Raw genomic sequence first — 72,089 nt, 5'->3', positions numbered from 1 at the left:
TCACCGCCAAGCTATTGGAACCATGTGACCTAGGAGTCAGAAATCATGACCACGCAAGCACTGGAACTGATTTGCAGCTGTTGGGTACTCCCTATCTGGCAACGGCAGTGCTGGGATCAGTTGCCAGGCGGCAAGTGCTGGGATCATTTTAAACAAGTGAGCTTATCCTTCAAAAATGTTCCAAACACTAAACTATTGGCGAAAGAGACTTCGCCCAACTTGATATGTTGATGCGGCAAAAACCATCGGCAAGACTCGTTGCCTTGGAGGCAGTAATGGACTAACAATAAGCTGCCAGACTGGTTGGACAGTCTCAGTGATGCTGACAGGTCAAAGTATGCAAAGGCAGCTAGGCAATATTCTGGCCAAGTTCTCAAGCCCTAAGCAGAAAGGAAGAGAGAGAGAAAAAAAAATAATCAAAGCAAAGAAGTGGGAGGCACTTCAGATGTCGAATCCAAAGAGGGGGAAAGAAGATTGTTCGTTTCAACCGCATGGAAAACAGAGATCGAGTTCTTCGAGCGTTTATACGGCCGCGCCAAAACTGGATCAGCGAAGACTAGAAGCTGTACTTAGTACCGAACGTGGCGCCCCGAAACGACGCATCACCATCCGCACCGACTTGCCCCCACTGCTGAAGTGAAAAGGGGACCGTCTTGCGCCAATAGCGTTCAATCTGAGGAAAAATACATGGAACCAAAGTAAAACATTTGTACGTTCTTTTCTCAGGGGCTTACAGTTAACGCCTATTTTTTTCTTTTTCCTCGGAAAAAGCCTCTACTGCCAAGAGACAAGGATGATCGGGCAGCCACAAACTTCACAAAGTATAAGAAGAAAGCATGGAACAGTAGCGAGAAAGCTGAAGTGAAGAGAAATCTGGGAAAGTTTATGACTGTCTCCTAAAAATTGCCTGGGAAAAGTGACATCAACAACTGTCTTCATGCTGAGCCTTGTCTCAAACATAGATGGCGCAATTTAAAGGACTTTTAAAACTTCCAACGTTAGAGCCATTCAGTAGGTAGTCATACCATCTCAAAGCTCATTACATATCACCACTCATGATCTTTTTTTGTACAGCTTGAGAATTGACCCACAAACCGTGATATAATGGTTACTTTCTAAAGAGACAAGAGACAGAGGCCACGCAAATTCGAGTGGCTTTAGCCGCTGACCTTAGCGAGGCCAACCCACTGCTATAAAGACTGCTGTTATCACTGTTTCAAGAAGGAAAGTGGAGTAAAGTGGAGGAGGGTGGAGTAGAGTCGAGTCGAGTCAGTCGCGTGTTAAATTTTGATCGGGGAAACTCAAGTCGATGAAGCCTCTCCGAGTTTCTAACGAGAGCGCGGTAGTAACTCTGGTTGTGTAAATGCGTTTCAACGGTGAACAATAAACTTTTAAACTGAACTCTGTGTGATGTCACCATTACGTGCTGTAGTCCCAACAGAATTTATGGTTATTACAAACACGCCACGCTACCTTACAAACATTCAACAATAAAGATTCCGATGTAGGGCTGGTTTTGGAACCCAAGAATTATACCAGACCCAGAAGAACCAATGCCAGGCTGGAACATTATGCCCCCTCGTCCATCATTTCGGCAGTCAAGACGACCGAACAGGTTAATGCTGTGAATTAGAAAAAAGTAACATAATCGGACGGACATCAAAACTGCTATGTGGCATGAAGGGGGAAACAACCATAGAACTGTGTGTCGAGGACTCGTGGATAATTTATTTGTGTCGACGATAGCATTCGGAATGTGGCTTTCATTTTGGAAGCTGAGAAGGGCCATTTGTTTCTAAACTTTCAAGCCGTGCGCACGCAGCTCACTTCTCTCTACTCAGTTTGTTCTCCAATATTACAATTTAAAGCAATATTCAATACCAGACCAGACAACCTGGATGTGGCGATTATTCACCCTCAACCGGACCGAACACTCCCCTGGTCGATGAACTTACAGGTGACTGCTCCCCTGTGTCAACAGGTGACGATGTCGTCGAAAGTATGGCAGGGGAGAACTCGACTACTGCAACTCCACCTCGGCCATCCGGGTTTTTTCACCCAAACCCACTTCCGAGTGTTACCACCACCGGCTTGCGAAAAAAGAAACTTGGAGGTAAAGAGGAATCTAATGGGTCCCTGCAGAAACCGGTCAACATCATTCAGGCGATTACGGCGATGGGGGCTCGGCTCCAAGCAGAGCTCACCGCCATCAGAGGCGAAGTTGTAACTCTACAGGGACAAGTGGATGGCCTGTCATCAGCAGTACACGCCCTCACAGACAACTCGAGGGTATACGCCCAGCACATTCAAAGAGACTTGGCTCACGGTGTGAATCACGTGACGACGGTACTGAAGGGACGTCAGAATGACAATCCAGAGAGCGTCGTCGATTCTTCGTGGTCTTTTGACGACCGGGACGCTCCGAGGCTCTTTCATCGGAGACATCACATTCTTGTTTGTTTGTTTGTTTTTTACTGTTAATTCTGGAGCATCAGATAATTGTAACTTATTAGGACTTTCTTCGCAATTGTTGTTGTTGTTTTTTTTTTCTTTTTTTTTTTTTGGTATCAGACGAAGAACGTCTTGATAATTTGTGACGACGTTTTATGCTTTTATACATGAATGGTATGATGCAGTTTTGATTATGACATATTTCATGGCTTCTACGACATCGATGAATGGCTGAATGCCTTCGGATCAAAATGGATACCTTCGATTATTCCTTCAGTGACTAAACTGTGAGGACGTGGATACATGTCGTCTCCATGCAGTTAGTGCTAAAGGGGGAGTTACTATTACGTCATCCGAGGAGAGGACATTTTGTTTCAGGATGGAAATAAACGGACAAGAGAAAACCTCGATCCCCTTGGACAATGATTCTCCTTTTGGACAATGAACTTAACTTTGACCAAGACACTTATATTATATCTTATATTTATGTCGCTGCATGGCTTGACCCGTGAAATGCTGATTTTTTTTTTCTAAATTAATTCGAGGAGAGGTATTGATCATGTATACAACAGAATGGTAGTTCCGGATTTCTTTCCTTTCCATTTTGCATGCACATGCCTTCGTTCATTATAAACAATACTAAGTTGTGTAATAATTTGTTAGCATGTGTCATTTCGGATGTGTGTGTGTGTTTTGTAATGTAATGGAACTTCACTTGCAATTATATTTTTGTTCAGTATCTTGTCAATTCGATTAAGTTGTGCAAGTTTTATCAGTTATATTTTCTGAAAGATGTAAAGGCGCGTACAGTTTATCTTATTACGCATGTTGCAGACGTGACGACGATTAGAGGGGATGGTTAGTAACTGATCAGTGGGAATGCTGGGGGTGATTGTTCCAGTCCTTGTGGGATTAATTTAAGAGTACATTATATATCTATTGTTGTGTGAAAATTATTTGCTTCAGAATGGTCTCATATTCAAGTAATGTGCAGTTTAGTGTTTCCAGGTTAGCATGCCTGTACAGTGACGGGGCGATCGTTAACAGGCCCCGTCACTGTACAGGCATGCTAACCAGAGAAGAGTTTTTCAATATCTTCAGGCATTGCATAGATATGGTGGAAATAGTGAAATTTTACGTATTTGACCTTGACCTTTTGCCCTTTGACCTTGAGCATGTGCACCCAAAGGTTGATAGGCACAACTTCACCCCCTAATACACATACATGCCAAGTTTCATTAGGATACCTCAAAAGGTTTTTTTAGTTACGCTGTCCACAAAATTCATTACGGACGGAAGGACGGACGGAAGGACGGACGGACGGAATGACGGACGGACGGACGGACGGACGGACAACCCGAATACATAATGCCTCCGGCACCACTTCGTGGCGGAGTCATAAAAAGGAGTGTGTTTATAAGGTGCCAACAGCAAAGGTGTGACCTTCTTTATGCTATTGTTGTTTTCCATATCCTTTCTTGATATTTCTCATTTGCTTGTGAATACCATGTGGTGATGCTTTCACCTTAGACAATCTAATATGTTCAACTTTCATCCTTCCTTGGTTCCTTCCATTCTCATCCTTCAATTTTCAGCTATCCTTGTGTTTTTCTTCTCCATTTTCATACTGATGCTTGTCTTCCTCTCTTTATCTGTGTTCTTTTCTCTTTTTTCCGTTGTTTTCCTCCTCCATTTTGCTCTTTTATCAAATGTGCATAATTATACCAGGTGACCCAAGAAGAATCAAACAGCTAAGTTTTATAATTTCTTGAGCATCAATAAGAACAGGTTGTAATTTTTATCTCACCTGAGGGGAAAGGTCAAGGTGAGCTTATGCGGTCACTCTTCGTCCATCATCCGTGGTCCGTCATGTGTCGTGCATCGTCCATTTAGCATTGTCTGTTGTCTAAACTTTTTACACTTTTAACTTCTTTTAAAGACGCATTGCAGGATTTCAACCAAACTTGGTAGGAATCATCCCCCCCCCCCAAAAAAAAAAAAAAAAACTTTGGTGATTTTCAGGATTTTTTTCTTTACACGTAGATGTAGGTATGCTGGAGTTCACTAAATTTGTGAAGATGTGTTGAAGAGTGAAAGTTGTACTGATGTATATGGGACCCCAGGGTCAGTACTGTTGGACCCAGTGATGAGGGGTTAAAAAGGAGGGGGTGGGTCTCACAGTACAAAATGCATTTTTCTTATCTTTCCTTGAAAATTTGTTATCTGATTGTAACAAAACTTGGTAAGGATCATATCTAGGGAAAGGGAGTTCAAAACGGCACATGTCATTCTGGGGGGTGGGGGGTGGTCAGGGACATACATGTAGGCCTATCCCCCATTCCATAAAATACTTTGTGGTTTTCAGGAATCATTTCTGCATCCAGGCATGCTACAGCCTGCTGTATTTTACGAAGATATGTATATTAGTTGAGTATGGAATGAAAAGTTGTTCAGTTGAGCTCACAAGGTCATGCTGTTAGGCCCGAAGAGGTGTGCAAGTTTTTTTGTTTTGTTTTTGTTTTGTTTTGTTTTTTTTTTTTTGTCAAAATGGGGGGGGGGGGGCTCCTCATAGTTCAATATAGATTTTTTCAAATTTTCTTGAAATTCATATAGCCCAATTTTAATAAAACTTGGCATAAAGCATCCATAGGGGAAAGGAGCTCAAATGGGGAATGTCACCCTCGGGGAGGGGAAGGAGGGAAGAGGGGAGGAGGCATGCTAGAGCCCACTGTACATTTATCTTATTGGGGATACTTCCCCCCTTGGTACATCAGGGGCTTTGTCACGAAAACTGATGTGTGCTCAGATCAGGTGAGCGCCGAGCCCCCCTGGGGCTCTAGTTTATTGCGTTGGATAATGATTTTGAAAAGAGTGGCACCAAGATTGACTATTTTGGCCAAGGTACTAGTATTATAATTCTATAGAACAGTTTTTTTTTGAACCCTTGCATTCGAAGTATTGTCATTGTGCAAAAGCTACCTAACCAGCAAGTCCTCCCCTGACTGGTTCCAAATAGCATATAAAATTAGTAGCCTTCACAATGTATGTAAATATAGACAAAATTTTTATGCAGCGTTATAGTCTGTGAATGGACGAGGATGGGCAACATAGTATCCATTGTCGTCGTGAATCAAGACCTTGGGGGCATTTTTTTTTTTTTTAATGAAACTTGTTATACATGACAATATATGTTTTGAGAGTTCATATTAAAGAAGTACTGATCTGAAGTCATTGATTCAATATTCATAACAGGTTTCTTGTGTGTGTGTGTGTGTGTGTGTGTGTGTGTGCGTGCTAGGTTGTGTGTGTAGTGTGTGTGCTATGTAATAGGTACAAATGTAGTTTGAGTCTGTCACTTGATCAATTTAGTAAATTTTTTACAGGGTTCAACATAATTTTAATGACAGTTATCAGAGTAATCAGTGCTTAAAGGTTAAAATTTTCTTATTTTCATCTGTCAAATCATCGAAGACAGCTATAAAAAATGTTTTTATATTACTTGCCCAAATACTGGATAATTCACACAAAAGCCAATCACATACATTACTATTTGTTGTGCAAAGAATCTGCATAATGCCCAACAAAAGGTAATATACAATTGCCAGGGAGAAACAATATTAATTCAACAACTGGGTGAAATTATCCCATTAGGGAAGTAATTAATTTCAGCTCTTACACAAATGTTGGGTAGGTTTACTTTGTCCAAAATTTGGGCACATTTATGTCCCCAACAGTTGGTTGGGTTGACTATCGGCCCAACGTTGGGCCAAATGTTGGGTAAAATATTGCCCATTTTTTTCACAGTGAAAGGAGCTACGGAAAGGATGTGAAAAAGGTCATGAAAGAGGCAGTAAAAGAAGCCATGCAGCCAGCAGTGAAAGATTCTGTGACGGATGGCGAGGAAAAGGCCATGGTATCTTTATTAAGAGCTGCACGGAAGACACCAGTAGCTACAGTGCTACCATCAGCTTCCTTGGCATCAACCCGCAAACAGAATCAAAGGTACAATGTAGGAAAGAAGATGCATTCAGGTGTACTGAAATAAGCAAGATAATCATCTTGCATCTTTTAAAAATGAGTGGACACTTGGAGAATAAAAGCACAACACCTAACTGCATGGTTGTACAACTGAAGCATCTATCTTTTCCATCGTAATGTAAGATAACAATGTTGCATTGCTCCAATGTCCCTGTATTTCATTGGAGTACAGGATCCACGAACAATAATGAAGAATGACCCTTCAGCCATTCAATTATTGTGACTCGCGTGACATTTATACAAAATTTTTACTTATTATGGTTGACTACTTGAAAATATACTTTGCAGACCTATTTTACATATTTCAGTCAAGGTATTGACCCTTCACATTGATTCATAGAAATCTCTGATGTGAAGTCATTTTTGTTAAAGATACTTTTTTTTTTGTCGTGACTCGCGTGACGCCACACTATTGAAGATTTCTGAAGTTGCTGTACTTGACTGGATTTTCGTAAGAAATTACTTGTCCTATGTACACAAGATTTTCTGCATTCAATTTTGAGATATTAGGCAATAGGATGTCAAAATTTCATCAGGCCTTGACTTTTCCTTACAACTCAATCAAATGATAAAAAAAAAATGTGACTCGCGTAACACGCGAATGTTGAGCCAACTATAATGGTTTTATTGAGTAAAATGAGCTTAATGTTCACCCTAACACGTTATTTATGGTTAATTTCATCACACATATCTTTAAAACAAAGGAATCATCTAATTCCAATCTCTGATGGAATTATGGGAGCATATAGGTCATGTAATACATAAAACATCCATCAACAATTCACTTTAACCTCTTTTTCCCTTTTTTTAAATCAAGAGTTCCGGGAAATCATTTTTTTTTTTGACTAATTTTCTTTCTCTTTCTCATCGTCTATTCAAAATGAGGCCCCTGTAGGCTGGGGCGGTAGAATAAGCCTACTGTATCCATGCATGTCGTAAGAGACGACTAAAATGGACAGTCTGTTTGCCGAGGACTGCGACCCGTGTCGGTAGAGAAGGGCATCCTAGTGATTGAGTGGAAGGTATAGCTGTGGCATACCCAAAGCAAACACATCACTTTGGCCCCGGATTCACCTTGTCCGGAGGTTTTACAGGCCTAGATAAAACCAATCGGCTCGTGGTGGTTAGCCCTTAGAGATTTTGTAATATTGTTCATCAAGTGGGCTCTATCAATCTTTGGTTCATGAGCTATAGAGTTGTGGCATTGCTGTTTTAATATTTTGGACAAAACATCTAGGAAGGCAACTGCTTAATCAGGTCAATCGGGTTAAACCCTGGTTTGCCCCGAGTATATCACTGTTGTATCCCTAGTGCCAGTGTGAGTGTTATGCCTCACACATATGGCATCCCCCAATTGTTGGGCTCCGTCGTGGTAGGGGAGCAATAGTGATGAAATGTAATCATTTTGATATGGATACTTTCAACTCAAACCCTTCAAAGAAAAGGAAAGGTAGTGATTCTGACCCTGACCCTGGTTCACGGTCATTCCCTCGTTTTTTTGTTGATCCAAAGCAAAGATCCCGATCATCCATTAAGATTGTCCCCCTTTGCGATCAATACAGGGGTTGTGGCGGCTGTGGGTACAGTCAGATCGGTTAAACGGTTGAGATCGGGTGACATACTTGTAGAGGTAGAACAAAGAATTTGCTTTCACTTGAACGTTTCGAGAACATCTAAGTTAAAGTCTCGCCTCACAGGACACTGAACTCCTGTAGAGGAGTAATACAATGCCCTAAATTGAGAGATTGTAGTGAGGAGGAAATTGTGCAGGAGCTGGCAGACCAGCAGGTGACCGGTGCACACCGGTTCCCTGTAAATCAAAATGGAAAAAAGCGACCCACAAACACAGTCTTCCTAACCTTGCGATCTACTGTCCCACAGTACGTGAAAGCAGGTTATCTTCTCGTCAAAGTTGAGACTTTATATGCCGAATCCCATTCGATGCTTTAAGTGTCAACGATTCGGCCATTTCCGTGGGAACTGTACAAGAAAGGAATGTTGTGAAAAGTGTGGCAAGGAAGACCATGTTGCCACAGACTGCAGCTAACTCCCGGGCATGTCATCAATGGGTTGAGGAGAAAGAAATCAAAAAGATCAAAGCTCTTAAAGGGAGTGTCCAGTTTTGGTTGATGATGGCACGTCGGGATGAAATTTTTCTGCAAGATAATGAGAAACCACTTATGAAATATGAAATAGCATTGAATTTTATGGGGAATTCAAAGATTGTTTGACAAAAATCGGTTTAGAAATGGCTGAGAAATGCAAAAATAAGTCGTCCGATAAAAGTGTGGGACCCACACGTTCTTCCGTGATACGACCTTACCTCCCTCTACCGTCTGAATTTGACTACATTGGGCTTGAGGCTTTTTCAACCGTTATCTTCCGCACACGCAAGCGATGTGTGCCGCACGGCTTGGTCTGGGAGGTTGACCTTTTCATCTCCGTGAATTTTGGGAGAGAAAGTGTGGGAGTGTTGCGTAATCACGGGTGCGTCGTCGATCGTTCGTTTTGTTTACCCGTTGAGCTTAGAGGGGAGTCTCCGATCTCCCTGATGCTGTTTCCTTCAAAACGAAAATGGATGCCGAAGGGTCAAAAGCGAGGAAATGAAAAAGAGTTACTTTGTAACCTACGAAAGAAAGCGTGGGGACACCACAAAAAGGTTTAAAATAGGGATACAAACCCACGAGGAGTGGACGAGATGCCGTCTTGGACTGAACTTCAGCAGCGACGACCAACTAGCAGAGTTCCTGCTAAAAAAAAAGTGAGTACTGCGTACTACGATACCCTTCGTAACCTGAGGCACGCAAAGTGTACAAGTCCCAACATTCCCAATTGACAGCTTACGCCAAAATCGCCAAACAAAACACCGACAAGAATATCCAACAACCAGTAATGAGAGAGAGAATGGCAGTAGCCACTCGAACTGACTTAACATGGGTGAACAACAACAACAACAACAACAACAAAACCTGTTTTGATTGAGAAACCAATCAATACAGATAGGCACTTCAATGCACTCACGTTCGCTTCGCAAGCCTCCAAGCTCCGGCCGCTCTTTCGGGTAACTCCGGAACCGACCCGAATATGAGCGCTTGTGCTATTTCTATTGTACAAATCTTCTGATTTGTCAAATCCAGAAATTTTGACGTCATTTTCGTTCTTAAATCTTATAAATCTTATATCTTATTTTCAAACTTGGTAAGTAGAAAATCATTATTATTTCTCCGTAAATTATCAAGTCACTCTTCCTGATCGCTCCTCACGGACAATGGGACTTTCATTGATGGCTGGCGGGGACACTTCAGCTGTGTTTGACAGCTTCACTGAAAGAGTTGATGAGCTGGCCCAGAGCATTTCAACTACCCAGCAGCCAACAGAAGAGCTCAATAAACACATCATTTCCACCATAAAGGCGACAATGACAGACCATCACTAAAACGAAGAAAATAATAAGATTACGTAATACCCTTTTGTCCACAAAAAGGCAATACATGTGCACTAAATTGGTCATAACTCGGCTTTCCCTCAACAATTTTTTTTTTTTAATCCAAAGTTAGTATTGCTCCTGAACAACTACTCTATAATCTAGAACTCCTCAGAAACTATGAAGGCATAAAATTGATTTTCACCAAAAGTGCCTAATATGAGCGGGCGGTACTAACTGGATGTGACGTGTACATTTACATCAAAGACGAGTTCTGTAATGTGACATACTGGGGAACTAAAGCAGCATTACAGCTCTTTCAGCCTACAATGGACTCGCTGACCAAAGTAGCGGAATCTGAATCCGCGTTAACTTTAAAAGTTAACGACGTGAAGTTTGTGTCCCCGACAAAAATTCCACAGCAAATAAAGAGCAGCTTTCCTGCCGATAATATACCATAACATACCCAGACATAGAATACATGTTGGCTGGCATGATTGGTATGATCACTGCCTCACCACCAGTGTCAACACCAACCCCACGACGCGCACCTTCATCAGCAGAACGGCAGCCCAACACAACACCAGTGTCAACATCAACCCCACGAGGGGCACCTTCAACAGCAAGACGGCATCCTAATACAACACCACTAAGACCAGTGTCAACATCAACTCCACAACGCACAACTTCATCAGCAAAACGGCAGCCCAATACAACACCAGTGTCAACATCAACTCCACAACGCACACCTTCGTCAGCAAAACGGCAGCCCAAAACAACACCAGTGGCGACATCAACTCCACAACGCACACATTCGTCAGCAAAACAGCAGCCCAATACAACCCGCTACACCAGTGTCAACATCAACCCCACGACGCACACCTCCATCAGCAAAACGGCAACCCAATACAACACCACAGTCAACCTCAACTCCACGATGCTCACCATCGACAGCAAAACGGCAGCCTAATACTACACCAGTGTCAACATCAACTCCACGACGCACACCTTTATCAGCAAAACGGCAGCCCAATACAACACCAGTGTCAACATCAACTTCACGACGCACACCTTTATCAGCAAAACGGCAGCCCAATACAACACCAGTGTCAGCATCAACTCCCACACATACATCAAATACTTCCAATACAGACCTACTAGTCACCTTGGCCACAACACAAAGACAAAAAAAAAAAAAAAAAAAAAACCCACTAAACAAAAAGATGTGTACATTGTTCAGGCAATAGAGGATGAACGCATCGAAAACGGACAAGCACAGTATCTGGTTAAGAGGAAAAACTGGCCAAAAAGGTTTAATACCTGGGAGCCAGAACATCACTATACACATTGTGTATAGACAAGCGCTTGATTGAGACTAAGTAAAGAGTAAAGTAATGTAATGTTGCCATGAGATGTACACTGTAATCGAAGTACACACACGGAATTCACTTGCCATATGATGTACTCAGAACCTTTGTAAAGTTCTAGCTCAGTCTTTGTAACACTAAATGACAAACCCTTGTAATTTGTGGATGTGTTGTGAGATAATATTGGAGAAAATACTGTGCTGTCAATGAATATGAATAATTCATGAGTGCCCACAATCCCGGTAATCCGGGATAATTCGCGATCTCGGAAAAACGGGACTGCGCCTCACTGATAGAGCACACGTTTGTGATTTTTCACATAACTGAAGCTCTGCCACTTCAAGCTTGCTCCTATGCTTCAACTGGACCTTTCCCATGACTTGTAGTGCTGAAATTTCATCCTACATTGTAGATCAATGTTGTGTTTCTCCATCAGCATAGGTAGGGCACTGTCAACAAATCTATTCTTGAATGGGCTTGCAGGACCATCTGACCATATTTTGACCAATTTCACTTCACTGCTGACCAATGACAGAGGCTCATCCACACACACACACACAAAAAAAAAACTACATGTACACCATATTACTGTTTTGCCATGTTCTACGTAGGCCTACTCACTGATGATATGTGACAATTTTCTCCTGGGGCCACATTACTAATGTCTAGAGAGCTATCTGCACCTGATTCCAAATACCAGATTGGACTTCATCTTAACCGGAGCATGAATGATTCTAAGCAAAGTCAATTTGGAGGACAACACAATCTGAGGCAAGACTTGGAGCCATTTTCTTGTCATCTTCATAGCTTGCTGGTTGTTGCCATGTTATGAAGCAATGTTCCAAAAACTTCACCGAACTGGAGCTGACTTGTGATACATTACATGTAGTTGTAAATTTCATGAAGAGTTCCTGATGCAGTATATTTTCTTGTTGATGAGGCGGCCACCCACCTACCATTTCTTCTACTGACCCACCCAACGGAAGTTGACAATCCAGTTAGCTATGAATACATTACTTATTATAAACATTGTATCTATTTATTTACTATATACAAATATTAACCTTTATTAATTATAATTAATATAAAATATTAACCTTTATTAGTATTTGAACATTCTACATGATTTAGTTTCAAGGCAGAATCTATTTCAAAAAATCTCAATCATTATCTCTATTTTTTTTCTCCAAATTTGTACACTGTGACTCGAGTGACAACCCTAAGAAATCCTTGAGTGACTTGCGTTTGTTTGTTTGGTTTATTTCTGCATTTTCTTTCTCCGAATACAATTGCAAATGAAAACAGAATGATACAGATAACATACAAATCAATACAAAAAAAAATATATCATTTGCGTAACATCAGTCTGAAGTGACATATGAATCAAAATAACATATTAAGGCATACTGTATCTATTAACAAAGGAGAAATCAATACAGGGGACCGTCATCATAAGCAGAGCTTGACGTGGCGTGACACTATTCTGGTATTTTTCACAACGAAGGAGTTTACAACATCAAATGGAAACCATGTTTCCTGGTATGATTGAGGACTCGGAGATCTTTATTATTCATAAACTACGACAATTTGTTTATAAACAAATGACAAACACTGAACAAGCTACAAAAGAAAATAAAAAAAAATACAGATATCAAAAAAACAAAAAGAGAAAATCGATATACTTCTATGGACACAATTAAGGGATTTCTGCTAATTTCATGATCTCTTTCGAGAAACTTTTGATGTCACTAATTGTTCTTAAATGAACAGGAAGATTATTGAAAGTTTTACATGCAACATATGATGGGCTGTTTCGGACAAAATTAGAACGAGGTTTTGGCATCACAATTTGAGTATTTGAGTTTCGTAGAGTGTAATTTTCAAATGATCTGAGTTGAACACCAGAGGACAGAGTTGTTGGAGCAAGGTTATAAAACAGTTTGAATATAAAGATTAAGGCTTGCTTTCCTCTTCTTTCTTTGAGTCGGTCGACCTGAAGAGAAGAATAAAGAGTTTCCCTATTGTAACGGGTGTCAACACCTTGCACCATTCTTAGGCATCTGTTCTGAATAACTGATCAAGGGCAAGACTCAAATACTAGTGACAAATGCTTCTGACCGACCCCTCAAATTTGCCAAAAAAGCAAACTCTTTAGGGATGACGTCGACTACATTGGACGTAGGATAACAATTAACAATGACGGTGAGACATGCTATCAATCATTGGAAAATAACTATGTTGCGGGATTTTTTCCCCAACATACAGACAATACTCAAACCACTGCACCAACTGACCAGAAAGAAAACAAAATTGAAACTATATTACATAGTTAGGTAATGGAGAATTGTCTAAATCTATGTAACAGAAGAATGCATGTTCTTTCATCATGAATTAAGATTCACCTGTACCAACACATGCAGAATGACGCTTTCGATTTCCCTAAGTTAATTATATAATGTACAACAGTCATAGTAATAGTATGGACCAATCACAGTTTTCATCGCACACCTGATTTCGCCTGCATCCCATTTGAATCACCGTCCATGTTAAAGTTAATGTGTAACTTTATTGTTGAAAATCACACTACGTCTCCTTGTATATTACGGATGTAAATTTTTTCGTCCCTTCAGTGTTTTATCTAATCACGGGCCCATTTGCAGATGGGACCTTGTTACCAATGGTTGAACTGACGCCAACTCCCGAGTCATTTCATCCATTGCAACAATGCAAGAACACTGTTGGTCTTTTTTTCTTGAGGCAACAAAGACATAATCCACGCCAGCTCGTGTTAGGTCTGATCATGGCAATGCAAATTTTCTTGTAGCTCTTAATTTGACATCCGGGATCGACAGAGGAAGGCATATTACGGGGAAATCAGTGCACAATATCGAGATAGAGAGGCTGGTGGAGAAATATCTTCAACAATTCATTTTACGAACTTGAGGATGAAGCAGTTATAGACCCTAGTGATGATATCCACAAGTACAGTCTGCAAAAGGTCTATTTGGAGTCCATTAACCAGCGCCTATCAACATTTCAGCATGCATGGAACAACCATCGCATCCGAACTGAAGGCAGCCGCGCCCCAGAACAGAATTGGGGCAATGGCATGTTAGAATGGAGGCTAGAGAACGCTGCAGATGGCAGAGTGTTTGATGAAGAGTCATGGAAGGACAGAATCGAGATGATGAAGAGGCAGAACTTGGCTGGTATACTGGTGATGAAAGAGTGAACTGATGAGACAAAACAATATTGATTCACATTCTTTATTTTTTTAATTCAGACAACCAGCTCCTAATGCAGTCGTTCCACTCCCAAGCATTTGGATTACTTCATGTCACACGTGAATGGATGTGGTAAATTGGCTACAGGTGAGGAATACAACTCTTCTAACCATCTGGAAGTCAGTGGAGAGCAAAGATTATTCAAGAACTCTTCAAGGATGTTATCAAGCATACTTGGTAGTGGCACGTCTGTTAATGACACATTAAGCACTGTAGTTAAGAAATAGAAGAAAAGTGCATTATGCTCCCTCTTTTCTTTTTCTCTGTCCATTAATTCACATTTAGGTTCTTTTCACCCTTACGATACTCTGAAGCTGCAAGGACTCTCATCAAAAAGGCCCCCATCTTGAAAGACCCTGGCTGTAATACCACAGGTTTGTGTAAAGTGAAATATGAAAGGGAATGAGTCCATATTTAACTGGATATATTGTCCCAAAATAAGAAGAGCCTTTTTACATTCCAAATGTTTTGCGGAAAGTACATGTTTATAGAGTTAAAAGATAATTGTTTCCCCCCCCCCCCAAAAAAAAAAAGAGAAAAGTTTGATAGTTATTATTGAAGCAAATTTGATGTTTTGCAATTATGCTGCTTCTTTCTTTTTTTTTCACATCAACCTGAAATAATAGTAAGGTGTAGGTCACTTTGAGCATAGATAATACATGAAGTAACATTTTCAATGTAAACAAGGGTTCGAAACTATTTTTTTTTTTCTCTAGAAAATCACTGCATTTGAAAATGTGGTGGCCCAAAAGCCAAATAAAAGGAAACATAGCCATCCATCTTGAAATTTACTAGTTGGCCAATCAGGTTACAAAAAGTTACCTTTTTGAAATTTGGTGGCACGACAGGGATGCCTGCTAAAGTTGTGTCTTCAGTTTCACTATGTTCTTACTATTAAGTCTGTTGTTTTAATTTTTCACACTCTGTATGTGTCTAAAGGGTTGGTTCGCCACGTCTGATAATTTCATGTTTTTGAATTTTACACTTTGATTGCAGTTGATAAAATATGAAGAAAAGTTCTCGTGTGTGTTTTTTTTTTTTTTTTTTTTTTTTTGTAAATTCATTCCTCACTATTTGTCCAGGAACCTGACCAAATCCTACGATAGGGACTTTTCGATTACACCTCTTGAATGTTGACGTCGAGGCAATGACGTCGTTTTAAGGAACTGTACATACTCCATGTTCTAAAGTACATCCAACGCCTGAATCGCAAATGCGTCTGCCAAGGATTTCACGGCTACCTTATTTAGAACGTGAGTGATGTCATCGCTTAGCGCAACCACTCGCCAGCCTGTTGGAGGGAAGGGAGCCAAGACGTCATAGCAGTACGTAGTGAACAACGTGCACTGAAAATCAAAATGGGCGATATCATCCCAGATGTGACAAATGGACTGTAGCAATCTAGAACCGCTCTTGTACAAGAAAGGCGGCCACGTCCACACAATCGAAGATATGGCCCCTATCAACGCACCCGCACTGATCTACATGTATGACACAAAACATGTAGCGGAAGTAATTCAGGCAACTGAACTTGAAAATCTCAAGTTATCACATAGTGGACTTCGTGTAGAAAGTGAACATCACTGACTTGGGGCCAGCGCAGACAGTGTCGTGGAATGTGACTGCCATGGAAAAGGGGTCATAGAGGTGAAGTGCCCCTGTCATAGTATAGGGGAGAGAGGGGCTAATGAGGCCCCGCACACAAAGAACCAGAACTCGATGTTTCGAGTAAAACCCTTAAAGAACTCATATAGGCGGGTAAAATGCACTTATACAGTACAAGGTGTATTTTTACGCCTAAACATGAGTTGCATGCGGCAAGCACATTCGTTACCGCATTGATGAGTTTAATTTTACTCAATGTTAAATAAATAAAATCACTTAAACGAGTATCCTCAACCGATGAAGAAAAAAGTGAGTAAGGAAGCTCAGTTCTCGATGAAAATCATGTTGAATGAGTAAATCTACACGTCATTTACGCATCACTGAGTTTTCATTTAAAATTTGGCATTTACTCATTGATCTTTCCATCACCAGTTTACTTGTCCAGTGAGTGAAATTATCTACGAAACTTAGTTTGACGGCCAAGGTCACACGTCATTTAAGCATCACTGAGTTTGAATTTACTCATTGACTAGTTGCCTCGTTTCGATCGATAACTTTCAACACCATTTACTTGTCCAGTGAGTGAAATTATCCACGAAACTTAATAGTTTGACGGCCACACGCGCGCACGCACTTGTATTACAGACGTATGTATGCGAGAAGTGTTGGGCTGCGATGGAGTCTTCACCGGTAAGTTTGTTTTATCTTTTCGTTTTTATATGGAAATTTTACTTAAATCTGCTGTTGTTATTAATATTGACATCACCATGGTGAATATAAGTTGAAACTGAAGACAAATTGATGCGAATAGTCTGGCTTACTTTGTGTTTTCTTCCTAAACTTTTTCTTTTAATTAGTCCCACTCGACTAAATTTGTGTTATCATTTTCTACCAATCCATGGCTACGTCAGCATCATGCATGCATGAATGATGATGATGATGATAATGTCGGTAATAATAATGGTAATGACCATGATGATGGTGGAAATGATAATACATGTAATGTCAGTGATGATTATGATGATGATGATGATGTGGTCGCAGGCACCCCTGCCACCATTTTTGTCTGACATAATGGTATTTTATGATTCTTTTTAGAGCAATGAAAGCAGAGTACAAGAAAAGGGAGCCAGATGTGGAGAAAGTTGGTAAACTAATGGAGAGTACCTTCCCTTCAAGGCGTCAGCTGTTGAAGGATGGAATTCCAATCAAGGACCTTGTAGAGCAGTATCCCTGTCTTATGCTGAAGAATGAGGTTTGACTTTATTTTGTTTTGAGACATTCTTTGCTATAGACTTCTTTTAAAAATGAATGGTCAAAATGATCTGAAATGGATATGTATATTATTGAGACAGAATGAAAGTAACCACATCAGGAGAGCTCAACTGCTTTATTAGCTTTTATTTTTGTGTGGGGGAGCATTCTAAGATGCTCACTGGATCACTACAGCCACATAAAATGATGGTGGAGTTGGGGGTCAGACCATAGAAGTAACATATAAATTACCAGAAGCCAATGACGCGCACATCGCGTGTCATGTCCTATTGAAAGTACACATCATTGCAATATGTGTATATAAGGAATATGACGGGTGAGCTTACGGAGATATGCTTTTTCAAATTCTTGACGTACGATGACTCGGCATTTTTGGCCACGCCCCCTTAAAACTGTTTTTTGGCCCGCATTGTCTGGATACTCATCCTATTTTCATAAAATTGGTGTTATATCGATCAAGAGATCAAGCTGCCTCAAATGAGATATGTACCACTTGTTTTTGAAACATCACCCATTTATAGCCCACCTCTATTAAAACATAGTTGATAAACATTGATCAGTTCTATAGAAATAGAACTGTTCTTATTTAGTTTATTCATTATTATTCTCAATTCTTTCCAAAAGACCTTATTGAACGTTTCATAGTTGGTAGATATTACAAGTGCATTTTTTTTCTAGTATTTGGCATGCTTTTTTTCAGTTGTTGCAGGAGATGACAAGGGAGACAAGTGTGGATGCATCTGATTGCTGCACAACATTCACCAGCAAGCTGGAAGATTTGGCCCCAGTGCTGTTAAACCAGTCCAAGAAAACATCTGTGATAGGTAATTGTGCTACCAAATTTGGCGGCATTATCCACAGGGGAAGTAGTTTGCAGGTTACTGTAATAGTTGCTCTTTACACTGATGTGAATATTAATTTGATGCAAGGGTATTTAACTGGAGTTTTAATTGTTCAAAAATTTGTTCAAATTTCATTTTTATGATCATATTTTAACTTTCGTTTACACATGTTTTTGAAATGTAAATGACAAAATAAAATATGTCATTAGAAAGTGTGAAATCTCCTCTTTAAAAAAAAAAAAAATATACCACACTAAGCAAATAAACCGATTTCTTGAGTTTACATAGGTCTTGAAAAAACTCTGCTCCAGCTCATTACATATGCAAAGAGCATCCACTTGTGCATACGAGGGATTTCAGGTGCACTGCCGACTGACTGTACTGTTGCAACAAATGTACATGTACTAATGTATATGTACTAATGCTATACCCCGGTAGGGTCGTCATCATTGTTGTTGGCATCAAGAGTAATCTGCGTCCCTAGACACTTTTCAAAAGCTTGATATATCTTATGATCTTTCATTCTGGACCATGACCTTGAACTTTGACCTTCTTTTGAAAAACTTCATCCTGGGCAATATCTTTTGATTTCGGAGGGGTGTGGCTTTGATATTTCATAATAGATTTGCATTACAGAAAAAACTTTCAGCATTTACGTAGTTAAAATTAGTCAATAGATAAGAGATCACTATATTGTCCATGCTCCTTTCAGAATCAGTGTCCAGACCCTTAGATCACCCTCTATAGAAAAATGCTCTCTCTTTGAAATATACATGTACAGTGTAACCTCAATTCTAATGATCATCCTTCAGAATGATTGATTTTCAGAGTCTATGTAAAATGAATAAATATTTGTGTTTCTTATGCCAAAAGTTCTTTAGATGGCTCATGAGATGGATCAATCTCCTTGCTGATGAATATTTTTGCAGTAACAGATGGAAATGTATATCTTCTTAATTTCATTTCTAACAAATTTGTTTTCTAATGCCTACTCCTGTGCTAACCAAGAATATTGTACAAATTGCAGGTGGCATGTGGTTCCTGTGAAGCCTGAAATTTATTTTAATTTACAGGTAAAATGTACCAATTATATAACGATAAAAATGTTTCCTATATTTGCTTGCATTTCAGTCTGATCCAGAGCAAGTTCAGGCTGCCAAGGTCAAACCGATGATGCATCCACACATTCAAGTGAAATGTGCCAATGATGGATATTCAATCATGTGTGAACAAATTCAAGTCGCTGTGGCAACAGATGTTCCCGAGGCATGGTGCCTTCTCATTGTGGCATATTTTGTATACGATATGAAATATCCTAAGGAGTTGCAAAACACTCATCTCGACTTTGATGCAAAAACTTGAGAACCCCAGATCCATTTGAAATCTAAACATTAGGGTTTCAAAATACTTATTTGGCCTACTGTCATGTACATACTATTGTTTATGTCTTTTAAGAAAATCAAGGTGGTTTTTTCCATTTTCATGCCTTGGAGTTGTACGTTGGTTCTTTTGTCTCAGAAAGGAATGGGCATAATTACCTTTTACTTGTTTTTATTTTTCAAAAAAATTATAAGATTTACAAAAATTGTTGTTTAAAAAACATGTGTTACTTTTGAGTGTATTTTCATTTCGAGCATAAGTAGTTCACCATACTTCAATAGATGCTGACCATGACTGGCATATTTACCAAGATTCATGATGAAGGATATTTCATTGTGTGTAAACAAATCAAGTTGCTACGACATGATGCCTTCGCATTGTGTAATAATTTGTATATGATATGAAATATCGTATAGAGTTACAACTCTATGATATGAAAATTGTTGATAGCTTCTAAGAAGTACAAATGCCCATTGGTGTATCCATACATTGAACTAAGGGATGAAGGACATTCCGTGTTGTATGAACAAATTCAAGTCGCTGTGCCACCAGATGTTCCTGAGGCATGGTGCCTACTCATTGTGGCATATTTTGTTGCAGAACACGCTGTCTTTATTGGAGGTTATGATGTTTGACTTAAAAAGAAAGTTGAAACTTTCAAGACCAACTATGAGGCTTATCAATCCACTCAAGGAGGCATTTCTTTATGTGTAAAAAAAAAAAAAAAAAAAAAAAAAAAAAACTTGTTTGAAAGGCATACATGATGCCTTCTCATTTTGTTATTATTTTGTGTATTGTTATATATCTTAAAGGGTTGCGGTTTCTATTTTTAGTTCATGATGTTGATATCAGGGGCGGATCAAGGATTTTATAAAGGAGGGGCATGATTTTGAAAACAGGAGGGGGGCATCGTTTTGAAAACCGAGGTGGGGTATGAAATACTGCGAGCACTGCAAGTGCCGCTACAGACGGGAGGGGGCATCTTCTATAAGACAATTTTGAATTGCTAAGATTTAGTTTCCTGCAATTTGGTGTATATTTTTAAAATCAATTTCTGTTAATTGTTTTTTATATCTCTTTGGACTGAAAGGGGGGTTGGGGTGTACGACCCCCCATGACCCCCTCTGGATCCCCCTGGATTCAAAAAGAATATTAATCTTTCTAGACCAACTATATGAGAACTATGTGGCCATCAATGATCCCATTTCATCTTTTTCATCATTGTATGCTGTTTTCAGAATATTTTCCATCTCTTTTGATTCTTCAAATTATATGCTGATTTGAGTAGATTTTGAGTCTGATTAATGATTTATTAACAAACTTCAAATTGATGATTCCCATGTTAGGCACGATGCCAGTGTTTATATCTTGAAAAATCATGTGGGTTTGAAAGAAAGGAGTTGGTATGCATTTTTCAGAATAGAGTAGCATGACTGGTAAAAAAGAGAAGACATTGGAGTACTCAAAAGTTTGTTTTGTTTCTTTCTAAAGGTCAATTGTTAAATTACAGATAAGGAGACAGGGCATCATGAATGGTTAATGCATGCATGCATTGTCTATGCTAAAACGTAGATATATCATCTACAGCAATGAATGTTTTCTTGTCGGTATAAAAAAATTCCTTTCCTGACATCCCTGTATTTAGCTTTGTTGAAACCTTTGTCAAGTCGTTATAGTTGTTTTGATTGTTGTTTTCAAACATATTTGCTGCACACTTGCCAGTTGTTGTTATTGTTGTTGTTACCTTTGTAAGTTTTGTAAGTTTTAAGTAACCAATAAAAAGGCTCAGCCGTTGGAGCAGTTTTATCACTATATAATGATGGTAAAATGTTTGTTGATTTTGTTCATTTTCTTGAGTATTCTTCAAAATACTCATGATTGTGAATATTATTTACACACCAATACAAGTGAATAAAATAATTTTGTTTGGCGAGGATAATGATGAGAATGCACCTAAATGAGTACTATATTCATTCAACTCATAGGTGCATTCTCATCATTATACTCACCAAACTAAATTTGTTTATTCACTCGTAATCGTGTGTAAATAATATTCACAATCATGAGTATTTTGAAGAATACTCATTGATAATACTCACCAGTGTGTCATTATAGTGTCAATCGCAAAAACTCACCTATCTGCATTACATCGGGAACTCACAAGATGAGTACTACAGAGGAAACTCAATTTGATGAGTAAACTTTACTCATTTGGTGTGTCATTATAGTGTCAAAATTTAACTCCTGTTTATGAGTAAAGTTACACGATTTTGTTTTTGTGTGCGGGGTAAAAGAGGCCCCTAAGTAGAATTTTGCTTACTGCTCAAATATGCCAAGGCCAAACCAGTGGCTGACTGTGTGGTCTGAGAGGCAACTTCTCTGCCACTTCTCTTGCAATATAATGTATGAGCTATACCCCTAAGCACATGGCTGTCAGGAGCTGTTAACTACAGGCATCTCCAAACTGAAATTCGAAAAGTGGCTTGTCCACTTTGGATAGGTGAGTACTGTACCTACACGCTACTGAATATTATATATTTTTCTATGTATTTCATAAAGCTACTATTGCCCATGATAGCATGATATCTAATTTAATGAAATTTTATTTTATTTTCTGACTGGGGGTGGATGACTGTAGTATTACCATCGGGGCAAAAGAGGCCCCCTGTACAAAAAGCTCAATGATGACTGTTTTTTTTTTTATGAATGTAGTTTTATCTATGCACCTACAAATGTACTAAGATGTTAATTTAGTTGTAATAAATGTAATTAATCCCAAATTGAAACAAGTACTGTCATTTTTCTTGATTTCAGGGTGTGTTATCTTTCCCTGCAAAATTTTAACGCCGGCCTACAACCGAGCAACATCATGCGCTATTACAAACGTAAATCGGACAAGTACTTATCTTACACGTCAGAAGCACTCACAGATGCAGTAAAAGCAGTGAAAGAAGGTAAAATGGGACTTAAAAAAGCATGCAAAGTGTATGGAGTGAAACGCACAGCACTTCAGAGACGAGTACAAGGCAAGATTGCTATGGATTCGTTCGGTGGTGGTCACAAAACTACCCTTCCTAGACATGTTGAAGATGAAATGACCAAATGTCTTCGTGTCCAGGCCAGCTGGGGCCTTGGTCTCATTAAAGACGAACTTTTAGATCTTGTTGCAGGTTACGTGAAGACCTGCAAGATAGACACGCCCTTTGTAGAAGGACGTCCAGGATCGGATTGGTACCAAGGCTTCTTAAGACGACATCCTACCCTATCTCTTCGCAAACCAGAGCAACTTACAAGCAGCAGAGCCAAAGCAACTAAAAAAGAAATAGTCGACCAATTGTTTGAACTTCTTGGCAAAATTTTAAAAGAACTGGATACTAAAATAAACCTGCCCAGATCTACAATGTCGATGAGACTGGTTTGCCACTTGGCCCTTCCAAACTGAAGGTAATAGCTGAGAAGGGTGCAAAGAATGTCTTTTGAATCATAGGAGGATCAGGACGAGAGACCATTACAGTCCAGGGGTGTGGCTCGGCCTCTGGACATGTTCTTCCACCCTATGTTGTGTACAGTGGGAAGAACTTGTATAAAGAATGGACTATGGGCGGGGCCCAGAATGCCAGATATACAACATCAAGCAATGGGTGGATGGAAGGTGACACATTTAATGACTGGTTGCAAAACATGTTCATTCCAAACATTCCTGACATCCGGCCTGTCCTACTGATATTTGATGGACATGCATCTCACGTCACGTTTCCCTTGGTTCAACTTGCTGTCCGCAAATTCATCACAATTCTTCGCCTGCCCTCCCACACAACGCACTACCTACAACCCCTTGTTCCCCTGAACAGTAGAAACGAGTGTTACAGACACCAGGCCACAGCCCCACTCCCTTGCTTTGGCAAGAATGTCATGAGTGGACAATAATGAGCCCCTTGTCTTATCAGACCTTTGGCCTTGATGGGTCTTTTGCAGTTTGCCTGTGTGGGGAAAAGTTTTTGCTCTCACGGTGAGAGCATTATATGACATCGGCCAGTTGAGACGTATTGTAGCCGCTGCTCTCATACAGCCGACCATATTCCCCTACATAGGTAAGCTGAATCGATTTTCTACTACATGTATTTTGCATTTAAAGATGTGCATGACTGTATTTTATTGCAATTGTTAAGTTGCAAGTTAAGTTTTTTAAGCTTTCTTGCCATATGTTCTCTTTTGTTCTCTCTTGCTATGTCTCTACCTCTCCCTTTCTCTCTTCAGAAAATGCTGGCATCTTTTTCAGTCTGCACAATATTGCAGCACGATGCAGATCGACACTGAGAAACATTAATCTCGCCTTGCGGGTGAACATAAGAGGGTTGAATTGGACCAGTTATAACTGATCAGAAGAAGTCAGGAACAGAGCGTTTGAGGACTATTGATGGCACTGAATATGCCAGATTAGGTACTATTACAGTTCTGTGTGATGACTGTCAGCCCAGTGATGCTGGGGGTGGATTTTCTGCATGCTTCTCATCAAGACGCATATGCTGGTCCTGCATGGCAAAACAAACAGGAGACATCTTAGAAATTTTGACGAATCTGAAAATGTGCTTAGAATAGCTGTTTTCCACGCCTACATTTAAGAAGCTGTGCAAGTTACTCAGCAAAACACATCAGTATGAGGAAAGTGAGACCCTGCCCATTCAGTGAGCTGCAACATTCTGACGTTACAAAGTGTCTACCTCCTGACCCTATGCATGACCTTTTGGAAGGAGTTCTTCCCTCTGTGATAGGGCTTGCACTGATAGAAGTTGTAGTGAAAATCTTCCTTACAAATTAAGAGGGAGTTTAAAGACGAATGAACAGCTTCAAGTATGGTAAAAAAAAGAGGATGCTACTTGCAAGCATGTAGCTACACTGTATATCACCAATAATTTTGCAACAGAATGACAATAATTGCAGCGTCAGCATCTCCGAATGATAGCTTTTATTTATATTTTTTCCGGAGATTTAATGCCAGAAGATTCCAAGATATTAGAATTGTATCTCTCGTGAAGGGAGATTGTCGACACACGATTATGCTCTCTATCAGAACGAAAAATGAATAAAGACACTTATCCTCTCAACTATCAACGCGGGCACTTTCTCAATTATGTCGTATCTTTAAGCCTTTCTGCCACTGATACACCAAAATATTACAGTATCCATTCATTGAACAGAGGCATGTTTGATGATACAGATTCTGTCCTTGTTGCCAAAACTAACCGTGAGCAAGATGATACTACAGCAGATGGCTTCACAGTGAGTCCAACATCTATGAAGCAAGATCTCCAAAAGAGACCCTTGGTGCTAATGCGTCAAGTACAGGTGTCTATACACAACGAGGAAGTCGATGGTAGTTCACCCACCTCCCAGGAATTCAATTCATCACACCCAAAATACATCGTGTCTGATGTTCACCCGTTACCGAAAGCAACAGCAAACGGAGGGGGGGGGGGGGGATCTGGTCACATAAGGGGAGCATAAAGATTCTCACCGATACCCAAGTATCGCCTACAGCTCGCAGGATCGGACATGGACAGGATGAGACAGTCTCATAATTAGTGAGTAAAGTATCAGAGGGCACTTTATATACTGAAAAGAAAAAAAAAAAATCAGAGGCTGGAAGTTGAGAAACCAGTGTTGAGGTTGTCCCCGAGACGTGGAGATACAGAGGGACACCAACGCTACCATTACCCCGCCAACTACTCCGACAACTGCATTCTGAAAGCTGCAAAGAAAGGAGAGCCCCCACCACACATGGATATCTTTAAATAATTACCTTTTTTTCGCAGAGAATGGCTTACCACTGGTAAGTTATGCATAGCTCATTTCATCGATATCCATCATCCAGCAGCAAAAGACCAAAATAACAATAATAATGCCAACAATAATATATGAATGATAATAAGGAGAGGGGAAGTGCCCTGGTCACAGAAGGGGAGCACAAAGATTCTCACTGATACCAACGTATCGCCTACAGCTCGCATGATCCAAATGGGAAATGGACAGGATTGGACAGTCCCTTAATTAGCCGAGTAAGCATCAGAGGGCACTTATTACACTGAAAACAATCTATAAAAATAAAAGAAAAGAGACTGGAAGTCGAGAAACCAGAATTGAAGTTGTCCTAGAGAAGAAGAGAGACACCTATGTTACTTTTACCCCGCCAATTACATACTACATAAATCGGAATGCCTTAGAATAAACCTTGTACATCGACAACTTTGAGGTAGAACATTTTCTTGGCATCAAACGAAGTCAACAGAAAATGCTCGCATCCTGGAGAATATTGCATGATGAAGATCAACAGTGAGAAACATTCACCTCGCCTTGCGGGTGAACATAAGAAGTTGAATTAGGACCAGTTATAACTGATCAGAAGAAGTCAGGAACAGAGCGTTTGAGAAGGACTGTTGATGACACTGAATATGCCACATTAGGTACTATTAGAGCTCTGTGTGATGACCATCAGTCCCGTCATAATGTGGGAAGATTTTCTACATGCTTCCCATCAGCACGCATATGCTGGACCTACATAGCAAACAAACAGGATAATCAGAAATCCCACAAATTTTGATGAATCTGAAAAATGTTCTTAGAATACTACTAGCTGTTGTCCATGCCTACATTAAAGACGCTGTGCAAGTGAATCAGCAAAACGCCTCAGTATGCGGGAAGTGAGACCTTGCCCATTCAGTGAGCTGCAACATTCTGAAGTTACAAAGTGTCTACCTCCTGACCCTATGCATGACCTTTTGAGAGGAGTTGTTCCCTTTGTAATAAGGCTTGCACTGATAGAACGTGTAGTGCAAGACTTCCTTACAAATTAAGAGAAGGTTGGAAGACTAATGAACTTCTAATATGGTGACAAAAAAGAAAGAAAAGATGATGCTAGTTGCAAGCCTGTAACTATATCGGCAAGAATTTTGCAACAGAACGACAGTACTGCAGTGTCAGCATCATAAAAGGTGTGTCTTCTCCGAAAGATGGCTTTTACATGTATAATTATTTTGGAGAATTTATGACAGAAGATTCCGAAAAACGAGAATTGTATCTCTCGTGCAGGGAGATTGTCGACAGAGGCTTATGCTCTATGAAACTATATACTGATATCAGAACGACTCATGAATAAAGAAACTTATCCTATCATGTATCAACGCGTGCACTTTCTCAGCCATATCATATTTCTAAGCCTGTCTGCCAGAGTGTTTCAGTATTTATCCATTGAACAGAGGCACTGTTGATAACATATTTTATCCCTGCCGCCAAAACTGACTGTGAGCAAGATGATACTACAGCAGATGGCTCCACTGTGAGTCCAACCTCTATGAAGCCAGACCACCGAATGAGACCCCTCCAGCTTGTCCTGACGCATCAAGTGATGGTGTCTATACACAACGAGAGGAAGTCAATGGTACAAATTTGTAATCCGCCCACCTCCCAGGGATTCAATTCACCATATCCAAAAGACGTACGGTAATCCTTTCCTATAATATCCTCTTCTACTTAGTCCAGATATGATCTCTTTTATACAGTGTATTATACATGTACGTGAATATAAAAGTATGAAATCATATAATTACATTTGGTTTTATATACACATGTTAACACTTTTTTTTTTTTTTCAAAACAGCTCCGAAAAAGAATGCTAATTCCTCTTAGGAGACTTGAGGTAGATCTAAGACAAACTACTACGCATGTGCCTTGGCTGATAATGTCTCCTCGTCACCGTCTTTCTGATAGCTTGAATCTTTACATGTAAGTATTTCTTAGTGTCATGAAAGAACATAATTATATCATGTCGAGTATTCTGATTGTGGTGAGAGCTTTACAACTGTATAAGACTTGGCGAAATTGATGTAAAGTTTGTATTCCCAACTGGTTGAAAACTACAGATCCATTTAGGCCTTAAATTATTTTTGTACTCGAAAGCTGCCAATTGAATAAATACATGTATGCTTGTTTCTTTCGGGATATTTCGGCCTACGAAAGTAGGCATAATGTGTACATTATGAGTGTTTTTATATTGACTCGTCATGTACAGTATACGGGCGAAACGACCGTGCATCTTTGTATAGAAGACAGCATTCGTGTGGCACCAAAGATTACTTCCTTTATACATGAGAACCGTGTGATAACTGCATAATGTTTTTGTTATTGAAACAGTATTCAAATACCCCTGTCCCATACATGACTGGTTATAACCACACACCAGGGATATTTTGCGGATATGCTCCGACCCACACACCCTGCCGCAATAACGTCACTGATATGATCACAGCAAATGACATTTCCACTGTCAATACAGTATTATCGACATTAGAAAAAAAAAAATCACAGCAGAGTTAGTACACAAGGCATGACGTTAGAGTATGTAGCAGATAGGTGATGGTGATGTTAGAACATTGTGAATGGAGGAAACACTCTAATATGGTTATCTTATATATTTCATGTTGTGTCTTACATTACTCTTTGAGCGTGATCATAATTAAGGAATATATACGATCATGATACACTTTTGACTTTATATCGTAGTTATTATGATCCAGTTTTCGTGTTATAATTACAAGTTTTCATAAGTAATGCTCATTGTGTGTACCTTGGCATGACAAACTCTTTTAATACCTTGTATGTGGAATTAGTTCTCAGCGACATGTTAACAGGCAAGACTGTGTTGACAGGGCTTAACCCTGCTGTATTTTACTCCCGTATCCATTGTCCAAAAAAAAAAAAAAAAAAAACGAAGCCATAATGATGATGCAATGTGTAATAATGAAAGTGTCAACCGTGTTTGCTATTGATAAACATAAGGCGCACATATTGCAAAAAAAAAATAGCGTCATCGCAGTTTAAAACAAGGTCACGGAGATAGGCTTAATAAAGGTACCCTGAGATTTCCGATTCGTCAACTTCTTCAGACACGATATCGGCATCGGATGGACGGAGACGTTACCCTAACTCTTGATTTTCCTTCTTGCCGTCGTCTTCGTCTTCTTTCCCTTTTTCTACGCTTGCGTTTCTTCCATTTATTTCTTACTTTTCATGCAATATTCCAGGTAACTCTTGGTGGCGGTGTTGTGCTATTTTAAAGAGCACATTCAAAGGTCGCAACTCAAGCAGAGCCGGAAGGTCAAGAGAAGCTTACCGCGATTCCGTTGATGGCGGTGGCTCACCTCAGAAAGCCAAGAAAGTGGATAAATATGCATACAGTGTATGCACGGAACACTTTAGCTGGACTAACCGCAACATCCATTCACCTTCGGGTAACGTGTTGTGGTTACAAAGTCGACGGCTGTAACTCCACGGATTACACTTTAACTTTGCCAAAGTGACCGGCATCCCATTGCATGAATCTTTTGAGGTTTCAAACTCGGCAGTGGTGTTGAAAAGTCATCCAAGCAAAACTTTGTTCGAAAGACTAGGCAATGGCACTTTCTGAATCTTTACTATTTCCGGATTGCGAATTTGCAGCACATATCAGATATCGATGACAAGAACTGAATACTAATTGTTTTCTTGGGAAAGTACAGTGGTCGACGATTGCTCAGGTGGGGAGGAAGGTCGCAAGTTCTGTACATCCCTGGGCGATAGCGTAGAGTGGAAGTGACCAACATTCTGCAGACAACAAAATAAAACAAAAACAAAAACGAATAGTACTTAAATAGAAGACCTAAACATTTTCCTTTATGCTGACATATGAAATACAAAAGAAATGGGGAGGACGATTGAGAGAAACAAGCAAAAGGGTTTTAGGATCGGGCGAGTTGAGGAAAAAAAAAAACCATTATCACCAATGATATTGTGTATCTAACCCTTTTCATGTTTTTTTTTTCCCCTTTCTTTACTGTTTACATTATTATACTTCCAACATAAGCAAATACGGTATTTTCAATGTCCATTTTCCATTTTGTAATCTTCACTGAAAGTTTGTACTACAGTCTACATACAACGAAGAAAGCAGAAGGAATAGAATTGCATCCATTTCACTCTGCAGGTTGCACGCAAAACTTGATTTGGGGGAAAGTTGCCGATTGCTTTCTCGTTACTCTAACTGTAATACTTGTTTGTGAGGTGACGATGATTTATTCGCAAAGATTACGTCAACAATAATCGGAAGAGAGCACCTACCAGTCATCGTCCAAGTTTTATCCTTGCGTCTTTCCAGACACGATGAAGTAGGCCCTTGACTTCCTCGCTAGCGAACACGTGGTCGATAGCCCCTTCTGAGAGCGACCACAGGTCTCGCCGCGACATGCCGAATGTCGTGGCAGCGAGGAGATACTCTTCCGAAAGAGTCGTTGAGAACACGCCCTTGTCATCGGTCTGGCGAAAGAAAATAATGCAACACAATTTCCCATTAAATTGTAAACTTGTTTTTACTGGCGCTACTTTGCTAATTATCTATCTGCCGCGTGTTAGACGCGCAAAGTCAGCTCAGAACAGAAATACGCATTTTCCGCAGGATAGATGACGGTCTCATTCCACATATCTTTGCGCAATAAGAGCCTTCCAAAATGAAATTAGCCGTGTCTTATAAAACGGAACTAACAGTAATGGAACTTTCCTTGCAAATAAATGCACCATTGAAACAAGTTCTACACTCGCAGCTATACGATGACAACAACAGAACATTGGCTGGGTAATAAGTTGACTTGCACAACAATTACTATCATGCCAATGTCGCTTAACAGAAATACACCTAGGATACAAATATTATAAGAAGTTAACAAAGAGCGTTATGAAATATTTCCGAAATCAGAGATAAATAGTACAATCACATAATAAAAGCGACAATAGTGTTCAATGCACACTTCAGTTAAAGCAGGCTTCTGGAAGGCTCTGTCTGCCTTCCAGGATATTCCAACATCAAGCAGAGACGGCACTCTGAATACATACAATCATTCTTGCCATCTTCCCGAGTGTTTGTCACTGTTCAGCCTTGGTGAGAGCGCTAATTCACTGTTATATTTATACGACTGGCAAAGCGGAAGTGCTTCGTCCTCAGAAAAATGACAATATTTTCTTTATATAGCTTTCAAAATGACGCCATACAATTTCGCACGAGTTCGTCATCTTGGTGCATTAAGAGCCTTTCAACATAATCATGTAAGTGGCCACAGACAGACGTTTCTTTTCGTTTATACGCCACAGGACCCGAGTCTTAAATGGAAGTGAAACAAAACATTTTAAATTTAAACAGTCTGACGTGCAACATGATTTAACACACATTCTAAGTACGTAATTTTGGCCATTGTGGCACCACTGGGTCAGTCCTACAATAAGCATTGCATCGAGTCTCTCTTTGTAACTGACCTGTGTGTATAATACAGTGATTACTGAATTCGTTAACCAATAATGCTTTGCCCATGATACCAGTGGAATATCAATACATGTATTTATATACAAGGAAAAGTAGAAATTACGCGGTGCGTAAAATATGTCTCCGCCGGAAGTAGCATTTAGTAGCAAAATGTACAATATCGGTAAAAAATCAAGGTCAAAGGTCAAAGAAGTCAAAGGTCAAAATTCTGTGTAGAAGTTCTGAAGCCCTCACCTAGTGCCATCACAAAAAAAAGCAAACGGAATCAAAATCGGGTTAGAAATGGCGAAGGAGTAGCATTTTGTAGCCAATGTACAATATACTGTAGGTCAAAAATCAAGGTCAAAGGTCAAAGAAGTCAAAGGTCAAAATTCTGTGTAGAAGTTTTGAAGCCCTCACCTAGTGCCATCACATAAAGCAAACGGAATCGAATTCGGGTTAGAAATGGCAAAGGAGTAGCATTTTGTACCCAATGTACAATATAGGTAAAAAATCAAGGTCAAAGGTCAAAGAAGTCAAAGGTCAAAATTCTGTGTAGAAGTTTTGAAGCCCTTACCTAGTGCCATCACATAAAGCAAACGGAATCGAAATCGGGTTAGAAATGGCGAAGGAGTAGCATTTTGTAGTAAAATGTACAATATAGGTAAAAAATCAAGGTCAAAGGTCAAAGAAGTCAAGGGTCAAAATTCTGTGTAGAAGTTTTGAAGCCCTCACCTAGTGCCATCACATAAAGCAAACGGAATCGAAATCGGGTTAGAAATGGCGAAGGAGTAGCAGTTTGAAGCAAAATGTACAATATAGGTCAAAGGTCAACGTCAAAGGTCACAACTGAAATTCTGTGTAGAAGTTTCAAAGCTCCCATGTAGTGCTATCATATAAAGCAAACAGAATCAAAATTGGCTCATAAATGACAGAGCAAATTGAACATTTTGATCACACACTGACGCACGGACACACGGACACACGGACGGACACACACACGGACACACACACGTACGGAGCCCGTTTCATAGTCCCCTGCTCGAACTCGTTCGGCGGGGACAATAACCATCGATATCAGAAAAATGAGTTAATATGGAAGTTATGTGCTTCATAAAAGAAGACGTGCAAAAGAAAAAAAAATCAAGCATGATATTTACACTATTAAAAAATAGATTATTTTCTTTGGCTTTGACGTGCTTTCTTATCTTTGAGAAGCAACAATGTATACCCACAAAACAAGCGAAATCGATCTTCATATCTACTTCCAAATATCTTTAACTAACATACACACTCTCGCACACACATGCATCTTTCCTTGTTCTAATATAACGTGATGTCCTTTGGTAAACAGCTTTACGACGACATCCCACTCGAGGATTCCAGAGGAATGAGTTCCTGAGCTTTATCCCTTGATCATTCCGTTCCAAACTTAAGAGATCGCATTATCAAGTACACCGCCACACTACACGAGAGGTTCACCATCAAAGGACTTACGCAAATCACACATGGATGACTTTTCCGATGCCAGAAGCGGAGATGATGATTCTCCAGCACGGGGACGGTCCCACCAATGAAGTTCGACGTGAGGCACATTTCTGCACACGTGGGCAAAAATGCAGATGGGATTCGATCTTGTATCGTTCTCTAGAGACGAACTTACACTGCATGTATACATACACGGCGGAAGGAATCCGTAATTACACAACTGAAAATGATAACTGCGTATCAGCATATTATAATAAAGTGTGTTTGTACGTGTGTGTGTGTGCGTGTGTGTGTGTGTGTGTGTGTGTTGTATCCACACATCCTCCTGTACTAGGCCAAGAGCATAAATCAAATGTGTATGTATACGTGCTTCTCTAATTGTGTACTAGGAAGAATAATTACCCGAATATAACTTGAATGCCACTTTATTTAGAATGGAAACGGATTCTTTTTTTTTTCCCCATTTTGCTCTATGACATTATGTCAAATTTACAAAACAACTCACAAATTTAAGATAAACCTGGGATGTTAGAAAAAGACGGATTTATATAATTCAGCGAGACAGACTTAGTAATTTATACAGGGAGCCTACCAATAGCTGTCTTACGATGCTGTTTTACGAATATTCCTCAGTTGCAATCGTTCAGAATCACAAGTTGTAAATATTATTATTATTACTGAAATTATTATCACTGCAACATCGCTCAGCTAGACTCCACAGGACTCGAACCCCAGCAATGTGATTGCAGGAATGACATGCTGCAGACTGAACCATCTCGTCACCTTTCAGGGAATTATTATTGCTCTTACCAATTGGAATCCGGTGCCGTTCCACGATATCCACTAGTTCTTGCTGACCTCCAACTTCAGTGTGGAGGAATGTCCCGTGTCCGATGCGGTCTGGAGGTGTCCCCAGGAGAATACGGCTGTCGGAATTCATATTCTCTCGCTGGAAACGCAATAAAGAATGAATTACATGTACAGTTGGTGTGTGTGATACATAATATAAACATAGGACTAATATGTGTGGGTGTGTGCGTGCGCGCGTGCGTGTGTGTGTGTTGGGGGTGTGAAGAAAAAAAAACTGGAAAATTCAACTAACTCGGATTAAAACCAGGGGACGATCGACGCATCAAACACAACACACACACACACACACACACACACTTACAAACTGAAAAGTGTATTGATCGAACATGACAATTTCGTAATAAAAAAAAATCAGAGGAAAGAAAGACAACAAATAGAATGGTGAAAGGGATATCTTTGTCGCCGAAAACGTCGCCGCAACGCAAGGGCTACTTGGAAACAGTAATGTGCGTTAATGGACAGGTTATCGCCCTTTTGTGTGCCTCGGCATAACGGCTAAGCCTACATGTGCAGTAGAGTTTGTAGGGCCCTACCAAGTTCCCACAACCTCAGTGATAAACCTACTTCAACTTGGTCACTACACACTTCGAAGGACAGAAATAAGGCGCTAAAATCAGGTTTCAGAGCGATCTGTCCAAAGTGTTAAGCGACGTTTTGCCACAGACGGAAGGTTTAACCTCATCAATCGCCGAACTCATTAACTTGTTTTCTGGGTCTGTTTGTCTCTGCCAGGTTCCCATCGTTGCAGTATAGCTACTTTCCTTTAATAAACATTATGTGTCCTTTTTCAGCACACTTTAAATTCACGATCAAAATAAGAGACCAGAGATTCCCAGCACTTTAAAGGCGAAATCATATCAAACTTACTCTCCTGTATCTGTTTTCCATTTGACTGATCCCACCCAACCCCACGTCAACAGCTGTTATCGTAAGTTGCCACTGTTCTTCACCAGTTTGCAAAGTGTCAATCTTGCACCTGTATTTGCGTGTCTGTAGATACATTTTGTATAGATATTATCTCAAGTGCCTTGCACATCAAGCGCGAGCGTGAAAAACAAACTTAAAGGAGGGTGATGAATGTCATCGTTGAAAGTAGGGCACCCTTTTGCACTTCCTTCGCGACAACACAGACTGCCACAAGGGAAAACTGGTTCACTGAATATGGGCGCCACGGGAGTGGCGATAGCATGGAGCCCCTACACTATTTTAGTAACTCCATGGTGGTAGCTTGAATCTCGACCACTGATTGATGCCTCGATGCTCTTCGCACTTATACATGATTGACCCACTGGGCATTCATGAACTTTATGGGCCACATACTGTATCGCATCTAGCGATCTCTAGTTTCGTATCCCACTGCAAATGTTTCTAGTCACGGGGCACAATTGCTGATTGTGAAATGCGTATATAGGGCTGACGGCATGATAAAATTTGAAGTCCAAGTGAGAACAACTATGACATAGCATTCTTAGATAAATAGATAAGTGAATACAGAATGTGAAAATGCTTTGGAAATGCGTGAAGGGGGGGGGGGGGGGTCAGCTAATATAATGGCGACTGAGGGAGGAACCAGATAGACGAAGACGAAATGTTCACGTTACCTTTCACCACGATTTTGTTCAAACCCTTTACGAAGCTATAAAGGCAAAAGTTAGCAATTTTCTCTAAACATCCCACTGGCTTTTCGTCAGAAAAAGAGCCAGGAACAGAGAGAGGGTATACGGTAAGGAAGTGGCAACGGAAAGTAATGGTATATGTTACAACTAAAAAAGTACAACTTAACTGGAAAATGTTATCTAACAGTCTAGACCGAAACTTATTACAAATACCACAATTACTGTCATTAAATCTTCAAGAATATAACAGGATTCATATTGCAACGACATACGTTATTGGTACTACAAGTACGTATCGGCAATGAATATCCTACAGTTAAATATCCTTGTGGAAATGACTTCTAGAAAAGGGTGTGCTGCTGCTGCTTGTGATGATCAGTTCAGGTAATGTTCAGAGGAGCAGTCCAATTGGAGCATTGCTGGGAGTCTATGGTGAGCCGTTGAAACCATAAAAAATATATGACTATGCAGGTGTACTGTATGTGGGATGGATTACATAAGGTTGGTTAACCAATCAGAACACGCAAACCGTATAAGCATGCAACCATGTCACTTGAAAATATGCAACCGTGCTAGATACTGCAGAGCCCGAGAATACATGAACGGCAAAATAATCATTACATGGACTATATTGAACATATATTTACGCATTATTTAATACATGTGTATAAATCAACAATTGTTGGCCAGACACCTGCCAGAAGGGTTTCAATCAATCGGGGTGCAGAAAACTGTACATCCATCCCTCCATGATGCACGGACGCCTGGTTGGTTGACCAATCGGGATACCAAAAACTACAACCACTATGTATCCATTCTTCCTAGCGGCATGGATGTATAGTTGTAAGGTTTCAACGAAATCAGGAGAGATGCAAGAAAATAATGATGTCTCTGTGCGGCGTGTCGACGAATGGGGGTATCGTCTTAACCAATCAGTATTTAGGAAACTTTGTACACTTCGTCTAAGTACAGATAGAGTTAAAACCAGTCAGGATGGACTAAACCAACTAATCATTTTGTTGTACTGCACACATACCCATCATTACCATTTATTTCTCTATTTATTTATTTGGTCATACAATTGCAATACATATTGCACTGTACATGCATGAATGAAGGAATAAAGGAGTAGCAGATGGGCCAGGGCACAGAAAAGTAGATTCTTTCCTACTTAATATCAGGAGTCATGTCACCCTCTTGTGTCACTCCCTAGCACAAAAAAAAAAAAGATCAATCAAAATTGTCAATAAAACAAGAAATACGAAATCACGGCACTCATATATACAGTAAACGAAATTTGCAATATTACATAACGTAAATGTTATAACCACCCTTCCTAGGATACAATGCAAATTGCTGTGTTTTTAATCACAAAATTGTGTACGTGGAACATGTATCCATCCCAAGCGCTTCACCTAGAATCGAATAATGCCAAGAAGACAAACCAAATTAAGTTTGAATTTGTAGTTTGCAATGTTGTAAATTCGTCTACATAATTTGCTGTACATAATAGAGGGAACATGCATCTAGTAATGAGGTACACTGACACGGCGTTCACATTTAGCCGCGCGATAGCAGTCTGGTTAGGGTCCACTAGAAATGAGGGTGACAAACTAAACGCAGAAAAAAAAAAAATCTCGGTTTTGAGTAGATATAACTTGAACCAAATGATTCATTCTCATCTATGCTATCCTTTACATAAAGAATAAAGTCATGTAGCGGAGCAATATGGATGACATGGCGATTTCAGTTTTCGGTGTGGGTTCCAAACACGCCACACTAAGCAGAGGACGATTTTATGCCACTGCCGTCCGTGTGTCGCACATAAAGGAAGGGAAGTAATTCCTTGCATCTTGATTTGTTAACTGAAAACCATTCATCCGTGCAGTTGTATGTTTATGGATCAAATGGCCCTCCATAAGAGTCTTGGTTATGATCGCATGTAGGCAACATTCATGGACAAATCAGAGCTCCAGCTGTAATCCCCCCCCCCCCCCCCAATGATATTGAATCCCTGTTGATGCCACACGTGCACGAGGTCTTGGCTGTAACTTGGCTCAGAGATAGCCTGTTTTCACCGGATATTACGCGGTGAATAACCGCGTGGCTTTGAGCACATAAGTTCCTACTCCCGTATCATCTATCCAATCACTCGCCTCGAAGCACTGACAAAGAAAGAGGAAAACAGAAAGGGAGATAGAAGCGTGAGCAAAGGGGACTGAGTTGGATGTTCGCTGGATCGCACAAAATCACATCAGTTACCACGTAACGTTACAATGCGACTTCAACAAAGACAAGAACGTTTTTTTTTTTTGGTTTTTTTTTTTTTTTTTTTTTTGGTTTTTGTTTTTGTTTTTTTTTTTTTTTTTTTTTTTTTAAGGCAACAACAACTTTGTAAAGACTGTGACTCAAACGACTCAAAATAACACGGAGTTGTGCAACATGGATGATGCTGACATTATATCGGTATCATTTTCACGGCGCTTGTAAATAATCAGTTGCAGGCTCGAGTACTTCGGGGTATTCGATGCGTCCCGCACAGAGCTGTCCGCCATTTATTATTATTATACACAATATACACACAAGAAAGACATCTACTATGCCATTTAAGAGTTTGATCTTTGTTTGTTTGGTTTTTATTGTAAAATATGACTCCTATATTCCGTGGCACGGCTTCTGAGAAAGCCACATTTTTTTTTTTCGCCAAATGTTTTTGAGTAGTGTATTTATTTGTTTTTGTAGTGGGCGACTAGCTTTCACCACAAAAAAAAAAAAATAATAATAATAAAAAATAAAAAAAAAATGAGAACATAAATATGTAATCACCCTTGTCTCCGAAAGCCGGGTAGTTTGCATGTGAAAATAGTCCCCAGGGCAGGATATTCATTTTTAAAGCTTACAGGCGAGATTGAGACCAAACATTCTGACAGCCGGCACTATCTCGATGCAAACCAGCGAGCATGCGAGGGGTAATGAGGCTAAAATACACCTGATGCAACTGACAAGCAAGCAATAATTCGGCTTAAAGGTGGTAAAAGTCACCCCGCCTGAACCCTTAAGCACTTTACTTCGTGTTCTGCAATCAACGGGTTTCCACACCTCTATTATATCACATGTATCAATCACAAATTGTCTACTAATGTCGCTCTGTCACACAGATGATCGACATCCCGCGACAAAGTCGGCTGCAGTTTTTTTTTTTTTCTCTTTTTCTTCTTTTGTAACAGTTGCTCTTTTCAGTAACAAAAGTAAGGACAGGCATCAACGAGCCTGTCTTATTTAATACGTGTCATGCACTGAGAGAGGGAGAGAGAGAGAGACTGTGACATTTTCTTCATTGATTGTGACGATATCAAGACAGTATGATACACCCATAATAACATAAATTTCTCGTCATGAGCTGAACATTATAGGACTGTTCGTGGGACTACTTACAAACAGTTTAATGAAATTTAATTGCACGATGAAATAATGTTCATCGGAAAATAGTCACAGAGGGTTTTAGCCGTATTGTTGACCATCACATGCACTCAGTGTTTCACAGCGATATGATATATCAAAATCACATCGCTATGAAACTGGCATTATTATGCCAGTTTCATAACTTTCGACATACATGAAGTTCGTTGTTGTTGTTAATGTAAACCTATGAGAATTTAAGCGATCATTTTACGTACATCGCATGTATGTTTGTGTGTGTGTGTGTGTGTGTGTGTGTGCGCGCGCGTGTGTATGGCAATCTATGAGTATGGGTTGATAAAGGTTGATGGTTCGCAGAAATACGGCAACAGAACGGCTGACATTTTAAACATCTGCTGCAGTTGATGCAAGAGCCGTGGCCGTTTGTGCCTTGGTGTGGGGGAGTGTGAGTCAGTTATAAAGACTAATGTTTGTTTTTTTTTTTTTTTTTTTTTTTTTTTTTTTTTTTTTTATAAATACATGAACACAGGAAAGGTAGGGGAAACGAGGTCAGACGCACCCAGGTGCGAAAGTACATCACACTCACGCAATCACTACACGTGGTCGCCATTTACTAGTATTTGGTCCATTACAGTGACCGAGGTCGTCATTTAATTGGCCTATTACAGTGACCGACGCGATCCATCGTTGAGCATGACGCCGTGTGGCGTCCGCTCCATTTTGTGCGCTGTCGCGGTGGCTTTGAAAATTATGGCATTGATGCAGAAAGAAAGTACGAGCAACTCAAAGATGACGGTAATTGCTTGATCGTATGAAGCCAGTCAGGTCTTGCAAGAATCCGAACATCAAGAAATGTAACGTTCAAACGATACATACAAGAAAGGAGCTCCACGGGTTGGACGATCATTTGAACTTGACGATGGAAAAAAACAACACATTTTTTACTAAGGCATGCTAAGCCCCTAAATACCATATACTTATGCAATGGTTCAGCTATCTATGATAATGATTGGCCAATACAACACAGAGTCGTAGAAGTTGTTCATGGCAGTTGCTGGTTAGTGTCAATACGTGCGTTTGTGGAGGGTGTGTATTGATTCAGAAGTCATGTTCATGAGCAACCATCGGGTTCATGTACAATCACAGCGTTGTATGCATACCTACCACTATGAACATCGAATATTCCTTTGAAGTTTAATTCACCTGATTGGATGAATTTTCAACTCATACATGCATCATCATGTCATCTTTGAACATAATTATTGCCTCATACTATTCCTGTGCCATAATACCCGCTCGTTTGCGTTAATCTTTCCGCACCTCCCTAGAGTGCAATCAGTCCTTCTGTGGATTTCGTGCAGTTGTCTTCTTATTGTTGATTAGTTTTGTAAAGCTTTTGTTCCTATATAGAGCGATAACTAACGAATGTTCATCCACTTTTAATCAGAAAGTCCTCAAGTCACCATAATTATGCAAGGGTACTAGTACAATGTACATCTCCAAAGGTCTCAAGACCTACTTGCTTACATTGTATATTGTTTTGTCTTGCATGAAGTAAAGGAATTGAATTGCATTGGTTTCTCACTTCTTCTTTTTTTTTCCTTTTTTTTTTTTTTTGAAGTTTGAATAGATATTCAACTTCTGAAATCTGTTTATTAACAGATCAAAGGGAAAGGCATTTTTCTTTTCTTTTCCGGAGGTAGAGTATTTTGTTGTGATCGGGGCAACAACCTTTTGCCTTCTTTCTTGTTCTCTTCCTCGCGTGTCATATGTCTCTCTGAAAGATGAGCCTGGTATTCAGTCAAGCCAACGGCTTTTGACTGTATCTGAATATGAAAAACAGAAGTACATATATGAAGATCTGCAATGGTGGCGAATATAATATCTGTCTGCTTACACTGTATCTGGTGCGTTATTTGTGCACCTCGAACACTTTGGAATAAACACGCTGGTTTCCGGGAAGCTCTGGCTTTCGCAAGACAGTCCCTGCCATTCTTTTGTTTTGTTCTATTTCTTCGTGGAGTATGTGGAAATGCCTATCGGACAAGTACAAGATGTATCAAATTCCAAAACAACGTGGTGTCGAACACACAAATAGTGGGGACAACAACGGCTGTAGAAATGATCAAGCTCGGTCGTTATTGTACAGTACAATCAATTACCAAAAATGTTGAATCACCGTTTATAAACTAGTGAAAGCACAAGATCTGCGGTAATGCTGTTTGGTGTTGAAGGAACCATTGAAACTAAACAACGTTTTATATATGAACTATCACACCAACAAACAAACAACACTTGTAGGTACTCATTTAAGGAGAATTTACAGTTGAATATGCTATACCCAAGAAAGCACGAATTCAAATTATATTTTTATCAACCACGTATTTTCCATTGTAATTAACAAAGATAATGCAGATATCACATCGTTTCCCGTAAATGTAAGTTGGTTATAGATCTTAATTATTTTGTATCCAATCGGGAAAAAATAAAACAAAACATGAAAGCAAACTCCACTCAACATTCATGTTGACCCATGAGCAAAAAGAAATATAGACCTGCCAATCTACTTCGTTAAAATGGGCCGCAAAAAAAGTGTTTTTTTTTTTAATTTCGAATTCTTTCATCAAACAGAATTATAAGCTACACATTCCATGCAAATTAGATATATAGTGATGATGACATGCCGTCACAACTCTTAAATTGGCGTCAACACTAAAAAAGTATACATATACACAATGTGAAAGTCATGCTTTACAATCTAGTAACAGCGATCCACCTCATTCAACACGGAAGTGGTCACTCATAAGTGCTTTAATTTATCATAACCCTTTCGAAAAGCTACAATAACTATAATTATCTCTTCTCGTTTTATATTCCTCGTCGAACAAAGGAAACGTGATGAAAGATGGGAGACTTCCGTGCTGATGGCATAAAATCAAGAAACCGGCATGTTTGCAGTCGTGACGACCAGCACCGTTTCACGAACACAAGTACAGGACGATTATTTTCATAACCTTGTCAAAGCACGTCCCGTTTTAAGACACAACCTTTCGTTTCGTTGGTGTTCTTTACACACTGAAGTACAGTCAAATGATAGCTAAAATCATATTGCTCTCAAAATTCATGAAAATGTAGCTATTAGGGGGCTTTAGATTTTCGCGACGGGGACGTTCAGAGGAAAAAAAAGAATGTTCTGAGCATGCGCAGAATCGCGTATCAAAGTCGATCTATTTATAGCTCGTGTCGTCTGAGTTTTCACCTCGCGTTCTGGGCTATTTTTACGTCCGCTTAATTCACGACGTAGAGAGCTACTTCATGCACAGGATCATACGGGGGCGCCATTTTATTTTATTGTAGGTTGCGTCCTAGCGTAATCTAAAGCGATTTTCAGCTACTTTTGAGGCGTCACCTCAAAAAGATACTTTTGAGTCCAACGCAAGCGTCGCCTCAAACGTCCGCTCCGCAAAACTAAAACTCCCTATTCTCCGTATTTAAGACGACCACTTGGAAACAAACACTCGTCAGAATGTCAAAGATGAAATAAATTTTTCGAACGCTTCCGACTTGTAAAGTACTGTTGAACTTGAGTGTAGTCGCAAGTGGAATTGTACTTCTTCCTTATCTACGGGTATTTGCACCGTTGCTGTTCAACAGAAAGAAAACTGTTCGGAATTTCCTCGATCAACGATGACTCCGTATCATCTTAAAAATGGCAAGAGTATTCTGGGGGAAAAGCCACCAATCCACGGCCCGCATGTACCACGCAAAGCACAGTGGTGCTGCAGAAAATCAATAATCAGCCTTTTGCTACTGTCACACCTGCACCTACATACGAACGTTTGCATTTTACTAGCTACTATGTATCTTATTTAGGGGCGTCTTATCAAATATCGCGCTACTTGTCAAATCGCTCCTGCCCGGCATCATTCTCGTCAAATACAGGGTTCTTGATGTTTGACTGAAGACAGCCACGATAATCCTCTGCTGCACGCAATGTATTTATTTATCTATTTATTCCGTTTTCTTTCAGCAGGGTAGCCCTTTCAGCTCACGCGGAACTGCTCTGCCAAGGGGCCCTGCATCATATACAAAATACAATTTGAGTAAAAAACACAAACTTACAAACACGGTAACAAAGAGGAAACACAAACACAAGATATAATAAGTCCATACTAAGAGCGTACGTGGTACGAGAAAGGGTTGTACACAAGCCAATGAAACAAAAACAAAAAATGAAATACAATCAAGTCCGGAAGATGAAAAAATAATAGTAAAGTAAAAAACCTCTCTCACACACACGCGCCCACACACACACACTTTCACCGCCACACCAGTACACCAGCTCCCGCCCAGACACACACACACACACACACACACATACATGCACACACACGCACACACACACCCACATGCACACATACCTACACACAAACATACACACCCATGCTATCAAAATTTAATGATGTCTAAAATCTATCAATTAAACTGAGCAATTTGCAATGCCGTTTGAATGAGTTAAAGAGGTGGCGTTTCGAATGAAATCTGGTAAATTATTCCAAAGTTTACATCCATGATGATGAAGATTTATTGTAATATTCAATTCCAGGAAGATTAATATTGAGAAGACAGCTAATTGCACATCTAGTTTTTTTTAAAAAGAAAGATTTCGTTTTGTTATTAAAGATTTCAAATACGTTGGGGTCAGTCCATTGACAACTTTATAATATACAAAAACATAATATTGATACATGTAATGTACTGGATTCTCTTGGTCACTGATTGCCAGCCTAGTCTCTGAAGCATTTATCTCGTGTGATGGGGTCAAAAAAATAAAAAAATAAAAAATCGAACGAATCTGTTCTGAAGCTTCTGTAACCTCGTTATGTAACAACTGGCTGCATTTCCCGATACAACATTGCAGTAATCGAGGTGAGGTATATTCATACTATACTATAGTATAGTATATTTCACCCGGTAAATAACTCTTTGTCCTTGAGAGGGAACAGATCGTCCTAGAAATTTTCTGCACGGTGTGGTCCACGTGCTTGGCCCAATTCAAGTGGCTGTCTATTATCACACCAAGGTACTTAAAATCATGCTCTTGTTCAATGGGTTCGTTTCCATGCTTCCCTGAAAGCGAAAAGCTCTTTGTTTTCCATTTGGAGCCTATCAACATTACTTTTGTTGTTGTTGTTTTTTTTTTTTGTATTTAGTGAAATAGCATTTTTTTTATTTTTTTTTATTGATTTTCAAAAACAAATCATACATAACATTAAAACAATGAAAGCAAAAAATAAAAATAAAAATAAAAATAAAACAAAACAAAACAAAACAAAACAAAAAAAAAAACCAGCCATACCAAGTATTTCACAAATAGCAGTTGTCACCCATTTTCACAAATCATCTTAAAGCAAAATAATGCAGGATTACGAGAGATGTCCCAAGTAAACCGCCGATAAGCCCGCGAACACGCCAGCCAGACCGCCGCTCAATCCACCAGCACCAATGCGGGCCCCTGGCAGACTCCATTCTTTATTCGAGTGTTACATTTTTAGTTAAACATGACAAATCATCCACCCACAGTTACGATACTCTTTACTCGACCCTTCTTTCTTCATACACTTACGCAAACATGCATACCCACACACAATAATCAATATACAAAATGGAATCTGCCCACAGAGCCGATCGGGTTAGGCCGGAATAGAGAGAGCAGCAAACCCACCCAGCAGGCACACAAGGCCACCAACGGAAAGCCGGAGTCATTCCCGAAACCTGCTGGCAGTATAAACTGTATGTGACTCGCTGGAATGGAAGACAACCTAAAACAGCATAAACCATGTAAACAAATTTTGCATAATACTCATACAAAACCCAAATAAGTACATGTATGTACTATTGTACATAACATTCTTTCAGGTTTAACAAATGATAAAATATCTCAACATCCATGTACCTACAATCCTAGTACAGTATACTAGTAGTAATCTAACTTACTAGTAAGGGAAAATTAAGGCAGTCCTTCTGTCTCATGAAAATTTGTACCCCATCCACATTAAGTGTCACTAACATGACACATACAGAATATGTACAATTTGTACTAAGAATATGAAAAATTGTGTTACATTAAAAAAAAATATATATAACTTATTGAAGATGAGGGGTTTTTCAATTTATAGATAAAGATACGAATACATGGATACATGTATTTGACAATAGCAATTAAGCTTTCCTGTTTAACAAATTAATACAATGTCCCATAAAACATCATCCACAGACCTGTATGGGCAATGTAGCCTTAAAAACCAAAAAAGCTTTTGAATCACCCAATTCCACAGAACATATAAAATAACCAACTTCTTGAATTATACATAATACAAAATTATGGCTGATTCTGCAGAAATGTAAAATACATACACATTGTATACCATCAAAACATGCCAAGGTTAAAACTACTCATACAGACCCATGTGAGATGTCGTCTGCAAAACTAAAAATACTATTTACAGATCAAATCTCCATTTCCTGAAATGAATCGAAAGTTTGTTATTTCTTTTAGCAATATTATACTCAAGCTCCTTGTTGGCTATGACATACGATTTATAACCTTTAAAGCTTGGTGGTTTATTTTGAAATTTACAAATATATAATATTTAAGTAAAAGAAAAAGATATGTCAAAAATTTATCAGAATCAAAACCAAACATTTGTTCAAATAATGAAACATTTAGTGGCTTATTGATTTTCTGAGAGATAGCTTTAAGAGTATCCTCCCAAATGGGTTGAACTGAAGGACATTGAACAAAAATATGAATATAGGTTTCAGGGGCATTCTTACAAAATGAGCAATTGGGAGAATCTTTTCTTTTAATTTTATATAGAAAGTTATTCAAACCTATAGCTCTGTGAAATAGCTTAAAATAAAAAGATCGAATACGTGTATTTATGGTACATAAAAAGTTGTTCACATGAACCTTTTCCCAATTGATTTCATCGGACTCTTGGAGGTCACTCCAAAATACAGTCTGTCTTTCTGGATAACATGTTTCTTGTATTATACTGTAAGGGAACTTTGGATTTTTTTGAGTCTTTAAAAGTTTTGCTTTAATTTCCTCAAATATTTTGTCTGGAGTTAAATCAGAGGAAACAAACCAATCTTTTGGAATATTTTTCAATAAAAAATTGTATTTCCGCCTGTCCTTTTTGCTAATATCGTAATCCAAAATCAGTTCTTCAAATAATTTATAACCTGGATGGGGAGGGTTGAGTAGATCACTTATAAAGACAATACCTTTGTCTAACCAATCTTCATACAAGAAGTATTGTTTGGATTTTGAACGAATACTTCTGTTAAACCAAATGCATTGACAAGAACCAATTGCAGAAAAAGCTGTATTAAATTCATCTTTAACAATTTTTTCTCTAAAAATGTACCATGTTTGAAGAGATTCGGCTAATTGACTTGAGCTTAATTTGTTCAAAATACATGCAGGGGGATGTGCTTTCCACAATATATCTTTTCTACCACTAAAATCATCTAAAATACATAATTCAATAAATTTCCATATACTTTGATAGTTATCATCAAGAAGCATTTCGACCCATGTCATTTTTTGTGCAATCGAAAACATGTATGGATCAATCATTTTTAAACCACCCAAAGAGTAATCATTACACAAGAGGTGTCTTTTGACCCTATCACTTCCACCACTCCATATAAATTTATATAGTATTGTGTTTATTTGTCTAAAAAATTTCTTTGGTATTTTTATACATAATACCGAAAAATAATACAGAAGTTGAGGCAGCAATAGGGTCTTTATAACACAGATCTTCCCGACCAGAGATAAATTTCTTACACGCCAACAATTCAAAATATTTTCAATGGATTTAAGCTTTGTCTTGTGGTTAAGATCATACAGATTACTTATGTTCAAAGAAAAATGAATACCCAGAGAAAAAAAAAAATGAATACCCAGAGTTTTATTCCCAGAGTTTTATTCCATTTAAGACCTTTCTCCGAAAATGGAAATTTTTGAGAACCCTTTAAAGAACCAATCCAAATTGCTTCTGATTTAGAGATGTTAAGCTTACAGCCAGAACTCTCAGAAAATGAACCAATAGTATCAAAAAGTGATTTAAACGAGTTTTGTGAACCGTCAATGAAACAAGTAGAGTCATCTGCTAGCAAAGAAATTTTCAAATCATTTTCGCCCACTGGGATACCTTTAATATTTAGGTTTTGTCTAATAGCAAGAGCCATAGACTCGATAACCAACAAAAACAGGTATGGGGATATAGGACACCCTTGGAAAATACCTCGTTCCATATTTATTGGTGTAGTCAAATGTCCATAATTTGAAACATAGCTTTTCCTACCTGAGTAAAATACCTTTATCCAATCAATAAATTTATCACTAAAATTAAACTTTCTCATTACCCGATACAAGTAATCATGCGAAACACTGTCAAAAGCTTTCTGAATATCAAGGAGAAGAATTGCTCCAGGAATTTGCTTTAAATCTGTATATTCTATTATATCAATAATTAAGCGAATGTTATTTCCAATATTCCTTCCTTTTAAAAAACCAGATTGATCTGGATGGATCAAATCCGAGAGACATTTTTTTAAACGATTTGCTAAAGTTTTGGCTAAAATTTTATAGTCTACTGTTAAAAGAGAAATTGGTCTGAAGTTTTTCAAAAAGGAATGATCTTTATCTTTTTTGGGAATCAAAGTAATGAATCCATTTCTTTGTGAACTAGACATTAGTCCATTCTGCAGGGAAAAATTAAACGAATCTAAAAGTAAATCAGAAATGTCTTTCCAAAACACGATATAAAATTCTATGGGTAGCCCATCCAAACCTGGTGACCTGTTATGTTTCATTGAGGTAATTGTACCATACAATTCCTTCTTTGAAAGTGGTTTATCAAGAAAATCCTTATCAACTTCATTTAATTGGGGAATTTCAATAGAATTTAAAAAAACATCTTTTTCATCACCTAAATTGTTATCACATTGTTTTGAGTATAAGAGCTGATAAAATGAATAAATTTCTTCCAATATAGTGTCCTGCTTAACAATAATCTCATCATCATCATTCTTTAATTTAAAAATACTTTTCTTCTCTTCAGACCTCTTTTCTAAATTACAAAAATATTTTGAACTTTTTTCCCCTTCTTCAATCCAACGAATGCGCGAGCGAATAATTAAACCTTTGGTTTCTTCATCCAAAATATCATTTAAGGCTTGGGTTAAAAAATCCTTCTCATTAAGAAGCTCATCATTTAAGTCAACACTCAATTTTTTTCTACCTCCTCTATTTCCCGCAGAAGTTCTCTTTTTACGAAATTCTTTTCTTTCTTTTTACGTGCACAATATTCTATACAAATGCCGGTAATGGTACATTTAAGCGCATCCCATAAAATATTTGGATTACAATTACTTTTAAAATTAATAAGTTTAAATTCTTCAATGTTGTCCCTAATGATTGTACAAAAATCTGAATCTTTGTGTAAATACTGACAGTTCAATTTCCAAAATCCTGGACCCCTTAGTGGTTGGGCACCTTTAAAATTTAATGTAACGAGGGAATGGTCAGATTGAATACCTGGACTTATTTTTGATTGCGAACAATTAGTAACAAAGTTATCAGAAACAAGAATATAATCAATCCTGGATAACACTTTAGGATTTTTTTGATGTCTGGTGTATTGTTTAAGGTTTGGATTAAAAGTACGCCAAATATCACAAAGATTAAATTCTTCCATAAGTGTTGTTAACATTTCACTTGATTTGACATTAGAGTGGGTGTCCCTACCCCCTTGATAGTCCAGATGGCCCAAAACAGCATTAAAATCCCCAGCACATATAATAGAAGCGTATTTAAATTGGTCTACTTTGTTAAAGACTTCAAGAAAAAAATTGGGGTCATCATTATTTGGACCGTACAAATTTACTAAAACTAAAGGAACTTCATTAATACTAGCAGATATAATGAGGTATCTTCCATAAGGGTCAATGTAAGAAGAGTCAAGGACCAATGAAACCCTATTTCGAATTAGAATGGCTACACCTCTACTGTTTGAAGAATGGCTGGAAAACCATGATTTTTCACCCCATTGTTGCATCCAAAATTGTTCATCCGATTTTGAAGAGTGGGTTTCCTGAAGAAAAATTATGTCACTCTCAATGAATCTTAAATAATGAAAAATTTTGCGTCTTTTTACATGATCTTGAATTCCCCTGCAATTAAATGTTGCAAGTTTTAAATCCATATTTGTAATGTGGGGAAAACAGTCCATTTCTTATTACCTTTATACAGGACTTTCAATAAGTTTGAGAGCAAGAGCACCTGAGACAAAATAACTGCCAACAAAATAAAATTATGAGATACAAAAACATACTGAATAATACTTGCGGCTGCTGTGAGATTAGAAAAAATTGGTATGATTAAAAAAAGAAAAACAATTGGAAAAAAAAAACAAAAACAAAAGGATGGGTGCACAAGATAGGGTGGCACCGGGCCTCAAATTGTGAAACGGCCCGGGCCAAAAGTGCAACTTTTGGAGTGGCCTCAATGGCCACCGGCGCATGGGGGCGTAAACGCATATCATAATCGTGCCCTTCATATTACATATGAATTGGTACAAAATAAAAATGAAATACAAAATATATCATATGAACAGTCAATACTACAACCATTCAGGGCCCCCCTCAAAGAAAAAAAAAATTCTTTCTTTTTTTTTTCTGCTAACAACATAATGGAATCCACATAAGTTATATTAATTAAATGTAATTACTATTCCAAATAAAATAAAAATAAGTTTACCTTATTTAGTTTTCCACAGTAAAGATATCAACGGAAGAAAAAAAGGGGTATTTTACTTTAAAATACACCGATAAAATCTTTTACAACAAACTTGCATTATGAAGATCTTATTCTTAAAGATCAAAAATTTGAAAAAAAAAATATTAAAATGATAATAACATTTGAAAAAATAATAAGAATCTATTATGAGTGTAATGTATAATCAATTGTATTGACTTCTTCTCTTTAACCAGTACTAAACTAAAATAACAACAAAACACACCCATTATACAAGTTACTAACTACTGTACCACTAATTCTACTTTGTATACAGTGAAACAAACGATATCAATTAGATCTCGATCAGAATGAAATAAAAAGCTTGCAAACAATAATACAGCCAAGTGCAGACAACATTACCAGAAAATGGAATAAAGTCTTGGAGTTTTCAAATCGGCTTCCTCTCCTTTTTTTCTCTCAAGAAGTAACATTGGTTCAGTATATTCTGCAACAGTATATCAGTTATCAGTAGTTAATGTTGATATTCTTCTTGTGTACCAGATCTTCCACATGTCTCTAACTGGACTTCCATCCTGAGATGCCTTTATAATCACGAAAAACAGTTTAAAAAGCATACAACAGCGAATATGAAAAAAAAAAAAAATCCGATCTGGTGCTCCTGAAGCATGAAACAAGACACCTTGTTTAACTTCCTCTGGGAACGTCGGTATTTGCCGTTGGTGTTACGATCCTGCCCGAAGAATCTCTCGCCTTCAGAATGGCTGGGTAGATAAAAAAAGGCTTGAAACCTTTTTCCTTGAGAGCTTTGAACTTGGTCAGCTGAGCCTTTCTTTGGTCCAACACCCGCTTAGACATATCATCGTTGACAAAAATCTTTCTGCATCTCTGGTCTGGGCCTGAAACAAACTTTATCAGCTCCTTCTTGACTCGTTCTTTTACACGATAACTGTTGAACCCGATATGAATAGGGCGAGGGCGAGAGTTCTTCTGGTTGCTACGGTATGTAGGTGTGCGATGGATTCTGGAGGTCTCGTCTTCAATGTTTATGTTGATCTTGGCCTCAGCAAGTAGGAGCTTCACTGATTTCAAACTCGCGCTAGCCTCATGGGCATCATCTCCTTCCGTTTCTGGCAGGTTGAAAATAACAATGTTAGATCTCCGCGAGCGGTTTTCTAGGTCGTCGATTTTTTCTTCTGCCTTAGCTAATGCAATTTCCAGTTTGCTTACTTTGTCAGATACCTCGCCAATCTCATGCTCGAGAAGGCCGTGGCTGTTTCGGCAATCCGCAGCCAGCTGCTCAAATCTAGCGTGCATACGGGCTTCAAACGCCCAGGCCCATGCCGGGGCTTGTTCTTCATCGTCCGGCATCGCTGTAGGTACACTCAAGTTTTCGTTTGGAATCACAGAAACATCAGAAAGTGTGCCTGTTTTTACCTTTTTCTTCGCCGGGCTGGAGGTTGGGTCCATTCTTGCGTTCACAACTGTCCATACGATGTAAAAAATAGCAGTATTAAGACTAAAATTGAAATAAATTCAGGGCACGAAAATCCACACGTGTTCACGCATTAGTGTGCGCCGCCATCTTTTTGAAATAGCATTTTTATCCAACCACTTGTACAGACTTTTCTCATTTCCGTTTGAAGCAGCTCTGAGATAACATTGTCATTCTTCGAGCGGACAAACACAGCTGTGTCATCCGCATACAAACATACTTTGGTATTACAGTCAAAGGGCAATTGACACATGTCAATTGATGAAGACGGAAAACAATATTTAACGGTCCCAGAAGTGACCCCTGTTGCCACTGTTTGAACAGTTTTAAAATCCAACATTACCACATTGACAGATACACATTGTTCCCTCCAGGTAAAGTGACTGGTGAACCATGAGAGCGCACTCTCACTAAAGACATGACAGTTTATCCAGCAAAATACTATGACTCACTGAGTCAAAAGCACGTTTAAAGGTCAAGGAAAATTGCACCGGTCAGATACCCCTCATCAATATTTCTCAGAAAATAATCATTCAGATCAATTAGCGCAATTCACTGTATTAACCACGTCCGACACTGGGAATTTACTTTTAGCAACTCGTCATCAAGAAATTTCTTTACCCTGAAACGCACAAAGAGGACGAACACTTGAAATATAACGAAAATGATACACGTTGAAAAAATACACGAGCTCAAATCATTTCGCGGTACAATTTATTCATGAGAAATGCTATCATAATTCATATGATTGGTGAAGAGTTGCCGACAGGTTTATTATGCAACAGTATCACCAATTTTTTTTCTTCTTATTCTCCTTAAGGTTATCTGTTCTCGTCTTTCCCTCACTCCATAAGAAACCGAGTCGTACACTATTTCATGTAACTTGTAAGTCATGGTAACCTATCAAGGAACGGGTTTGCAGCTGTCGGGTGCGAATATCTTTACATTTCTGGCCACAATCATTATCATTTTATCTCATTTTATTTCTTTCCACAAGCATTTCTAGAGGAAGGTCCATCTCAACACTCGGAACTTGAGATTATTTCAGTGAGAAACAATTCAGGTAATTGTGATCCAAGTGATGGCAGAAGAACCAGCACTTTGGTTCAAATAACTTTATTCTTCTTTCCTTTTTTCTGTTTCTTTTTCTTCTTCTTTTGTTGTTGTTGTTGTTGTAATAATGCTAACATTTTGTGGGACTGCTACATTTACCAAAGAAAAGTGTGTCAAGGTTGAAGACCAGCTATACCCGCAAAGAACGAGAGGTACTGAAAGCGCGCCATGGATCTCAGACTTGCTCTACGAGTGGATTGCTACTTTTACTATTGTACCTGTGAATGTCTTTGCCGCTCGCTGGCCAGCTTAAGCTCAGGGCAATCTTGGGGGAACAACATGGGGTTGTCATTACGAGCTTCCCGGAATGTCAAACATACCACTTCATTGAGTTTGCATACATGTGTTATAAGATCTTCATCACCGGGATTGAACCCTGCTCTTGCGGTGAGCAAGGTGTGATGTTTAAAGTGCGTGATCTCTGGCTCTGCCTCTTCCGTGCATTGGCCACCACTTTACATCGTATCTGACAGAGAGTGGTTTGGCCTCTCAAAATGAAGACAGCATGACAACACAACTGTACGGGACTCGGTGGTCACCACAAATTCGAACTTGTTTCGCCTTGTTTTGTTTTGTTTTGTTTGTTTGTTTGTTTGTTTGTTTGTTGTTGTTGTGTTTTTTGTTTGTTTGTTTGTTTGTTTGGTTTTTTTTTTTTTTTTTGGGGGGGGGGGCATGCACGCCACCAGCTCGCCTCCTTCTAGTGTCAACTGACGAGCTGTAACAGGAAACTTCAAGGCGTCTGCCGAATCTCTACTTTCATGTGCTAACGCGGTGATCGTGCCATCAAAAAAAGAACACCCAGGGTTACATCTCAAGTATGAAGTGGGTCTGCGCTGGCAAACACCCAAAGGGCCATGGTATCAAATACCAATATGTCGCTTCGGCCTCATGAGCGCTCGCTCCACTGCAAATTCATCTCGCCAGCAGTGACTATCGTTCTTCTGTCAATACGGAAGACACGAGTGGACCGTCAGACAGCGCCCCCTGGTGGGAAATTTAATAGCTCAAACAACACGTCATTGACTCATCCGACACACGCCAAACATAGAGCTGTGTCAGTCATCTGGCAGCATCTGTACCTCGATGGCTAGAGAAAAGGGGAAACAAGATGACAGTTGATATGTTTATACTACGTTCTGCCTCGAGCATTCCTGCCCGCCGTGCATTTTAAGAGTTAAGAGGTTTACAAAAATTCACTGAAGACAAAACGGACAAGAAAAACGAAAAAAAAAAAAAAAAAAGCACTTGAAACTGAAACTCGGCGAAACTTGATTACGATAACCGAACCCTTTAAATCACAGTAAAAGAGGGACAGGTTCAAACGTACCGTGGTAAACAATGTAATATGAATTATGTGTAGCGTATCCGGGCAATTACCCCCCGAGGGCAATTACCCCCGGCTAAATACTGGTTAGTGGTAAGGTTAGAGTTAAGGATTAGGGTTAGGGTTGGGTTTAGTGTTAGGAGTTTGGGTTATGGTTAGGATTAGTTTCAGGATTAGGATTAGGATTAGGGACAGGGGAAGGGTCCGGGGTAATTGCCCAGGGGGTAATTGCCCTAGACCCATGTGTAGGTATATATATGCATATAATGATGTTTACAAGTTTTATGTATTTCATAGTCACCATATTCAATATTGTCACTGTTGTTTGTTAATAATGTTTGTTGGTGTTTTGTTCTGGATTTTTTTCGTTTTTTTTTTTTTTTTTTTTTTTTTTTTTTTTTTTTTTTTTTTTTTTTTTTTTTTTTTGGTGGTGGTGGTGCTTCAAGTAATTTACAACATATCAACTGTTAGCAGGCCTTCACCTGCATTCATTCACTCACTCCTATCGACATATGTTATGTGACATTCCAGTCAGGCTGCCATTACACTAACGCATACTGGATCAAGGCGCAATAAAAGCGGCCAGCTTCTGACAAATATTTATATACAGCTGTAGGTCCTACCTTTGGATGATGATGATGATGATGACGATAATAATAATAATAATAATAATAATAATAATAATAATAATAATAATTATAATAGTAATAATAAATAATGATAATAATAATAATATCATTTAATACTAATAAATAACAATAATAATAATAATAATAATAATAATAATAATTATAATAGTAATAATAATGATAATAATAATAATATTATTTAATACTAATAAATAACAATAATAAAATAAATGAAGATAATAATGTTGATAATAAAATAGATAAATTATTTAATCAATTTACTGACTAAGCACAGAATAAAAAATATATAAAATAATATAAACAAAATTATGAGGAACGTGACCCTCTGCTGTTATTGGGTGTAAGTATGTATCTAGATATGAAACAATTTCTTATTTTGTTGATAAGTACAGAACATTGTCCAATGGGCATATTGGCACTTTCATCACGTGACATGAGTAAAAACAGACAATCTAGTTACAAACATGTAAAGGGTTTTTTAAGCTATACCTAGAGTTCATTCATGTGAATACTGTATTAGACTGGTGACGTACACTCATGATGTGTAAGCTTACATGGTCAGAAAATTGTTCTTCTCCACTTTCTTTTAATTTCACATTTCACACACACAACACAGACATACAAGCACAAACGCATAATTTGTCTCTCTCCGCTATTCCTCTCTCTCACTCACATACATACACACATACATACACACTCTCTCTCTCTCTCTCTCTTTATTTTTGATACTTGATACTTAATAAAATCATGGAGCTTTAACAAATATGTGTTCACTGTTGTATAGTCCAACAAGATGTGATAAAAAAATATGCCATCTTGAAATGTTTGAAATGCAAATGACCAACTAAAAACCCTGAAGACTTCAGCAATACACAAACCAGCATTCGTCGCAAAAAGTTGTGAAGGCATGAGGCAAGACGCGATGGGCCATGGTGATCTGTGAACATTGTGTCAGCTTTCCAGGAAAGGAGCCAGTCCCTGAATAAAACATGACCCCCCCCCCCCAACAGCCACTACACAAGATGACTTTGAAAGGGGAAACTGCACATCTCTTGCTTGATAGAGACAAGCAAGATCAACATAGCTTGTACAAAAATTAACATTTCGTGAACATAATCAATCACGCAAGATTACATTTTGATTCACCAACTTATCACGCATGTCATTTTGTTATTCATCTGACACTCATCATAAACACAATCAGCAAAGTACAAGTATAGAAAAAAAAAGAGTCATTTGTACCATGATACTTGAAAACCAATATGATACTTGAAATATGATACTTGAAAACCAATATGAAATTGAGTCATTTGTAAGCATGATACTTGAAAACCAATATGAAACCTAAGTAAGTCAGGCACTGCACTGATACTTGTAGCGTAATGACATTGTATGAATGTCGTAAAGAACACCATACGAAGTTTGCCAAGCAACTGCTTGAATATATTAATGATTGGCTACCAGCAGTTTGAGACTTTCAATGCCAGAATAGCTAAAACCTGACTGAAATTAAGTGACGATTATCACTGTTTTTACCACTAGCGCAACTGGTCTAGTTGATGAGACGGGGGCAACCAGCTGGTCACTCTGGCCACCTCGGCAGTTCCAATATAGATACACTTGGTCAGCAAATGCACCATGGTTGTACACTTTGTCATCACAATAGCCCCAATTTCATAAAGTCAGTTATAAAGTATTCCAAAGGGTAATATAATTGCTAATAAAACTTGAACATAAGTAGTATAATGTATGACATGATAGTTTGATAATAGAATGTACAAGATTGCTTAGCTAGAGCAATTTGACTGTAGCATGCAGTGAACTACTTAGTATGGTACCACTGCCTATCTCAAGTGATCGCCTGCCTTTGATCTGACTAGACAATGCTTACCAATGAAGACTTCCATTAATCTTTGCACAATATAAATATTCCCAAGCTCATTACTATTCTTCTTGCATATTGTAATTGCATTTGCACTGAGCTGCTGAATCTATGACAGGAAACTGAAAAAAAAAAAATCTTACCCAAGGTAAGAGTGACCTCTAACCTTCAGGTCTGAACTATAATCCCTGTCCATTTATCTAAACATCATTCTTTGTTGTTTTTTTCTTTAACTGTGTCCATCCTATCAATATGACATTACCATTGCCCATTGCAAGCTTAAGTTAAAGATATTGAGATTTGATGTTTGACTCTTATCATTTTCATATCTATTTATTGGTGTGATTCTCTATTTTTTTTTCCACCCATCCCCTACTAAAGTGATTACTAGTAGATGCTCTCAGCTGAAGTACTTGCTAAAGCTTACGGAGCTTTAAATGTGACAGATGTTAGCCCAAATCTACAACTGTAATCAGCTGATTTACATCTCATGCATCAGAAGTCTGGGGATCCAGGTATCTCTAGTTTTTCTCTTCTTTTCTTTTTATTATTTCCTTTTTCTGTCCCATTTGTTCCTTTGCAAACTTATCACAAACGAGATCTGGGTTAAATGCATGGGGAGACAGACACACAGAGAAATGAATGCATCCAACACCTTTCAGTGGCAGTGGCTTCAAAAACAACATCATCCCCTCCCCCCCCCCCCCCCCAAAAAAAAAGAAAAGAAAAAAAAAAAAAGAAAAGGAACACTCATATATGCACATCAAGAGTACTGATCTCTAAAATTTGGGTTAATGTTTTATGTTTCATTTTTTTTTTCCAGACTTCAGCATACAATGTAGATGCACATGATCGAAAAACTAACCTTTTTTTTTTTTTTCTCCAGAATCAACGTGTCAACAATCTTTCACCAACATACTCTGTAATTGTTCTTTCAGTTGTGTTCACTTGGATGATTTCTTCCTTGTGAGTTTTAATTTTTCCTTCATTTTCATCATTGGCATTTTTTTTTCCCCGAGCAATTTCAAGCAATTAAAAGAGGCAAAACTGCAATGAATTCATGTAATGTGCTCTCCAGAAAATGTGAAAACATGAATAAAATGACAAGCATACACCGCAAGCACACATATGAAATTAGTGAACTATCTGTGAATGGAGAGTGAAAGGATAGTGTAACAGCACGGCCATGAGATGGAAAATAAGGTATGACAATTTTGAAAACTTGACTTATTCACATGAATACATGTACAGGTGTATTTCAATTAATTTCAGTGCAATCTACCCTCTCAACCAAATATTGAAATGAGAACCTCAGAGATACACGATATGTTTGACATCCCCTCCCCACTGGAAATGGTAGAATTTTGTTGACAAAACATAAGCAGTGATCTCAACACTTGCCTATCATGAATTTGGCAAAACAATGTCTCAACATACGATACATTGTATCGCCATACAAACACGTACTGACACAGTAATGAACTGTACAGCTGTGCACAGTCCACAGAACCATGCAGAGAATGATTTTGTGGTACTTGTACTGTACACATGTCATTAATTGAGACTTACATTGTTTTGCCATAGTAGCAATTGCTTGGCTAGGTTCATGTGGTAAAACAAGGTACTGTATGTTTTGATTTATGCAATATATTCCCTGAAACAAGGGTTCTACTGAAATCAATTTGCATTCAACATATCACTGATACTTTATAATTTTGTTTTCATTTCATTTCCACAACTTGCACAACTACTGGTAGTAAAAAATATTGTTGGTCCTTCTCAGGAAGAATGTGAAATATTATAATAAAATATCATACACACAGAAAAAAAAAAACTGTAAAGTTTCAATTTACAGGAAAAGAGGTAGCATGTAGATATGCTGTTCTGCCATCTCACAGCCGAGTTCATACTTAAATTTATTCATGTTCATCATGTGACTTACCTCTGCAGCATGAATGGCCAGCTTTAATCCACTGTTACGAGCCCTCTTCAGCAACGGAACTATGCTCTCCATATTCCCTTTCTGTAAGACAACAAAAATCATTAATGGTGCTTTGACAAACGCTACTTCTGATGAGTACCGGTATTGATTTTCAGTCACATGTTTGGTACATCTCTTGAATTTTATAAAATTGTTAATGAAGAAACATTCTGCCTCATAATTCCCCCAAACAAAGATTATTATTTTTATTATCATATTTTTATTCAGCCAAACAAAATGGTCAAATGATTCAAAATCATGTAGAGCGATCACAACAATGACTGAGAACTTCAGAATTAAAAAAAAAAAAAATCAAAGCATGACTGAAATGAATAGAAATACTCAACATTGACAATTCCCATAAAATACATAATCACTTAGAAAATTTTCCTCCAAATATTTCTACGAGTGGAAGAAAGAGTCCATTGCTGCGTGAATATGACAAGACATCTGTTAAATAGGATACATGTCTTATCAGATAAATACAGTATTTCCAGAACAGGAACTCTGTAATAAATTCATTTCAGCTACATTGTATGGGCAAGAAAAGTAAAGTAGGATTACTAGTAAATGTAGCTATGGTTATTGGCTAAAAAGTAGGCTCCCACATTAATTCAAGTTTCTTCAGATGATATTGTATGAAACTACCATCACATCATTTTAAAAAGAATAAAATTTCACTAAAAATATAATTTTTTTCTAACATCAATTTGGTACACAAGTAGACACACAGTCATCAGAATGTATAACTTGCCTGCTACTTATCTGATCCTGTTCACCTTAAGAGGTTATATATATGTACTCACTATCTATAGAAAGTGGACAAAGGACTAAGTAAAAGAAAAAAGAACAAAAATTGGGGGAAAAAGAAGAAATTGCGATTACAAGGAGATATAGCAGAAGTGGTGGTTGACTTCACTCAACGTGCATGTGTTCTGTGCACTGACAGAACAACTGTGATGGATGTACTTTGAGTCTGCACATCACATCACATCTGATACGGAAGTAGAGGACTGGTCCTGTAGTATTCCGGTCTCAACATAATAAAATTAACTTCAACTCCGTTGCTTTATGTGCATAGAGGAACGGAGGTTTTGAATTTCTCCCCGCTCCAATGTCTATCCAACATATCTTTCAAATTATTAACTGAGGAAACTTCAACAACACTACATGTAGGAGGCAATCTGTTCCAGTCGGCAACTACTCTCGCTGAAAAACGTACTTCGCAGTTCTAACTGTGAGCGTTTGGTGAAGAGTTTGAATTTGTGACTGCATGTTGATGAGTGAATGGCTGGTTCGAAGAACATGTCAGCAGAAATCCCCAACTTTCCATTGAGCAACTTATAAACAGTAATCCCCTCTTCGTCTCCTGTAGTATAATGAGTGCAGGCTGAGTTTTTCTAGGCGTTGTTCATACAATGACAAACATTTGAGTTCAGGAATCATACAAGTAGCTCTTCTCTGCACTCTTTCAACTTTGTCAGAGTACATTTTATATTTCAAATGCCATAACATGTTGCCATACTCCAAATCAGTCGAACCAGTGATACAAACAAAATGGGAAGTATTTCTGTTGTCATTTGTGAGAAGGTCCTGTGTATAATCCGGAGTGTTCGATTTGCCTTCTGAACAGCTGCTGAGACATGTTGACGGAAATTAAGTTCTTCATCTATAATAATGCCAAGGTCCTTCTCCTGCTTGGTTACTTCCAACTCTACATCATTCATTTTGTAGTTTTCCCCTGGGTTATTTCTTCCAATATGAAGAATCTTACATTTACTAATGTTGAAATCCAGTCGTCTCTTCCAGAGCTTCTCTCTACTGGTTCTGACTGTGTCTGGACGAGTGCCTAAAGATTCAATGCCCTGTAGAGTCATATCAGTTATGGAATGATCGGGTAGATTGAAATGGTGGCCCACTTATTTATTTTTTTTTTATTTATTTATTTATTTTTTTCATTACTGTTATTTCATTGTCATTATTGCCATTACTATGTGTGTATGTACTTTGATATGTTTGATTACTTCCTTTTGTTGCCTCCTCCTGGTACACCTTTAGGGCTCTCTGTTTGCTCAGCCCCCCCCCCCCCCCCCCTTCCCTTGCTGTTGCTTTTTTCACTCTTTTATCCTTCTGGTGTTCCTTATCTTCTTTGATGTTGCCTCCCTATTCATCCTTTCCTTCAATGGTTGCCCCCTTGATCCTCATGATCATTACTGACCCTCCTGCCCTAATCCCCCCCCCCCCCCCCCTCCCTTTACCTGTTGGGCTCCTTGCCCACGACTTCCCACCCTCTTCTTTGTTTTCTTTGTTTTGTGTACCCAGCCTGTCCCTGTCTGTTCTTGTGTGAAGTCCTTATATGTGATTGCTTTCCCTGCTTGTTTGTCATTTTGCCTCTGACGAAGATTCTGCTAGGATCGAAAGCTCAGGCCCCTTTTGACTCCATTTTACTCCATTGGCAGGCCTTCATTGGATAAGCAGTTTTCAGCAGCTTTTTTTGCTACGTTTATTTATATTTGGCAAATTATTTATAAAAATAACAAAAAGAATTGGTCCTCGTACACTTCCTTGCGGAATTCCGCTGCTAACTTGACTCCAATCTGAACATTCACTCCTTTGCACCCTTCCACAGCTCCTTGGGTGCTAATATGCTTGCAAGGAGCACTATCCACCATGAGGGGTAATCTACCTCACTCTGCACACTCTTGTACAGGGCATATTGCGAGTTAGCACTCTAGTAACTACTGGTACTTGTATGACCTCATTTGGTTAACCACACTGGGCTTCTTAGAAGGGATGGTGAATTTTCTTCGTTTTTTTGTTCAAGCTGCAAATGGACGAGAAATTTGCCACCTCCACATAGACTGCACCACACCAGTATAACAGTACAAAGATAATTATGTATGCCACTTGATGTGTTGATACAACAGCACTATTCAGAAGCAAGAGATTAGTTCAAGCTAACTAACTCTAAATATACATGTAGGGGAGTGAAGGGAGGACTTAAGGAATGTCCAATAAGATATCTTGATAGTTAGTTAACTACGGTTTGTATGTTAGTAGATGCACGTCTCCTGGTTGCGGATTAATAGGGAACCTTAACCCGTAGGAAGGCTGATTTTGCTACAACACACATTTTCCATAGACACCTGCCTGTGTATACTTGGGACTTGTCCTCATCAACAGGTTAAGAATTCGCTGATCCCCAGCTGGGCACTAATACCCGAGTGTCACATGATCACTTACTGAAGGGTCACCACTGAGGTCCAGCCCAACCACTTTACTGTCCGTAGCCCGGTTGTACTCCAGCGCAAGTTTGACCACTTCCCCTGCTGCTTCCACAGACATCCTTCTATCTACCGATGGCAGAAATCTGGATGTAGGCAATCAATGCAAAGATTTTGGATCTGTTGTTACCTTGGAGTCACTACACACCCGGCAAAAGATGGTTTAGTTTTACAACCACCATGGAAGTGGAATGAGATACCTGATTATATCACTCTCTATCAAGAAAAAGTATGGCATGAGTACACACCATAACAGCAAGGGGCAATTAAAGTACTGAAACAACATCTATAAAAAAAAAAAAAAAAAAACATGTATAATTATTTGAATGATGGAAGTCAAATGAATCAACAGTAGCATTACTTGAAAGATATCTTATGTCGACATGAACATTTACGTCGATGCAAGGCAATTTGCCAATCAGTCGCAATGAAAACATCTCAATGGAAGAATTTCATGAATTGGAATAAGCTCTACAAGATTGATAATTTCTTCTGGATAGCATTTGTTTTGATCCAAAGCAAGAATTAAGGTGCCCCCCCCCCCCAAAAAAAAAAAAAAAAAAAAAAATTCAATCAAAGACCATTTGATGTCAACCACAGTTTGAGTCCATCTACATGTATACATTTATCTCGTTAAAATATTGCCTCTAAGAGTGATGGGAGAGAAGGTTTGGAAGAAACATAAATTTGGATCATCTGCCGAACAGTGGCAATCAATACAGAGCTTCTGGAAGATTTTTCTGATTGGTTGTTGTATGCTATGGACAAGAAGTGTAGGCCACTAACAGAACCTTGAAGTACATCAAACTTCAGTTTGCTCTGAGGTGAAGTTGCAATTTTTACAAGCTGTGTGTGGTCTGACATATACTGACCAAACCAGCTGATGGTAGTTTTGCCTACACCAATGGATTTCAGATGATTTAGATGATTTTATGAACTTGTGATCAACAGTATCAAAGGCTGATGTGTTGTCTAGCGTAACAAAAGCAGTGATACAATCTCTGCCAACAAAATTATAATTCTGAAGGGACTTCCTCTGTGTAACATTACCTACTTCACTATTATATTCAGGCCTTCTTCTTCACACATCTCTATCCCCTTCAGAACAGCATCAATGTACAGCTTCTTCGTCATTCCTGAGAAGATACAAAGAGAGAGAGTGAAAAAACAATGCAGGATTTGGGACAAACTACTTGAAATTAGGGTTTTGTTTTGATGATGACTCAAATGTAAATTGTACTCAATTTAGGACTAGGCATGATAATATTCAACTATTTGTGTGCCCAGGTGTAATCCATCTGTGTGCCACATTATTCTGAGAATGAAATGCTTTTGAAAAACATTTTCTTTCTAAAGCCAGGTAACTTCTTACAACTGTCATGAATATGCATGTTGGTAAACAGTGGGTGTGGCCTGTTCGGCCCACGTTGGAAGACAAGATGGCTCGAGGCTTGGACCATGCCGTCTGAGGAAACGAGGGAAGAATAAAGTTTTCATTACTTTAAGTTTGATTAGTGGTGGTGATTTGTTTCGGTGTCAGAATGTGTGACATGTTGTTGCCCCACCAGGATTTCCTTCATTCCGTAATACAACTTATCACCCACAATGTAATGTCACACATTGTGGTCTATTAATCACTCTGTGTGCAGTTGTGCATTGCAGGGAAGTCACGTAGTTATCACAGAAAGAGTTAAAAGCCACTGAAAAGCATGATTATATCACTGTGTATGTAGCATAAAAAATTTTGACATGACTGCAAGTGACCATTCCTATACACTACTAACAAGTAAAGATAGCATCATTATTCTCACTGCCTTACATGCATTAGCCATGAACACCTTTTGGCGTTATGCAAATATTTGCTAAAAAGGCTGAAGACGTAACTTCACAGATCGTGAAAAACATGAATGTTGCTCTCTTCCTAGCCTCTTGTTAGGACACTTGAGTTTAGGCTTTTTTGCTTCTTTTTTGTTTCTTTTTTTAATTCACACCATACGATTTGATATTGACTAGCAAGTCCAGTGGAGAGCAGTGAAGTAAGGAGTGAATGCGGTTTCAAGTGGTATCAACCACTCAGCATTTCCAGACTCAGATCTACTTCATCTCATTATGCAATGATGAACAAGGTCTATGTGTGCATTATTCATGCTTAGTATGAAATTTCACCAGATGTGGGGCATCGACTAGTCCCAATTTAGCGCATTGTAATAGAATCCTCCATCATTTGACTATGTAGGTACGTACGGGCAAAGAGGTTTCTATTTGCCATAATTAAAATTCAATATCTGAATTGTGAACATACAGATCTGTAGATCAAATTCACTGATGTATGAAATGATAGTTTCATGTAACAAAATACCTCTCATCATTCATACAAGTATAACTACAAATGTGACCCGCTACAAGAAAAGGATCCTAAAGTCGCTGACGGGTGAGCCGATAAAATCGAGTTTGAAGTAAGATCATCAAAATCTGTCAAACATTTGGATTTCTGTTTTTAACATAATTTTGTAGTCTAATGTATCTTCTATCATCTGCCGAAATTTCGAAGCTAAATGATCAAAGGAAAGGCCTGAAAATAGCATTTTTCTGGGCCATGCTCGGCTCACCCGCCAGCGACTTTAGGATCCTTTTGTTGTAGCGGGTCACAAATGTATACTACCCTTACATACATGTACATGTACAAAACCAGGGGCGGATCCAGGAATTCTGTAAAGGGGGGGGGGGGCGCAAACAATATTTATGGTGCTACAATACTTCGGGTTTCATCACATTTTTACAAAATTTCATGTTTTAACCTGTTGAGGACGGTTTGATTTTGCTACAACACGCAATTCCCACAGACACCTGCCCGAGTATACTCGGGACTCGTCCTCAACGGGTTAACAAGAAATAATGAGGGGGCGCAAGCCCGGTGAGCCCCCCTCTTGCAGGGGGGCTCAATGCGGACAAGGCAATAGCCTCGCTATACATCGCACTCGTCCCATATTCAGTTGAAAGTCTCATGTGTCCTGCCCTGGGTAGAGAATTAAATGTCTTCACTTTGTAGTCTGATCAAGCAATAAGCTTGCTGACTGGTTGCTCTCGGGGACGCAAACCTTGTAGACCTTGTCTTCCAATGGCTGAAAAAGTGCATTTTTGGTGGAAAAACAGTATTTTTACCTTTCCAGAAATAGAAATGTGCCTTGATGACATTTGGGCGAAAAAAAACCCAGTATTTCCCATGAACACTGCAGTATTTGCATCCTTCCCCCCCCCCCCTTAAAAAAAAAAAAAAAAGTTCTTTATACTGCAAATACAATAGTAACAGTGGGCATCTCTCTGGTAACATTTCAGATAAAAAACAAGAAAAAAACATAATAATGTGAAGATAGGGAATTCAACAAAAATGCCCTGTGGAAGCAAAAATTTATCCTGCTTCACCCCTTGCCCATGCTGTTAGTTGGAAATAAGATGTGCTATGTGAAATACTGTGCATACGCCAAATATTTTGTGAGGTTTTTATTTTTGCAAATTTCCGGAGTCAGGCGCTATTTGCACATTTCAAGACACACAAAAAATACCGACTCTGATCCTGATATGAATGTTGACATGAACACATTTCTCAGTTCAGTCCTGTGCTCCAAGATCACAAATTCAACCACTTGCGAAATTGTCAGAAAAGTCCCGATTGTGTAAAGGAATACTCCTGAGTGGACACTCTTTTCACACTTTTCACAGTTTACCGCTAAGAAAAGACACAAAAAATCTTGCTGTTTGCACAGTAATTTCATCCCACCCCGTACCCCCTTTCATTTTGGTGAAATATACTAATCTCATGATGACTATCATGATTGATGCTTGCTAAATCTGCATTCATGCTTTTCAATAGCAACCACAGCCATTGTAACCCACTTACATGTACATACTACCCACTAGTCTCACCATGTTCAGGAATGTCTCTTGGGGTGCTGCGAAGCTCCAGGTATCTGACACCATCCTCTGCAAACTCCCGAATGACATCTTGAGTTACCATCTTCACTGCTTCCACGTCGGTCACAACTTTGTGGATGTGCTTGAATGTCTCAAAACATCTGTAAAAAGTTGATTTGCACATTTACTGTTATTAATCTTGTTGCCTACGGCTAGATTAATGACCTTATATTTCTAAAATCACACAGTGATTTTTTTTTTCAGTAGGCTTGAAAATGAGTCTTGTTTCTTTCATAAACACTTGTTGATTTCCAATGTTGGTACATTCTGTCAGGATAATCCTCAATACTAGCTTATCTAAAGTTTGACAGTTTGACGTTTAGAAGTCTGAAACAACATGCGAAAAAGTATTAAAAAAAGAAATATCCATGTTCATTCACAATGACATGTGACCTTGCATCACAAAACGAACAAAAAGTTGCACCCCTTGATTTTACGCGAGGACTCAAAAAAGGCGAAACGGGTCAACCAAGTCAATATTAAGTTTTTCATATTTCCTGAAAGAGCTACCCTTCTTCTACATTATTCTTAAGTTTGGGATCATAAAATGGATACGTGAAAGTGCATTTTCAGCAAATTTTCTACGACCTTTTTGCAGAGTAGGGAGATCTGGGGGGCGTTTCATGAAGGAACTTGTCGGATAAAATATCTGACAAGTCATTTATATCCGACAAGTTTTGAGAAATTCTTTAGTCTGATTGGCTGATTTCTCTGAACTTGTCGGATATAATTGACTTGTCGGACATTTTATCCGACAAGTTCCTTCATGAAACGCCCCCCAGGTAGGTCTTAGAGGCCCCTTTCATTTCTTGATAACCACTTGCACACTCTTCATTTTCAAGTGTAATAAATTTTGAAGGGATAAAGCTACTGCTTTGAAAGTTTACATTATTCATGGACAGAATGTGTTGATAGAGCATGCTCAATTTCAACTTAATCTGATAATCCCTTCATTATGTTGCTCCAGTGGTTTACATCCTGTTTTTTGTCCCATTCATCACACAGCTAGCACAGCTTGGTATTAACCCGTTGAGGACGAGTCCCGAGTATACTCGGGCAGGTGTCTATGGGAAATGCGTGTTGTAGCAAAATCAAACCGTCCTCAACGGGTTAAAAGATTTAACGCTTGAATAGACAGTTATACCCATGTACTTCAAAGCCTCTTTTCTCGGTTCACACTTCTCCAGAGTGTGTGCTTTCTTTCTAATATTTAGATAGGTTAGGAGAGTCCATTTCAATTGAGCTACACATCATTTTAAAGCTTAGAGTCTGCTCTTTGAGAATCTGCCTTTAACTAAAAATCTATGTCTGGCGACTTTTTGTTTGTTTTGTGATGCAGGGTCACATATGGATGTCTTTTGTATTTTTGAAAGATGGAAATGAACACGTCTGCAAAACATGCAAGAATTAGTCAAAAGTGGGTAGTCGTCAGGAAAAGCACTTGTACAATGGACTTGAACTTGGAATCGCCAGGTATAGACTGTAAAATGCAAAGCTTCAAGAAAATTCCGCAATCTCTTGGCATTGCATTTCATTGGCTATGTATTTTCTTTTTTATTTTCTTTCTCCCTGTGCATACTAAAAGTTAAGTCAGTAAAATAACCAGGGTTCGAAATTGGCGATGGTCCGCTGGCCATTGGCCACCCGAAATCACGTCGGACTAGCTAAAATCGAAAAATTCTGAAGTTACTAGTCCGTCTGGCTAGCCAAAATATTGCTTCAGTGTCAAAATTGATTCTAAGTAATCCGCCTGGCTAGTTAAAAAAAAAAAAAAAAAAAAGTTAAGTGCGACCCCATACCCTTAGTTTCAAAGCCCATTCCCTTAAAGTAACATTCCTGGAGTTTGAAGTTTCCATAATAATGTTAAATTTCTAGTACATGAAGTTAGAAAAAAACAACAACCCAAAATCTGTCAAGATATACTGTATTAAAGCACCACAGATGAGTATCTGCTTTTGAATTCTGGTCCAAAGCAGAACCCATTTCAAAAGTAGCTTTCTGATGCACATTCCCAGTTTAAGTTGAAAAAATGAACCCATTGTCCAACATACTATTCTCTGCAAAAACATGTAGTAGTGTGGAAATTAGCTTTGATTACATTTATCTCTTCCTTTACTTTGTTTACAAATTGTTTCAAATCAATGCAAGTCTAGTGATTGGCAAACTATACTTGATGATGGTATGATAGCAAAGTAATCATCATTCATAACCTTAAATGGAAACAGAACTGCAAGGAACATACTCATTCAATATTCTTTTCTCCCTTTTCTTCACTGATTCATTCCACCTCCTGATTGCATCAACAGTAGTTTCCAGGCTGCTGTTTTGTGACTTTGTCTTTTTCTCCGTAAGCTCTGCCATGGTCTTGGGACTAATGGATCCATTGAGATGTGCATGCAGCTCCTAGAAGTGGGGGAAAAAGGCATCAAATCATGTCAATCATATGAAGAACTTGGGATCTATGTACTAAGGCACATACAATAATATTTCACTGGGAAACCAAAAGTAACTGTTTGTAGGAGTTTTTTATCCCTAGGATATTGCAAAGCACAAAACATATTTTGTGACACCAGTGATATTCAGGAACAATTAGATTTTCAGTCAATATGAAAACTGCAGGTTAGAAGTGCACATTTTACTCAATTTAGCTGTTTAAGAAGTGTGGGTTGTTGTGTGTTTCACTCAATAATAGCTCCCTGTAAATCATACACCAAAACACACAACTTCACATGAAAAAAACCCACCCCACCACACCTCATCTGCTTTGTTCACTTGCAAAATTGACATGTGTACCTCTTTTTCAACTTTAGATTTAAAATGATGGCATGCTGGGCAAGTACAATGTACATTGTACAGTGTTAAAGGGATGGTACAGTATTGGTGGAGATGAGAATTGGGCTTTTAACTTTTTGCAAGATACCAAGAAAACACTTATGATATACTGTACGAGCTGAAATTTTCGCGTACAGATATTTTCGCGAATTGCTACTAGAAGAACATTTTCACGTGTTGTTAATTTCGCGGTTGCGAGGTCTAACTGTGCTTATCTGTTCGCACGTTGTTATTTTCGCGTGTTGTTATTTTCGCGGTTCAAAGGCGATTCGCGAAATTCACGAAAATAAAACCACCGCGAAAATTTCAGCTCGTACAGTAGTACAGAGCATACCATTTTAAGAGGAAGTCAAAGTTTATTCGATGAAAATCGGGTTTGGAATGACTGAAACATCCAAAAACAAAGTAAAACAAAGCGATTGTGATAAAGTGTGGGTCCCACACTTTGTTAGAATCGCTCTTTTTTGGATATCTCAGCCATTTCCAAACCAATTTTCATCAAATAAAGGTTGAATTCCTCATAGAATTACATGCTCTTTCATATTTCATAAGATGTTTCTCATTGTCTCACCAAAAAATGTTAGAAACCTGAAATTAGGTATCAACCAAAACTATACGATCCCTTTAAGGCCTATGCGAGTTATGGCCTTCAAATGACCAATGTGTCTATATTTACACCTACTTGAACTGTATGTCACTACTCTCTCCATTTTTTCATTTCTCTTTTTCTCTTCCTTCCCCACCTCCAAGCTCCCTCTTTTCTCTTTTTTTCCCAACTCAGCCCTTTATTTATTTATTTTGCAATACACTCCTGGATATCACTTCCACTCATCTGCATGTATCTTTTTTTTTTTTTTTTTTTTTTTTTTTAAGGGACCTTTGTTTAACAAGCTGTGCTTTCTCAAGGCCCCCATTCAATATTCCATGTAAACATCAACCTAGGGCCTACTTCATTTTTTTTTTTTTTTTTTTTTTTTTGTAATTAAACAAAACAATACACTTGTACTTGTCCCTAACAAGGGATTTGTGTTACATGTGACTGGCTTGTGAAAATAAACAAATTGAAATTAATTAATTGAATTGAAACATACATGGGCCTTGGGGTATAGGCCTAACGTTACATAGAATGTGTATCCTACCCCTACCCCGCTTAGGGCCTACCCTCTAAATGGTTGTTACAGATGGCAATCGGCAGGGCTAAGGGGGCGTGCACCGCGCACCGGCACCTGTACGGTAAATACATGACATTGTGTAAACCACTGCCCTGGCTGGACGCGTAAACCTCGTCTTGCGGAGCCTGCAACCTTAATCGGTTCTATAAGAGGAAGAAAAATGCAAGAAAGGTAGGAAATAGCCCCCCAAAAAATATTGGAAACAAACGCTCATTGCCGACTCATATACAACGAGGATGGCTAAATGAAAACAACTAAATTTGACATTTTCCACCTTTGCTTTTTAGGCAAACAGACGGCCAACACACACTCCTCACGCTCATACACCATTACAGGGCAGGCAGGTTATGCAACTGCGCTGCACCACCAACCTGTAGCCTGCAGTGTAGGATACAGCTGCAGTAGCTAAATTCAGGCCGACTACGGACATTTACGGACGAACGACAACATTCTACTGCAAACACGAAGAAAACATATCATATGACAACACACAAGCCATCAAAACTGGAATTGTACATGCATACCACTTTTGGAAGCTGCTGGCAGAATGATAAGTTCACAGTCTCATCCATCATGTACCGTTCCGCGGTTATGGAGAATCCTTCCTATGGCCTAATCACACATAGTGTACGTACACCAGCAGCTGCAGCATGGCATTCATCACAGCATGGTAGGGTCCATGATCACAGTGTTCAAAATTTGCGCTGCGCTCATGGTCCAGCTCTCCGTGCAGCTGTGTCCGATGCAATCGCTATCTATGGAACACCGCGTGTGAATAGCGAGGTGAGACGAAAATTCCAAAGCATGCTTTTGTTACTGATTGCAATACATGTACATACCATTGATGATAGCATAAAACTACAGTTACTACCATTTGCATTATATTATAGTTTCAAGTTTCCAGCCATTGCTGTATGCGAGTATAAAATACAATGATACATTATATATCAAATTTGATATTAAAATGAACCAAGACACGAAACCAGCTCATGTACAAAATGGCAGTGACAACATCAATTTGACAAAATCTAACGAAGTTTGGTATTTACCACCAGTTACACGGAAACCACAAATGTCAAAATTACCACAAATGTCATTAAACGTCGACCACAAATGTCAAAATTTCCATTTTTACTGCAAATGTCATAACGCGTCAACCACAAATGCTAAAACTCATTGCTTGCTAATGAAAGATAGAGAATCAGACTACATGTAGTCTATTTCATCAACGACCGTTTAAAATGTCTGTCCGCCTGTCTATTTATTGGTGGGTGAAGGTTGATCCCAGAATTACTCGCAAATGTCACAACGAGTCAACCGCAAATGCCAAAACTCATTGTTTGCATTAAAATAGTGAGAAAATGATATAACGAAACGGATTAAAATACAATCAAATCAAATCAAATCAGTACCTCTGTTTTATGTGTATCCGGATAATCATATCAATTGTCTGATTTTAGAGCAAGAGTTTTTAATTCATTTGTTAAGGCCATGTCATACCTTTCTGGGTAAGCTACGCGGGTTTGTAGCTAGTAGGAATTTTCCTGCACGCAGGAGATGTGTCTGCGGGCGGACAAGGATGTTGGCGACTTCCGTACTTGCGTCTTACCTGCTAGACGCGTGCTACTTACCTGCTACTCGCGTGTATTCCGAGTGACCTGCCAGTTGCCTGCAAGGTGCTGCCGCTAAGGGCCTCCTACTGGTGTTTTGCGTGTACCTCTGCGCAGGCAAACGCCCGCGACTCACCCGGAACAAATTTTGAACATGCTCAAGGCCTTGTCACACCGTGTCTGGGGAAGTCTTGCAGGTTGATTTGCGGGGAACATTTTTTGCTACCCATAACTGTAGACGGTTTAGTCTGAAAACATTTTTATTATAATTATTGTTCGCATTTTGTATATCAAGAATTCGATTATACTGGTTCAAATATTTACATTGGTTGTTTCTATCCCTAACTCACATTTTAGAACTATTTTGAAGCACTATAATGCTGGGTTTTTGTTTCATCTGCAAATGCTAAATTATGCCTTTAAGCAGCACTCGTCCAGTAGGTAAGACGCATGCAAAACTCGCCCAAATCCTTGTTCACCTTCAGAAATTGTCCTGTATGCAAGAACATCCCCATACGCAACAAGCCCGCCGCGCGTACCTTGCCCGGATAATGTATGACAGGGCCTAAACATGCTGCGGATAAATATGATTTGCATGCGCACCTCCGGGCAATTACGGGTGAGATACGTGCTAGGTACTATGGCGTAACTACGGGGGGGGGGGGGGGGGGGGCCATGGGGGGCACGTGCCCCCCCCCCCCCATCCGCTGGTTAAAAAAAAAAAAAAAAAAAAAAAAAACCCTACCAAAATGGTAATTCAAGGGTTAGTAAACTGCTTTTGAAATCGACATGAAAGGATGATCAAGAAAAAATATATTTTTCTAAGATTTCTTTTAACCAAGAGGTATTATAGTGATACATTGTTCAAAAAGCCCGGAGACGACAAAAGATTGTGATTCAGTGTGATTCCTGGTTGGCATTTTGAATACAAGCAGGATATGCGCAGTGTACTCAGAACATCGGAATGGCAAAAAGAGTCGCTGCAATGTTGCGCAATGTGATGTTTGATAGGTTGTACACATTTGCTATCAAAGCTTGATCATTGATTTTGCAGTGTTGCTTTACATACTAGTCTATATTAAAATGCCTTGCATTGCCAATAATAAGACTTGACCTTGGCTATTTCCTAACTTTTCCATCTTTATGAAACACACACACTCACAAACACAAACAAATTAGGGGATGCTCTATATAAAGTGCAGATTTTGGACATCCTTCTCCCGCTTGGTCACTTCGACGCCCCCTCGCTGGTCATACCTCCCCCAATCATGAACATAAACCGACACCCTTGACTACCAGTGGCGGATCCAGGGGGCGCACCGGGCGCCCCCTCCCACCAATGCGAAAAAATATATATGTAGCTACAAACGACAGTTTTTGGACTGTAAAATGTCAAAATTTTCAAGCTCGCTCGCTTCGCTCGCTCGCAGTTAATCGTTATGCAATTCTCCTGATGCTGCTGTCAGTAATTGCCAGCAGTTGCGCCCGGTGCGTCCCCTCCCCTTAATTTTCAAAGCGAAAAAATAAAGCTACAAACGGCAGTTTGGGGACTGTAAAATTTAA

The 72,089-nt window shown here is 38.9% G+C and overlaps 1 protein-coding gene and 2 pseudogenes across 1 annotated transcript; 1 reads left to right on the top strand and 2 right to left on the bottom strand.

Moving 5' to 3' along the window:
• Positions 1-17,132: 17,132 nt before the first annotated feature.
• LOC140231057 (uncharacterized) lies at positions 17,133-19,610 on the top strand (annotated as a pseudogene).
• A 9,211-nt stretch (positions 19,611-28,821) lies between these two features.
• On the bottom strand, positions 28,822-69,596 carry LOC140230865 (N6-Methyl-AMP deaminase-like). The gene is made up of 10 exons (XM_072311009.1): positions 69,441-69,596; positions 67,155-67,315; positions 64,865-65,013; positions 61,995-62,076; positions 60,900-61,026; positions 57,618-57,698; positions 33,285-33,423; positions 32,484-32,584; positions 29,816-30,010; positions 28,822-29,302 (listed from the first exon to the last, which is right to left on the bottom strand). Exons 1-9 carry the CDS (start codon positions 69,489-69,491, stop codon positions 29,819-29,821), a joined length of 1,083 nt encoding a protein of 360 aa, XP_072167110.1. The 5' UTR covers positions 69,492-69,596; the 3' UTR covers positions 28,822-29,302; positions 29,816-29,818.
• On the bottom strand, positions 44,884-46,708 carry LOC140230370 (uncharacterized; annotated as a pseudogene).
• Positions 69,597-72,089: the final 2,493 nt, after the last annotated feature.

This window comes from Diadema setosum, chromosome 7 (genome assembly GCF_964275005.1).
Source record: "Diadema setosum chromosome 7, eeDiaSeto1, whole genome shotgun sequence".
Lineage (NCBI taxonomy): Eukaryota > Metazoa > Echinodermata > Echinoidea > Diadematoida > Diadematidae > Diadema > Diadema setosum.
This window is presented reverse-complemented; position numbering and strand designations above follow the sequence as displayed.

Coding starts and splice junctions, on each gene's coding strand:
- LOC140230865 (XM_072311009.1), bottom strand. CDS start 69,491: ATGATGGATGAGACTGTGAACTTATCATTCTGCCAGCAGCTTCCAAAA. Junction 67,316..69,440: donor GCCAGCAGCTTCCAAAAGTG/GTATGCATGTAC, acceptor CCCCACTTCTAG/GAGCTGCATGCACATCTCAA. Junction 65,014..67,154: donor GAGAAAAGAATATTGAATGA/GTATGTTCCTTG, acceptor AACTTTTTACAG/ATGTTTTGAGACATTCAAGC.